Raw genomic sequence first — 72,089 nt, 5'->3', positions numbered from 1 at the left:
CTCAAGGAGTGTCCTGTTCTTCAAAGTCTACTTTATCCCCCCACCCCCAGAATAACAAATTGGCACCCTACCTGGTATCGTGGAGTACAAGAAATGCTGGAAAGAGGGCCATTGAGTTTGCAACACAGTCTTGTGTTTTGGAAATGGCCATGGGCAGTGTGAAATAGGTTTGCGGGAAGCCTGCATGGAGACCCCTTAGGGCCATGAGGTTGAACCGTAGATTGCAGTGGAGACTCAGTGGAGATGCCAGGACTAGGAGATGCTGCTAAGCAAAGCTGCCGGCCCCAGTGAAGTTTTCCAGGACTGTGAGTAGCCTAGCTTGGGGGGTGGAATTGGAATTCCAGAGACTTTTTGCTGGTTAGAATTCTTGGACTTGGAGATTTGTCATTGACTAGAGTGGTTGGACTTGGAGCTACAGAGTTTGATATTTGCCCTGGTTGTTTTAAATCTTGTATTTGTTGAATATTTCTTTGCTATGCCCAATGTCATCTTTTGTAGTGTGAATGTTTATTCTGTGCCATTATGGTTTTTTTGAGATTATCTTTTGGCATTATGGCTCAGTTAAAAGACCTTGGACTATGGGAATATAGGAACATCAGTGGGATTGATAAAAACTATGGGGACTTTTAAAGTTGGACTGAATGCATTGCATTTTACATCATGGGTGTTTATCAGTTTATGAGGGCCAGGGGTGGAATGTGGTGGTTTGATTCAGGTGTCGCCCATAAACTTAGGTTTTCTGAATTCTAGGTTTCCAGAAGATGGAGATTTGGGAATTAATGCCTCCAGGAGGGAGTGAATTTTTGGGGCCAGGCTTATGGATGCTGTAGCCAGTTTCCCCATGCCAGTGTTTGTCACACTCTTCTGTTTCTATTTATTTTCCACCTTATGTTGGCTAGAGGGTGATGTCCACCCTCTGCTTATGCCATCGTTTTCCCCTGCTATCATGGAACTTCCTCTAGAGCCTGTAAGCCAAAATAAACTTCTTTTTCTCACAAGCTGCTTTCGGTTGGGTGATTTCTACCAGCAATGTGAACCTGACTGCAACAATGAGTTAAACTGATTTTGATAGTTAACTTCACCAAAATACCATAATCTCTGGGAGAGCTAGTTCATTTTGTCTACATCTTGTCTACCTTTTCTATATCTATAAAACTTCTAGGTTTTCTTTTTTTTTCTCTTTTTGTTTTTGTTTTTGTTTTTTCAAGGTAGGGTTTCACTCTAGCCCAGACTGACCAGGAATTCACTATGTAGTCTTAGGTTGGCCTCAAACTCACAGAGATCCTCCTACCTCTGCCTACTCAGTGCTGGAATTAAAGGTGTGCACCATCATGTCCAGCAGTTTTCTTTTCTTAAGATAATTTTCCTACAGATATTCTGAGATGAAGAACAATGTCCTAATTGTGTAACCATACACCATCTCATACTTGGTATAATGATCATCCTACGACTGAGGGAGAAATAGAAGGTGGTTTTTTATTTATTTATTTATTTTGGTAGCCAGTTATGAAAAGTCCCAAAGAGCTTACTGAAACAGAATTGCAGTTCAGTGTCTGATCTAGTCTCCTCCAGAGTGACTGCAGCAAGAACTACTATTTTCTCAGTCAAACACACTACCTAGGTGGGCTCGGCTAGCCACTAGGGCAGTCTCAGAAATCCACCAACTAATAGATCTCCCACTTACATATACAGGGTCTGATGACAGGAACCAAACCTAAATAACAATAAATGCCAGTTGTACATATGGCTGGTCTCTTGGTAATATTCCTGTGGCATTGGCTTGTGGTCTCTATTCTTCCTCTTTCCCAGCCTAGCTAGGAAAGGTGCATGAGATTATGACTTTCTCTCTTTCTCTTACTCTCTCTTTCAAACTGACAGATTTGTGTTTCTTTTGTCTGAGTAGTGAGTATATGTCTCCCATCTCCCAGCTTCCTCTGGGAGGAGAGGGCTCTCATTACCTGTCTTGACATTTTTCTGTTGGTTCTTCACATGGATTTTGTTTCTAGATGTTTTTTTCATTTTGTTATGATTTTCATGCAAATGCTGTGTATATCACCTCTATAATTCCTCCAAACTCTGGATCTATCACAGGTATAATTCCTGAAAACTTGAGGTTTCTTTTCCAAAGTCCCTGAATTCCACTAACCCTTCTTTGTTGCTTTCTCTGCTGTCCTTCCTTGGGCCCTGAGGCCATCACTTCCTAATCTCTTAGCTCTCTTCTGTGTAGAGGTGCAGGGTTGGCGTGTATTAATGTTTTGCCTAGATCTTTCGGCATGGGCTTCTAAGTCCCTCCATATGTATGTGTAACTACTTTGGGTTTTTTCTAGATACCAACTTTCCCAAAATAAATCTCTTTATTCAGAATTTCTCCCTAATAAACACAGTAGTTTATAATATATCCTCAGTCTGTTTATTTTTTTGTGAAAAATAAAGAAGAGTCCAAAAATTGGGGTTCATAAGCCCTCTCTGAACTCCAAAATTCCTTATCACAACCACTGAATGACTCCATTCTGCTCTTTGATTTTCCTTGCTAGCCAACAAACAGTTCCTCATGTAATTTTGTATTTCCATCAATGATTAAAGTATTAGACACTCAAAATACTCCACAATTAGCATATGTTAGCAATATATATATGTGTGTGTATACACACACACACACACACATGCGTGTGTCTATATATATTGCACAGTCAACCTTTATTTTACTTCAAGGGAACAGAATGAGGTAGCTAAATCTCATATGAATGTTTGAACTATATGTTGTCCTCTGTGGATGACTCTATATGGCCAGCAGAATTAATGGAGTTAAGCCACAGTATAATTCCAGTTACCTACTAAATGCAAGCTTGCGCTCATGAGACACAAAAACATACTCCAACTTTCCAATATGTTCTATTTGTTATTCTTTAAGGAAGGATTGGGGATTTTTACAATTCATTTGTTTAACTTTTAAGCAAATTATTGTTTCATAATGGTACGAAGATAGCTACATGTAAAGAGAAGTTAATTATTAACATAAGCTAAAACTACTAATTTGGAAATATTCCAGTGATATAATGGAAGAGTTAATCTACATTCCCAATGAAGATTTTTTTTTTTCTTGAAATACAACTGTGATGTTAAGGTATGTACTCAATTAGTCTCGTTAAAATTCCCTTTAATTGATTCACTGCCTACTCATCTTCTGTTAATAAAACTCCCTTAAACTTTGTCCATGATCTGTGTTTAGTTTCCTTAAACATCTTCCCTGGGCATTTCTTCTGTACTGACCCAATTTTAATCATGTATATATTTGACTATGGCCTAGCAAGTTGTACTTTTCAAGATTTAATTTCTGAAATAAATATATTAATGAAATCACTATATGTACTTGTGTTTCTAAATCTGATTTATTTGGATTACATAAAATATCAGTGTAGATTTGTTTTATGTGAAGAAAACTCTATGTTTGATCCTTATTTCTTTAAAATTGGGTGCTCCCTGTCATGAACAGATGGGGAAAAGGATGAGAGAAATAAAAAAGTCATGGGAAATGTGAATGGACACACATAATAAAATATAAGTATGCAACTATTGATAATTCCTTAACTTGACCCAAAACACTACATTACCTTTATTCATTCATGTTTCAGGCAGTTAAGCAATATGATAGCAGTTTCCTAAATATGTTGGAGGGAAGAGATTCAAATTCTTTATGCCATTCTTCTTTTAAACATCTCTATATTGTAACAGAGTAAAGGAAATATTATTCATAAAATATCTATTATAATCAGCTATTGAAAGTTTATTATTATTATTATTATTGTTATTATTATTATTTTTTTTTTTTTTACAAATTCTAAGATTCCAGGATTGGCATTGGGAATTTAGCGTAGTGGAAAAGTGCCTAGCACATGCATTATAGACTATGTTTCTTTCAGAATGGTACCGGGGACCATGACTTTGATATAGAAAGATTATTTGGAAGGTCAATCCATTTACTTTATTTGAAAGCACACTGAATGTCTCCATAAGATTCACACTGAAAGACTTGATGGTAGGAGCATTGCCATCCAGATTCCATGTACTTGCTAGGGATGCTTCTGAGATAAATTTACTCCGGGATCTACAGGTCCAGCATCCTTGTACCATGTTTAGGGATGCATGTGGAAAATTCAGAGATAAATGAGTATTTGTAGCCTGGTGAATCAGAACATTAGGTACTGTAGAACTGCCAGAGATGGTCAAGAAGGGTGGAACATCAGTACCCAGATTGAGTGCTACTTCACCCTACTATATGGCAGAGGGAATTTTAGGTGATTGGCATGAATGAACATGTGGAAGTTTCGTTCTGGTAAAATGATCAAGTTTACATAGAAGAATAGGTGAGTAGATAAATGCATTTATATTTTGAGCATTGTAATTGTGAATAGTTTGTAACATTTTATAATTATCTTCCCTAGAAGGCATTTTCATTGTTGTGACAGTATTATTTTCTGGTAAAAATAGGAAATTTCATTGATATTCAGTGATAGGAAGTAATAGTGAAAGACAGTGCAATTAATTATTTATAATTTTTTTTCATTGTTACATATATAGACATACAGATAAGAATTGTCTATGGAATAGCAATATTTTTTCATATGTGACACCAATATTTTCTATCAAAGAAAAAAAATGTGAATACTTCATTTTGAAGTATTTATTACACAAATTACATTTTTATTATTTCATGGGGAATTCTATAATTGGTAGAATAAACAACGAATAATACATATACCATCTTTTTTTAAAAATTATTTATTTATTTATTTGAGAGCGACAGACACAGAGAGAAAGACAGATAGAGGAAGAGAGAGAGAATGGGCGCACCAGGGCTTCTAGCCTCTGCAAACGAACTCCAGATGCGTGTGCCCCCTTGTGCATCTGGCTAACGTGGGACCTGGGGAACCGAGCCTCGAACCAGGGTCCTTAGGCTTCACAGGCAAGCACTTAACTGCTAAGCCATCTCTCCAGCCCACACCATCTTAATATATTATGTTCTTTCATAAATTTAAAATTCCAAATATAGGGCATTATGTTAAATATTTTTCATGGTGAGGGAAAATAAATGTTTTGATATACCAATCAGATAGAAATTATATTTTTATAATTCATTTGGAATATGGGATAGTTTTTTTTTTACAGGATACGATATTGTCTGTTTATTTCAATACCATTTCTTATACATTTGTTTCATCATAAATTTCTCAACGTTATAACAGTATGTGCTTAATTGTAGTTGTATAAAATTAGAAATTATTTTCTCCAGTATAACAATTTAAAGTTGATTTAGAAGACAAGGATAGAAAATTACTTAATTCAGGGCCTGAGGGATGGCTTAGTGGTTAAGGTGATTGCCTACAAAGCCAAAGGACCCAGGTCTATTCCCCAGGAAGCACGTTAGCCAGATGCACGAGGGAGTGCATGTTTCTGGAGTTCATTTGCAGTGGCTGGAGGCTCTAGCACGTTCATTCTCTCTCTCTCTCTCTCCCTCTTTCTCTGTCAAATAAATAAAAATAAAATATTAAATTCTCTCTGTCAAGTGAATAAATATGGGATAGATTTTAAAAATATTTATTGCTTCAATGCAAAACTGACTATTCACCTTGTGTCCAATGATTTTGCTCTAAGTTTCTCACACACATCTGTGAACAGTTTACTCATTGGTTAATGTCTGTGTGTCAGAAGATCAATATCACTGAAGTGACACAGATTAGCTGCTTTCTGTTTATATAGCTTCAAAAAGTAACTATAAAATTAGAGTCCAAGAAGGAATAAATAGTACTGTATTAAAAATAATTTTCATGACCTTTGAGACCACTTAGCCAACTGTTGCATGCTTCTGTCTCCATGTCTTCCTCATTGTATTGGAATGTACCTTCATACAGACTCTCCTTTCATAAGTTGCTTTTGTCAGGCATTTTGTCACAGCAGTAAGAAAAATAACTCACTGAGCCATCTAAAATCGTCACTCACAGGTGTAGTGATTGAAGAACTCTCAGCTGGGCCTAAGTAACCCCTAGGTGTCTGTTATTATTTTTAGAAAGCCTGCACTGGATTGCAAGTGGATTTCCAGAGTCCTGAGGCCTGTGACAGAAGTGGGATTTCTCTTGGTCTGCTTTCTTTTGGCTTCAGTAAGTCACAGAGCCAGTCAGGAGTCAAGAACCAATAAATAGACTGTTAAAGGGAACAAATTCAAAGCCATTTTGCAGAGAAGAATAAATAAAGAATGGAAAAGAATTATGCCATTTTGTGTAGCTATCTTCCCAAAGGAAGAATGAGAATAAAATTGTTTTTTCTATCCTGGTGTGGTGGCACACACCTTTAATGCCAGCACTTGGCAGGGGAGAAATAGGAGGATTGCCATGAGTTCAAGATCACCCTGAGACTACCTAGTGAATTCCAGTTCAGCCTGGTCTACAGCATGGCCTAGAGACTCTACCTTGAAAAAGAAAAACAAACAAACAAATTACTCTTTTATCATTCACATCTAAGCCTAAATGTGTTAGCCTCACAAATTTATCTTCTGATTCACTGTATTCTTAGTGGCAATATTTCCAACAATAATACCCACGTAAATGTTTTTATTTCTTAATGAATTACAATGTCTAGCTATTTTAATGTTTACTTATGTTATTTCTTTTACTTTCAATAACTATAAGTACTTTTATTTTTTTTAATTATGAATTAATATTATACATAATAATTACTTTATACATTATATATATATATATATATATAATTATTAACATTTTTTCTAATGGTAAACACAATCCACTGTGTGTTGGTATCTACAAAAAAAACACATTTTTTAACACTGAAAATTCTTTGAGCCTATCTTCCCGCCTTCCCTTCTATCCTTCCCCATTTGCTGTAGAGAAACTCTACTTAGCTTGCTCATTGAACAGAAAGATGGACATCCTCTTGTCTGCTCTCCTTCTACTATCCTTCCTTAATTCACATGACCTCAGCCTTGTCAGTGTTTTTCTTTTAATGTATGGCTTTTGACCTGACACATTGTATAGTATTTTTTGAGAATTGAGATTTACTATTTAAGTAATAAGACATGTTTGGATAAACTCATATTTTGAAAGCTATATACTCTTGGAAAAAGCAATTTTCAAACTTTTTTGATTGTTTATAGTTATTTATTTATTTGAGAGTGATAGAGAGAGAAAGAGATGGAGAGAGAGAGAATGGGAGCAAACAGAGTCCAGACATGTGTTCCCCCTAGTGCATCTAGCTAAGAGGTGTCCTGGGGAATTGAGCCTGGAACAGGGGTCCTTAGGCTTCACAAGGAAGTGCTTAACCACTAAGCAATCTCTCCAGCCCTCAAACTTTTACATTTTATCTATTGCTGATTTTGTGGTGTAGTCAATAGAAGAGTTGAGTCATTACAATAGAAAAAGTGATCTATAAAATATAAGGCTCTTTAGATAATCATTTTGGTGACTTTTGATGAAATGTAAAGTCCTTATAGGATATATGTACTCACTGAGATGTTTCAATATCTAGAAAATAAATGGTTTTGAGTGAATACTGTTTTCAGCCCATTCATATAGCTAATACCATTATAAACATATTAAGCCAAAATCTACATAGTAGAGGAATAGAACATTAAGGTTTGGAAGATAAAACTTCCATATTTCCAAACATAAAAGATGCATTATACAAATTGTTAGAGGTAATTGAATATTCTTTATATTGCAAGTATGTTAATGTAGCATTTCCCTGGTGAACACATTTTGAACTTTCCTTCTTACATACTTGCTACACTTTAAGATAAAGGTAAAGTTTGAACTATATTTTCTATCCTTTTACCATATCTTCACCCTAGTATGTGCTATGGCCCACAGTAATTATTACTACTATGGACTTGCAGTAACATAATAACATAACTTTTCTCAGTGCATATATATGTGTATATATATATATATATGTTTCCTGAATTCTCTTTTTAAAGTTGTTTCCAGGAAGGCATTTTCCCCCTTACTTTTTCACAATTCTCAGTGATTAACATTGAATTTTGTGTTTATTCTACCAATATTTAATTTCATCTCAGTCTAAATTTATGCTAAAATTATTTTGTACTCATTCAATACCTTTATGTATTTAAAGAATATTACATTTTTTATTTCCTGAAATTTTAAAAGCACCCAAATGTATTTGTCTAAAACTCATTAGAAATCCTTCAAAAAGAAAACTTCTCTCAAATGTCCTTCCCTTTCTTTATCCAAGGTGTAAATATCAAACCAGTGCCTGTGTCACTTTTCTTTATTTCACAAAGTATTAGAAAGTGTTGACATGTGTGAAGTGGAAACCAGCTTTCATTTGAAAATCACCCATCCTTACACAGGAGATATTATTTCCAACAATTAGTGAAGTGAATTCAAGTCAGGACTTGAAAAGACAAGATGAGTTTTTAATGCAAATATAAAATATATTATAATCATTAATTTGTTCATCTGCTCAATAATCATCTTTAATATTCATTAGTAGAGATCTTGGTGTGACACTCTATGGCTACAAAGGTGATCCATTTTGTTCCTTTCTATGGAAAAAGTACATAAGGAGATAAGAAAGTATACCTATTATTGACTTCACAGTGGATTTGCACTCTGAAGCATATTGATAGTAAAGTTGTTCATTATTTAGTTGTACCCTAGAGGTTCTGTGATTTTAAGGGTGCTGCACTCCTTAGCTATGGTAATGAGTGCAGCTCAACAAGCTTTCCCAAGATGCTTCTGTTTCTCACTTCTTACATTCATAATTTTTTTGGACACTTTCAACATAGATTGGATAAGACACACATATTTCATAGCCAACTAGTAAATTTAATTTAATTTGTTTTTATTTACCCATAAAGTATTCTACAGCAACTGTGAAAATAATATTGGAAGACATATTCTTAGGAGCATGAAAGGCATTGTTTTAAGTTTGACTGTGGACTGACTGAATTGAAATAAGAGCCTGAGTGTATTGGACTGAAACTAGTATTCTTGATGACCATCTGACTAAAGAGGTATGTTGGGGCAACCAGTGCATCTTCTTCAAAGTAAACAGTGAAACTATATAGAGACTTTTAGAAAACAGTAGTACATATTCACACCTTATGGTCACTAAAGGTCATTGATTAAACAATTTATATCTTAATCCCATGGTAATTTTTTTTCCTAAACACTGAGAATTTGTGGGGGATGAACAAGAGAACACAAATTGTTTAAATCAAAAACTACACTGAAGTTAAAGAGCAATTAGCAAAAAGTAAATGAAGTACCTAATATGTAGATGGTAATAACCACCATATAAATAAATTGAGCAGGAAAGGGAAACTGGGAGTGTAGCAGTCTGGGTGTTTCCTCAAAGACCTGGGGAAATACAGAGCTTTAAATGTGATGTGTGAAACATAACTCCAAAGTCTTTTTATTTCATCCATGTGTCAAATTACAGAAAAAATGGAGACATTGTCCTGAATTTTGTTCAAAAATACCTGATATTGGAAACAAGATCAGAAATATTAAAAGAAACAGTTAGTTTGGGAGTTGCCAGAATCAATTGATATCCCCATGTTGAGGTCCTGGTGGGTTCTTCACTTTTAGCTGGAATCATGAGTATGGGGTGGGGGGTGCAAAAACTTATCAGGTACATGCTTGGCATGAGGCCATTCCCCATATCATTTGATGGTCATAATGAAAAATTGAGTTGGAAAGTTAAAAGAAACTAGCTCAATTGGATAAATAAACTTGAGATATTTTCATTACTATGGGTTAAAACTCATGAAAATGGGTTATGTAGGTTTACTTACCAAGCTCTACAGATAAGAAGAAAGTTCATATTATTTTCAGAGTAGACATGTCAGCTTTAAAAAGTAGAAATACATGTGAAAACAATGACTAACCTGGAAAAAGAAAGTTCTGGGAATACCATACAATATTGAATGGATTTTATCATTATGTTAATCAAAAACTTCAATACTGCAAGAAGCTGAGGAAAACAGCATATGTTTTAAATCGTTCCTAAAAATTCCCATTTTTTTTTTTTTAACATTAGCAGTTCAGGCTTTAGAGCTTCTTTGTTAATGCTTCTAAATGTTCTATATGCACCTAACACATTGTATAAATATTCTTTCTGGTTTAAAATATATCTTGTTGATGTTATCCTGATTGAGTAAACCCATTACTATTATGACATGCTCTTGTAATTTAATAAGAAACTTGATGGAGGGCTGGAGAGATGGCTTAGCGGTTAAGCGCTTGCCTGTGAAGCCTAAGGACCCCGGTTCAAGGCTCGGTTCCCCAGGTCCCACGTTAGCCAGATGCACAAGGGGGCGCACGCATCTGGAGTTCGTTTGCAGAGGCTGGTAGCCCTGGCGCGCCCATTCTCTCTCTCCCTCTATCTGTCTTTCTCTCTGTGTCTGTCACTCTCAAATAAATAAAAAATAAATAAATAAATAAATAAATAAATAAATAAATAAATAAATAAATAAATAAAAAGGAACTTGATGGAGAACTATTTTGGTAACCGGCCTTGGCTCTAAGGAAAAAAATACATTACTACTTCTTGGGAAAATGGGCAGTTTTTCACTTTTTGTTTTTATCCCTATGAAGACTGATATGTCTTATTTCCTGATCACAGGTTTAACTCTATTCCTTCTATAGTTTATCCAGTTTCCAACTTTTTCATCACATATCATTATACAACTTTGTGATAGCTTCCCTAATAAATAATAACCAACTGAGTAGTTTAAACACAGAAACTGATGTTCACACAGTCCTAGATGCCAGATGTCCTAGATCTGTAAGTCTGATGCCTATTAGGGTAGTAACAGCACCTTCTGGCCTAGGCCTCTCTCTTTGCCAAATTTTCTGTTCTTATCAGATCATTGCTCATTATTGGTTCATGGCCTATGTTTAGAAGTTTACACTATGTTAATTATCTCTAGAGACTCTGCCTCCAAATGTAACTATTTTCTGAAATACTAGATGTTGAGAATCAACAAATAAACAATGAGGTTTTAAGTCACAAGTCACCTCAGAAAAATTCTGAAAACGTTTTTAATCATAAAATCTCAAAAGTGTTCTTAAGACAAAGAATGTCACTTTCTTAAAATATTTTTTGATCATTTTTATTTATTTACTTGAGAGTGACATAGAGAGAGAGAGGGAGAGAGAGAGAGAGAGAGAGAGAGAGAGAGAATGGGCACGCCAGGGCTTCCAGCAACTGCAAAGGAACTCCAGATGCGTGGGCCCCCTTGTGCATCTGGCTAACGTGGGTTCTGGGGAATCGAGCCTAGAACCGGGGGTCCGTAGGCTTCACAGGCAAGTGCTTAACCACTAAGCTATCTCTCCAGCCCAAGAATATCACTTTTAATTGTAACATAGTTGAGATGTCTTATTAGATTCTATGATATGCAAAGTTTCAAATTCACTTTCTTAAGCCATTAGATATCCTTAGTGAATAGTTGAGTTTTTAACCTTAATTTGATAGAGTATTCAAATAAGGGCTTGAAAAGTCCCAAACCTGGCACAATAGAATACAGCTGTTGATATGCTATTATTTTGAGTGTCTCTGTATTAGAGTGCTTGCTTCAGATGGCTGGGGAACTTTTTTTTACTATCTGTTACTCAAAAAAAAAAAAAAAAAAAGAAGAAGAAGAAGAAAAAGATAAAAGAATGGATTGTTGGGACTGGTTATAATGGAACAGGAAGTAGACATGAAATAGACATTATGAAAGATGGAAAAATAATGAGAATGATCTCTCTAAAACCACGTTTCAATTAACTCTGCCCTTGGAGTCTGAAAATAATGTGTTGTCATACCTGGAAATTGCATTTCTATTGACAATTATGCTTTTTTATGTCTTTTTGTTTCTAGTTCTTTGATTTTCTATCTTATGAAAACAGCTCAGAATTTCCCAGGCCAAATGGGTTTCCTGGCTCTGTTGAAGTTAGCAATATAAAGTATGAATCATGCATTTTAATAGTGAATGAGCAGAAGAATATGAAATGATTTTATAACATCAGTATTGAAATGCAATTGTACAGGAAATGTATTGCCTTGAAATGATTGGAGCTCTAAAGGTTATACAATGTTTGGATCTGAAGAATTTGCCATCATAGGGCCAAATTGGGTGAAATGCCAGTAAGTAGTACAGGAAAAAAAAAAAAATCAGGATAAAGTCATTATAATGAACCCATAGTAGATATTTGTATGCAGGATGATGTATTTTACATGGAAACAAATGAAGCTGCTAAGAAAACCAAATCCATTTAACAATTATCTTGCCTAGGAAAAAGCAGTTGTTCAACAAGGGCATTTAACCATGAATTTTATGAAATTAGTTTTTCAGCCTCAAATACTTGAACCACCATAAAGGATATTATATCACAAGTCCTTTTGCAGTATCCAAATTAAGTTTACTTCTGTGAATGATTAGTTTCATTAATTGATGTGGCCAGTATTATGCACAGTGTGCTGTGAGGTATATGTGGAAAAATAAATGTACATCTCATGTTGTACATATATGCTATCTACTGTCTTCTGAGGTTATATATGTAAAGATAATAAATGATGCATTCACTTTACATCCTGATACAACTGATCATGAAAAGAGAAGTTAATTAGGGTTTATGGTTCCAGAGTTTCAAGTGCAGGATTCAATAGACTCTTGGTTTTTGCTTCTGATGAGGACTGTGTATTATGATAGAAATGTATTTGAGACCAAGCATTTACATTCCTACCTCAAAAATTAAAAGGTCAAAACTATTTTAGGAGACATGATTTCAGTGATTAAAGGAACTTCCACTGAATTCCACCTCTAAAATTTCCCCAGTATCTATTATATCAATACCCTGTGAAACAAGTTGATATTATAAGAAAGTCTTGCGAGCCCTGTGCAGAATCAAAACATAGCAGATAGAAATAAAATTTAAAAAATGTGCTCCATACTGAAAATATCAACAATGTAACAATGTTAGACACAATAGTTATAAAAATAAGACTCAATTGTTTTTCATGACATAATTCTATATCATATTTTTTCTTGAAATATTGTCAAATGTAAAGTAAAAACTCCACTAATCATTAGAATGAATTATACAAAAACTACTTGGAATAGTAAACTGGATCTTTGAAGTTATTCCATATACTTTTAATTTGTGTGAATAATTATTGAAACTGGCATGAAGTTTAGGAAAAGTAAATAAATCATGGCACCTGAACCCACAAATGAGGAAAAGTTTATAGGTAATATGGAACATGAATTACCTTAGCAATAGAGGTAGATATTTAATAAGTACCTGAAAAATAATTGTGAATGGTGAACACAAAACAAGGTTCATTATTTGTAAGTCATTTTCCTATTGTGTTTTAAAAGTTCTTCTGGTTCCTTCTTACGATGTCTGAATGAATTGATGGAATCATAGACAGTGAAGAAATATTTTTGCTTTATATGTTGTATTATGTGGGCTCCCAACACTTTGTCAGCTCAGCATGAACACTAGCCTAAGCACCTGCTACACAAAGAGACAACCTGATGAAATAAATACAAAATAAAGATCCCATCACAAAATAATTATGGAATCATGCACAAACCTTTAAAGATTAATGAATTATGCAGAGAAGTTAACTTATAGTCCTTGAATCTATTATTGGCCTATAATCCATTTTCAAGATAATCTTGGCTGTGACGATTTCACATATTTCAGATAATTTGAGGTGAATGTTAACTGTGAATATACTAATTTAAGTAATTTGAGCTTCATTGACATTAAAAAGAAACATAATTTGGTCCAGAGATAAGCAACGAGAATTTAAAATTCAGTGCATACAAAGAGCAAAGCAAAAAGTAGTCAAAAACTGAAGTGAATAGCAAGGAATGATCTTGAGTACATTCATCTAGCATTAGGCAACAGAAGCCCTACCCTTTCATTCCTCTCCTATGTGAATTTTTAAGAGTATAATTAGACAGAATTACTCATTTACAGTTAAATAATGTCATAATGATAAGATAAATGTATCTAGCATAATAAACTTAAAGTAAACAGGCTGATTTTAGGGAAAATACAGGAATAAAATACAAAATTTGAGACATGTCAATATCATATTTAGTTAAGTTATACACTCTACAAATGGTCAAAGATTTTAACACTGACTTTTATTGGGTATAGTTGACATACTAAATCAGCAATATGTTAGCATAATAATAGTTTGCAAATCACTTGTGTGAATTTACTAAAATTAAATTTTAATATAGTTAGTGAAATCCTACCAAAGTTGTTCCATTTGTTTTTATGTGAGATGATAGAATTTGAATAAAACATTGAACATCTACTCTACAAGAGGCAAAATGAAATTTAACAATGGACTATCAGACATTATAGACTTAATGGACATATAACATCTAGAAAACACTCTGCCAGCCTTTCTTCTTTTTGACCAGTAGCTGTTTAGCCTTCTGTCATTGTCTCTTTTCAGACAACTTCACATTCGATGTCTTCTTACTATGGAAGGCAATTTAACATTGTCTATTCCTCGAGATGCTTGCTAGGAATGTTGGCATCTTGGATAGATTCATGTTAGGTGTTGTAGATGAGTGAGACTATGCAGCAATTATCTTTCTGTGATTGGGTAAATTCACTGGGAATAATCTGTTCCAGGTTCAACCATTTTTCTTCAAATTTCATTATGTCATTTTTGTCTTATTGCTGTGTAGAATTTCATCATGTAGATATACCACATCTTAATTATCCATTCTTTTAGTGATGGGCATCTGGGTTGATTCCAGCTCTTAGCTATTACAAATTGAGCCACTATAAACATTTTAAATCCATAACATATACATTCAATTTGGTCACAATTCTTAACAGCCTTATTGAGCAATAAGTGAATTTGTACATACTTAGCCTATATCAATAATACATTAATATATTTTGACATATGACTTCACTTAAATAGAATTGTAGCCTTCTTAATATTTCCTATGGCTGTTTGAGCCACTTCTTTCTCTACCTATTTCCATCCCTCACCATTACAAGACAATCAACATATTTTCTGTCACTGTAGCATAATTTGTATTTCTTGTGTATATAAAAGAAGTGAAACAATTTTATAAAATGCATCAGTTGTCCTTCTTTATGATTTATCAGGCAATAGAAATTCTTTATGTGAATCTTCTAGAATATGCTCATACATTAATCTGTTCACAGATACCTGGATGTTTCTAGTTTGATGCTATTGCAAGTACATTGCCATAAACCACCTTTATAAAAATATAGTTTTATTCATCTTGGGTAAAAATCTAGACTGAAATCACTGAGTCTTATGATGTTAATATGTGTATACTCCCTTACTGCCTTCCTCACTCCATACCTTCCTTTCTTCTTTCCTTCCTTCTTCCTTCCCTCCTTTAATTTCCCTATACTCCTTCTTTGCCATTCTTCTCTTAATTCCTACCTTCTTCCTGCCTCCCTTCTCTTCTTCCTTCCTCCTTCCTTTCTTTCTTTCTTTCTTCCTTCCTACCATCTTTCCTTCCTTCCTTCCTTCCTTCTTCCTTCCTTCCTTCCTTCCTTCTTTCCTTCCTTTCTTTTTTTATTCTTTCCTTCCTCCCTCCCTCCCTTCCTCCCTTCCTCCCTTCCTTCCTTTCTTCCTTTCTTCCTTCCTTCCTTCCTTCCTTCCTTCCTTCCTTCCTTCCTTTCTTTTTGTGATACTGAGGTTTGAATATAACGCCTTGCACATGTTACACATGCACTCTACCACTCAACTATATCCATTCTTTGTTTGTTTTGACAAATTCTATCAGTAAGTTTTCCAAGCTTGCCTTGAACTTGCAGTCCCCTTGCCTCAGCCTCCAAAATTGCTTGAAGTGTATGTGGCTGTCACTAGGACAAGCTCACCTTTAATATTTTCCAGAAAGTATCTGGCATGTACTGAGCAGTAGCTAATTAATACATACAAACTGATGGGCTTGAATACATGTGCACACCTAAGAAACCACCATAATAGTTTTTGCCATAAATCTATGCATGAGTTAAATAGGCTTCCCTGGCTTTTGGATTTATGGTGATAATAATTAGTGATATGAGCACAAAGTAAGCTCTGCCTTGTGAAACAATTTAAGTATACAGCACAGAGAATACTCCTAGACCTTATTAACTTTTTATATGTATTACACATTTTAAGTAATGCCTTCTCATCTGTCCCTCCTCTATGTTTTTCAACTGCTATAGACTCTACTTGAGTTTGACTTTCAGTTTTCTCATGGGACACCATACATTATTCATTCTTCTGTGTCCTTTAAGTTAATGTCTCCCATAGTTATCCACATTTTTGCAATGTCTAGATTTCCTACTTCTTTTTAAAGGTAATCATGTGTATGTGTGTGTGTGTAAGAATCTTTGGTTATATGACTTTTTCCAATGTTATGAAGATTAATTTGATTTTGATACTGGCATTTTGGGTTCCTTGTTCACCAACGGACCAATAATTTGCAGTGTTTCTGGATCCATGTCCTATGAATTTGAAGAATGAAATCCATGAATCACAGAACACAGTTCAGAAAGGTATTAGTATAGCTTAAAGGTTTAGGAGGACAAACAGAATGGGGCCTAAGCCTAGAACATAAGAGAAGCAAGCAAGGTGGAGTTCTTGCCGAGGGAGGCAAGAGGGTGTTTGAGAAGCCCACCTCGAGATTCAGATCTGCCTTTTTTTTTAAGGGGGATTGGCTACAAGAGGAAGACGACATTGGCTGGTTACTATAGAAAAAGACCAAATTTTCAAGCTTTTCTATTAATTTTAGATAAGGATCATAGTTTTTGTCCTCTAGAAAAGGGGAAAGCTTAGTCTAGAGATCTTTTCTGGAGGATGTAAAATCCAGGTTTCTGAAAACTTAGTGACCTTTCCTGCTTTTAGTGAAGGAATTAAAATCCCATTCACTTTTCTGGTTCTGTTACCCTGATTGCCAAGCCAATTTCTGCTTCCTATCATTTTAATCAATGTTTGTTTATTTAAATGTCAATCATATTTACTACAATATGTTTGTTGTCACAACCAGGCTGTGTTTGACTCAACAATTGGGCTACATTGACTAGTCATTAACATAAAAAATTAACCATCATGGATGTTTAATTTATAAACATTGCTTATAATCCTAATGAATTAAAAATAATTGAGCCACCAGTGAGTTAGCTGGTATTCTCAGAGTGGAAACAGTAAAATAGCTGAGACAAAGCTGATAAGGGCCACTGGATTCTCTATTATTAATCAGATTTGTGAATGAGACCTCTATGGTAATGAAAGTATATTCCCTATGGTTTTATTTCTCACTTAATTTATCTTTTATTTTTTGGATTGTTTATTTTTCAAATTCTTTTAAAAGAGTATCTCCATATGTTGCTCCCCAGGTCATGAACTCACTGTAGCTCATGTTGTCCTCAGTGACCAAATACCTGTGGTCCTTCTGCATGAGCATTCAGAATGTTACTATTACAGACATGAGCTGCCATGAACAGCTTGATCTTAATTGGTTTTGTTTTCAAAGACACTGAATGTCCTTGTTTTCATATTTATTTATCTTTCTTTTAATTGCTACCAAAAGTGTCTATTGTCATAGATTTTTATTAGTTGGACAAAAAGAAAGTAAGGCTCTACAGTATATAAAACAACATTATAATCTATTTTTTAACAAAGCTTTCTCAAAGACAAAGTGCCTGTTTTCCTGAAACATTTCATTTTTCATTTTGTTTTGTTTTTTTATTTATTTGAGAGTGACATACAGACAGAGAGAGAAAGAGGCAGAGAGACACAGAGAGAACGGGCATGTCAGGGCCTCCAGCCATTGCAAGTGAACTCCAGATGCATGTGCCAACTTGTGCATCTGGCTTACATGGGTACTGGGGAATCGAGCCTCGAACTTGGGTCCTTAGGCTTCACTGGCAAGTGCTTAACTGCTAAGCCATCTCTCCAGCTCTCCTGAAACATTTCTATCCTAAAATTCATTCTCAATTAAAACTTACCACAACATAAATGTTCTTATCACAACATAATAATTTACCTCTACAAGTATTAGCTAACTATCATTCAGTTCTTCTATTTGACATAAAGAGATTAAAACAGTCTAGAAATGAGATGTTAATATTGAAAATTTCCTTTCCTTTAATAAATTGTAACTTGGAACATTTATGAACTACTTTCATGCTTATTTTCACATTAAGCAATGTTAAAGATCTTTTACAGTTGAAGTGCCCTAAATAATTAAAATATGCATAATCTGCATTTAACCTAAGAACTACATTTATGATTTCATATTTGTGTTCCTATTGCATGAATTGTACCATTATTATTGATTTTGAGCAATAAACTGGTGAATGCTTCAGATGTTCTCTGCTCTATAGAACACTCTATAGTCCTTTAAAAATCTTAACAATATAATACAACATTTGAATGTTAAGATACCACTGGGAAGAAAGTTGATACTTTCTTCCTGATACAGAAATAAAATCTTATTTAGAAACCCAAATATATAGATAATTGTTATCATAATTATTTTGAGAAAAGACTGGTAGCATTTATTTTTGGGTCTTAGTTTTCTAACATGCAAAATGTGAAAGCAGCCATAAAAACAGGAATGTCCTTTATCATCATTCAATATATTACAATTATCCATACATGCACAAATATATGTCTAATTGGTATGAGTGTATTAAAATATAAGACCTTTTAGCATGTGAATGAATATAGATGGTTAGTCTTTACTAAAAGTTTGTTCATATTTTTGAAATATGAAATATATATATATATATATATATATATATATATATATATTCTAAAAATATTTCAAAGTTGAACTGAAAAAATACATAAATAGTTTCTCCAAAATATATTTCATTTTCCATGGCCATTATTGGGAGAATAGATATTGTACCTTATACTAAACATGATAGTTGGAAAACTGCAAAAAGTTATTATCATGGAAGACACTGAGTTAGCAAATGCTTGTCTTAGAACCATGAGAAAAGCTCTGAGTGCAGAAAAGCAAGTGCACTTGAGAAACATGACCAGAATCCCTGAAGTCCCAGGCAAATCTATGTATATCCATGTGCTTCGGGAAAAGAACATCACATTTCCATTTGGGTGCTAAACTTTTCTTCCACCATCAGCATTTAGTGTCTTTCCAATTGTAGATTTTAAAACTTCAGCATTTCTATTCCAACTTTTAAAAATCCTTTGCAACAAAACAAATTTAATTTTATAAAAAGTTCTGCATTGACTGACAAGACAAGAATAATTTGCAAATGGTCCATGCTAAGACAGAACAGCAGAGCAAACCATGGCATGATGAGCTTTAAATAATTTTTGTCCCAACACATTTTTGTATTGTGCATTCTCAAGATTTGCATCTAGTTTAAAATATTTAAATCAGGGCTGGAGGTATGGCTTAGAAGTTAATACACTTGCCTGTAAAGATAAAGGACCCAGGTTTCACTCCCTAGGATCCATGTAAGCCAGACGAACAAGGGAACACATGTGTCTGGAGCTAGTTTTCCATAGCTGGAGTCCCTGGAATGTCCATACTCTCCCTCACTCTCACTTTTTCTGCTTCCTTATCTGGCTATTCTCTCTCTCTCTCTATGTCTCTCTCTTTCTCTCTCTCTCAAATAAAGAAAAATATTAAAATATTTAAAACTGAAAACTAAACTTTCCTTTATAATTTTGTACATTGAAGCCTCAAACTAAAATGAAGTCTCCTGAAAAATGAAAGAAGTAAAGTGCCATCAAAGAGAAGAGCATCTGTGGGGAGAGGCAATGACATATCTCTTGAACAATTGTAAGCAGGGGCTTGCTTTGGGATCTCAAAACTAATGGTTTCATTCAAGTGATCTCACAGTATGCGTTAATCAGTCCCCCTAGACATGGTATGATGATTTCCACTCATAATATAAAGAAGATGGAGTGTTTAACTGAGAACATGATTGGATTGGAAGAACCATAATCTGGGAAATTTGGGGAATGTATTTTCTAGTACAATGTAAAACAACTGTTCTTACACATACTTCCCTTCCTCAGTGAAGACTGAGCAGGACAGGATGGGGCCGCTGCTGTTTACTCCAGCTGAACTCTAAAGAAATGTGAGGTGATTTATGTGACAAAGGAGAAAAATAAAATCTCTTTTGAAGTCCATTGGATTACATGAAAAAATAAGTGTTCATAAAATGAAGTATTCTATGTTCCAAAGATATTTACAAGAAAAAAAAATGTTTTCAAAAGTTAGTTTCATTAAACATAAACTGTTGCCATTCTAGACTATGCTGGAAGTGTGGTCTCTAGCTTTCAGGTCACATTGTGTCAATGATTTCACAGAAAGTCACACATTATATTTGTATCCACTTCCTTATTTGATGATGATACCTACAAAGAAATGGAGGAAATAATGCTATTTTGTTTGTTATAACTTTTAGCGTATTGCTTTTTTTTGAATGTTAGCCATCACCAATGTAAGTTACTGCCTAAAGATCACATTATTTTCTTCGTTTCTTTCTTTGTTTCTTTGTCCCCTCCTTCCACCCTTCCTTCCTTCCTTCTATCCTTCCTTTCTGTCTTTCTTTCTTTCGTTTGTTCTTTCTTTCTTTCGCATTTTGAGGTAGAGTACCATTTCTAGCCCAGGCTGACCTGGAGTTCACTATGTAGTCTCAGGTCTCAGGGTAGCTTTTAACTCAAGGCAAACCTCCTACCTCTGCCTCAGGAGTGCTGGGATTAAAGGCTTGTGTCACCTCGCCTGGCTTAAGATCACATTTTCTGAGTAGAAGAATGCTATTCTTCATACCACAAGAGTCTCTTACACATAGTATATTTAACTATGGGTGAATGATTTCAGTTCTGACTAACAATATATTCAGGATCTGTCATTTTTTGCCAAAGTTACATTACAAGCCAGGAACAAGACAACATTAAGGCAAACAGCCATCATCAGTTGTCACTTAAAGATTCCAATAGTTAATTTTCAAAATAATATCTGGATTAGCCCTTTTGAAATACATAAGACCATCTTATACCTCTGCCCATAATGTCCCAGTGGTTCTTTTCAGACAACTCTAAGCAGAAAATTATTTTATCCCTCGATCTGTTTTAAATATTTTTTGAATCACTCCCAACTGTGTGATATCACATATCTCAGCATACACATTAGTATTTAATTTCTGAGATGAAACATATTTAAAGTCAGGTCAGGGATTTTATTTACCTTACTATATAAATTGTATTGCCTAGATAGCTGCTTGGTTGAATATAGTTTACAAATACATATCAGACAAAAGAGTGAAAGAAATGAAGGACTTAGCCAGATTTATGACTACAACTTAAATAGAACCATCCCATTATCTGAGCATTGATTTAAACAAACACTCTCATCTAATGTCTTACCATTGTCTCTTCCTTCTATGGCAATGATTCCAGCATCTATATTTTTCCTCTGCCATCTTTTTGACAAATAATCATGATAAGTGCTAAGTATACATTGCCCTACTCATTCTTTAAATGATGTTGTGAGGTGGGTACTATATTCCTGTTATTGCGCCAATCCAAACAATGAGGTAAGTGATCTTCTGGAGGTCAGAATGCTTACAACACAGAGATGAAAGTCATCCCATTGACTTACCGTCCTGTGCCATATTCTGTATCTTCATTCTGATTCAATCTTTGGATAAAGTAGAGTTGTGCAGTCTTTCCTGGTGGCATAATCTGTACTGGATAATGGTTAACAAATTTATGAATTATGTTCCCAAGTCACCTTCCTTGACTATGTTTTCTATTATCAAAAACTTAGGCTTTCGCTATGGTGTTCAGATTTACTACACACTTTTTATAACCTGGCTGTGAACTTGCACTTCGGAGATATATCATTTACCTCATGTCACAAATAACATACTCTCATAGAACCCCTTCTGTCATGCAAGTCCACAGAACCTATCATACAGTTCACATTCCCAATCATGGGCTTAGTTTATAATCAGCATTTCTGCAGTGTTGATCCCTGTCTCATGCTAAAAATTCTTTGGCTGAGAAGGTCATAGACCACAGACAGAAAAGCTACCACTGTCATTTGACTAAAATGATATGTTGTGCTCATCAAATTGTCCCCTAAAATTTGCATTATGCTTATTCCATAAATGGGTGGTGGTGGTGCTGTTGCAGTGAGCATTGGTCAGAGCAGCTCTTTTTTTTTTTTTCTAAAAGTCTTTGGATGCTGAGGAGACTAAAAACTATTCACATTCTGAGAATAAATAGCTATTGAGTTCTCTGTGCTAAATGAAACAAATCTGACATTCCACCTATGGTTCAGGAAACATTGATGAAGAGGAGGCTGAAGGAATGTGGAAGTCAGAGGGCAGGCAAGAAGGAGTACTTTGGGGATGCCATCCCCCAGATGTGAAGGGACCATTGTTGCATCCATGAATCAATGTGGCTGTGGACTTTCATTGCCTCCACAAGTCATGTACAATATTGAATCCATCAACATTTTGATAAGGATTTTGGGGGAGGGAAAGACAAACATCAAAACAGAACAGAGAGTAGTTGGAAAGAGAGAAGAACCTTAGTGAAATACATGTGGGGTAGGAAGATAAAATAAGGTATTGGGATGGATAATGATCAAATTATAGTTTCTTCATATGTGAAAATTCTAAATAACAACAAAAAAGTCCTGTGAGAACATCAGGACAAGAGTTTGGAGTTATTTTTGCACTCTAATCAGTTAATTCCTGACTCCAACGGTTCTATAAAGTGATATCTTTATTTGTTTTTTTCTAAATGTAATACACAATTTTAAATTTATAATTATAAAACTAGAATAGCTAATACTCATTTAAAGTAATGATTTTATTCTAATATTTTCAGAAACTAGAACTTAGGAAGTCCATACATAAAAGAAGAATCCAGGGACTCCTGTTGATCAACTGCAAGGCTGGAGTCTGGCTTTTTGTTCACGTATATGCATTTGGGCGTGTTTTCTAAACAGAGTTTCCCCAAATTCTCATCAGGTTGTCAATGGAATCTAGACATAAAAGGACACTAGAATCTTCATATCATTTTATATATTCAAACAAATTATTTTTAAAATAATTTAATATCACCAAAGTCCACCTTGAAATTATGCACTTCTTTCATTTTATCCCAGTGTGTAGAATTGCCATAATTTTTCTATGTGACCACAATTTCTTAAAACTTTGCTCCTGATACTGATGCATTGGCAAACTGATCCTTTTATATCTTATTCTGTTTCTTAAAGCATGTTTGTTTGTTTGTTTGTTTGTTTGTTTCCTTTCTTTTGGAGAGATAATATGCCAAACATACAGGTGTGTAGCTTTGTCAGGGAAGGTAAAGAAGGAGTGTAAGATGTGGCCTGTGTTCTACCCCAGCCTCTGTCCGCCTTCATCATGAAAAATTGTATAGGAATCTAAGACTTGAGTGGAGGGGGTGCGATAAGCAAATACTTTTACTTTAGCAAGACAGATATAGAGGATCTGTAGTTACCAGTTGCAGTTGTGTTTCTCTGACACAACAAACACAACCAGATTGAGATTTAACATTTTTCTTACAATGTCTCTCATTGGCAAGAAAGGAAAATGAGCTAGTTACTGATCAGTTATATTATTTTTCTTTGAGGCAAGGTTAAGAAGAATAACTTGCCATGGTTTGTAAAGGCACATATATATATATTTCTTAGTCATTATCTCCAAAAGAAAGTATCTAGAAAACCAATTAGTAATCTCTTTTATTGGCCATAACTTATCTCATTTATATAACACTTCTAAACATATAATGTCAAAACTGCCAAATATAAGTCAGGGCTTATGAATATATGTGTGTATGTATAACAATTTATCTCTGCCTTAAAATTCAGCAGAAAACATTATTAATAAAAGGCTATCTGTATTTTAAACAAGATTACATGTTTTTTGGAGAATAATAACAGGAATTTGTCATAGCAGGAAGCAGAGAAATAGCTTCTCCTTTGGATAAACATTTTCAGGGTAAATTAGCACAATCTAAATGTCTGAAAATGAATGATTATTTTACCATTTTAGACATGAATAGTAAAATAAAAAAAAATGGATCTCTGTGGGCAAAAATCAAGATGTTGGTGTTTGCAGGCTTCTTTTAAGATGTGCCAAAGGGGATATTTCACTTTATTTGCCAGCCTCCAGAGGCTTTCTGCACTCACGAACACCTGGTCCTCCTTCTGCAATGCCATCCAGAGTGTGGGTGGGCCCTTCTGCATCACATGGCTCTGACACATGTGGGCTACCTCCCCTGTCTATTTTTAAGAGATGTTGTGATTTCATTGAGCCCCTCCCCATAAATAATCCAGTATTTATTTTAAGGGGGGGTGATGATTTTAACATTCTTAACTATATCTACACATGTGATTGTTTTTCTGTAGTATACTCTACTGGAATTCAGACATTAAAATGAACATATATTTGGGGACTATTATTTTTCCCAGGGTATGAACATGTTATCTGCTTTCTGATGTTCTAAGCATTCTAAGAAGCCATTTGAAAGCCCAGAACACCAGAAACAGAGCTATCTTTACAAAGGTGCATGTTAATTAACCTAATCAACAGCCTGTATGAAAATTATTGCTATAATACTTAAGTGACAAAACAAGGAATGAGTTCTTTTAAGGCTCAGAGTAGCTGAAAACATAGGGCTCTTCTTCATATCTGAGATAGTATACAAGTTCACTGTACATGGCATGTTCCAGGGTCCCACTTCAGACTCATATTAATATAATTCCTATCTGACCTAAGTTATGGTTTGTTCCCATGGAAAATATGGAACATTAAGAAAATTATATCATTCTAGACATCAGCTCTAACTTGAAAATGTGTAAAGTGCCTGCTTTCCTTACATGGTGAAAATTCTTTTCAACACTCATGAAAGCATAGAATGCAAATAATTTTTTAATAGGATGAATCACCCAATGACTCACTGTGGAAAATGCATTGTATATCTATGACAACTTTTTTTAAATTTATTTTTTTTATTAGTTATATACACAGTACATACACAACCATGGTGGTACCATCATTAGCCTCCTCCCTGTCTTCCCCCCTCCTCAGGGACCCTCTTTGCTGGGGAATGTGGGTCGTGCATTGTGGGGTTAATCTCTGTGCATAATGTCCCAACATGTGGCTGTAACAATCTTTCTGCTCCCTCTTCTGCAAATTTCCCTGAGTCGTCGTGTTGGGTTCATTTTAGGTCTACTTCAGTGTGAGGTCTTGGGAGCATCTGTGTCTCTGGATATCTGGTTTGGTAGGAGTTTAGTGTTCTCTGTGTCTATCTCCTTCACCTTTTACTGGTATGAAGTTCACCAAGGATGCATCACTCTTGCTCATTTTCCCATTTACTCTATGGCTTCAGCTGGGGTCCTGTTGTGGTACAATGGGCTGATTCTTGCTTCACATCTGCATCTATCTGAAAAAGAGAAGCAAATTATCAAAGTCAGCACCAGATAAATGGGATTGCCATTATTATTTTAGAGGGAATTTAATATGTGGAGGCCCTCTTGTAGCTCACTATTGGTGGAAGCTTAATATAGGAGATCTGGCTCGGTTTTTGGATATGGTTCTAACTTGTTTCCCAGCTCCAGCTATGGGTTCCATTCCACTGAGTGGATCAGTTAGCCAAATCAAGATCATATTGAAAAAAAAAAAAAAAACAACAAAAAAAAACCAACTTTCAAATCATTTCTATGAAATGCAGTTAAACTCAGGAAACAAACACTTAGAAAGGGACATTTAAACTGCTCAGAGTTAAACATTTCATGGAAAATTGTGCTAGATTTGATGCTTAGGAAAACAGGACAATTTATTTATAAGCAAATGTTTTTGAATAGTGAGTAACACAATGGTGTAGAGTGAATGGCATGATAAAAGTACCAAAAACATATAAAGAATTAGAGTGCCATGAAAGTTACTTCTGAAATCTGAAAGATACAGTGAGATATCTACATAGGGAATCAAAAGACAGGATATGAAAGATAGCTAAATAACTACTATTTAATAGCTTTCTCAGGTATACTGTTCAAATCAAATACATCTATTGTCATGTATAATGTTGTATTACAGAAGGCGAATAATGGAGTTTTTCCAAGTATTTATATAAAATAGAGTTACAAGACATGGAATTATACAGAAATTCTTCTTCCCTGGCTGTGCAAAGTCGAAACACAAAACAAGTAATGATTAGAATAAAACAAAAGTTAATGTATTTACCTAATTTGAAATTATTCAAATCAGGAAATCTGGGTGTAAAATATATAGCATTACCCATTGTGTAGATCTGCTAACACACACTTTATATGTAAAATGCATTCTCTAGTATTTCTGTTTATTTTTATTTATTATTTATTTATTTATATGGAGAGAGAGAGAGAGAGAGAACACAGAGGGAATGGGTACAACAGGTCCTCTACCCATTGTAAATAAATTGCAGACAAATGTGCCACTTTGTGCGTTTGGCTTTATGTGGGTACTAGACAATCAAACCTATGTTGTTAGGATTTTTGGCAAGTGCCTTAACTGCTGAGCCATCTTCACCAGTCCAAAATGCTTTCTTTCTATTGAATACTGAAATCAGGAGACTATTGTTCTAGGTGCTCAGTCATATACTTCAGCCTCCTAGCTATATAAAATATGACCTGAGCTTTTCAACCAGTGTTGTTATGAAATTTTAATGTGTGGTTAATTGGATTATCATTTTAAAATAATTGTTCATAAATATATGTATGCCAATAATTATTTTGAAGCAAAAATTTTACATAGAAATATTCCAATAGCAAATGAAGAAAAAACAAAGGAAATTGGAAGTCTGAGACTCTAATCAGAGTAAAGCATACTTATGCAGCTTCAAAGTAGGTTTCCCAAAATATCAATTAATGTTTTTGGTCAATATAGCATAGGTCAATAAATGACTGAATATTTTCTTTTTATGATATGACATTCATTCCCTTTCCTGTTAGCAGACAGGATGTAGTGGCTTACTACTAAAAAATATATAGAAGATGAAAACCAGGCACTGGAGAGATGGCTCAGCAGTTAAAGCATTTACTTGCAAAGTCTCATGACCTGGGTTTGATTCCCCAGGATCTACATAAAGCCAGATGCAACTGGTGATACATGCATCAAGAGTTTGCTTGCAGTGGCTAGAGACCCTGGAATACTCATACTCTCTCTCTTTCTCTCTCTCTCTCTCTGTAATAAATAAAAATATTTTTAAAAAATGAAAAGGAAAACACTTGACATTATAATGAAGAAAACACTAACCAATGAATCAAGATTAATATCAATGTCATAACTTATTTATATTCCACACACAAGTCTATTATACTAACAAAATGTGTGGACCTACTGTAAGCATGAGCACATATATATATGAAATTAAACCTAGGGATAACAAAGAAAATATTGGAAGATTAACGATCATGAACGTCACAGTATTGAAAAACAAGAAAGCACCAAATGGATGTTATAAACTGTAGTGTGATAAGAGGCTATTTTTCTACATACCCTTTAAATTCCTGGACTTGGTTCTAGGGCAGTAAAAAGACATTACTGTAAAATTAATGAAATCTAGCCAGGAGTGGTGGCACACACCTTTAATCCCAGCACTTGGTAGGAGGATCATGAGAGTTGGAGGCCACCCTGAGACTACATAGTGAATTCCAGGTCAGGTCAACATGAGCTAGAGTAAGACCTTACCTTGAATAAGCAAAAAATAAAAATAATGAAATCTGAGCCCATTGTTACAAATGTTAATGAAATATGAGACAGGTTTAATAAATATTCATTCATTATTAAAGTATGCACCTTAGTTTTATATGATGAGACAAGTGATTGATACTGATTGAAAATTAGATACAACATATTAAATTAACAATATATGTAGTAATTCTAAAATAATTTCAAGCTACTTTTTTTTAATATTCATTTATGAGAGAGAGAGAGAAAGAGAGAGAGAGAGAGAGAGGAAAGAGAGAGACCAACAGGTAAAATAGTTACAGACTAGGACCTTCTGCTGCTGCAAAGGAACTTCATATACATGAGCCATTTTGTGCATCTGGCGTTCTGTGGGTACTGGGGAATGAAACCTAGTCTATCAGGATTTGCAAGCAAGCACATTTATCCACTGAGTCATCTATCCAGCCACTAGAGTTTTTAGAATTATTTGAGGATTGATAGAAAGAACCAAATGAACTTTTTAGTTTTCTCTACCTCAAACCAGTCTCATTTCTGTTCTTTAATTTTTTTTTTCCCCCCCCTAGGGCTGGAGAGGTGGCTTGGCAGTTAAGCGCTTGCCTGTCAAGCCCAAGGACCCCGGTTCAAGGCTCGATTCCCCAGGACCCACATTAGCCAGATGCACAAGGGGCACATGCGTCTGGAGTTCCTTTGCAGTGGCTTGAGGCCCTGGCATGGTCATTCTCTGTCGCTCTCAAATAAATAAATAAATAAATAAATAATTAAAAAAATTTTCTACAATGTAAAAAAAAAAAAAAAGACAAAATAATTAACCTTTGATGCTTTCTTCAATATTCTGTCCTTCCATTGTGTAATGTAAATTGGTTGATCCAATCACATGTCTTTGTCAGGCAGAGTGTTACAGCAAAGAGAACACTGGTTGGCAAGAGGGAAGCAAGACCCTGATGAAGATCTATGAAGAGCTGAGGGCAGCTTCATGTGGTGACTAACTAGTGATAACGGAAAACAAAAGAAGTAAAGGAGTATTATTTTCAATAGTTCATACTGGGCTACACAAGGCTGTACTTGGGTCCATGTGGTCCTTAGTTTCACTCTACTTTAGGGGGTGCCAATACAGAAACTCTCATGTTATAGAATCCTTTCTTTCATCTGCGCCATTCTCACTTATAATTTGATTTTTCTCCTTTTCCTTATTTACAACTGTCCCTTGATACAAATTTATAGGGTGTTTTAGAAGCTAAAATTTTCCTAAGTAGAACATTGGTGAATGAATCTACTGTAATATTTATTTATTTTTCCAAGATTGTATACATATATACTCAATAAATATATTCATCTTCATAGTCATTTCACTATTGGACAATTAGTTCCAGTTATTGAATAAAATGATGAGCATATTCTATGAGGATGAAGCATGAAAAGCTAGAAGCATAAAGTTCATTTGCAGCAACAAGAAGCCCTGGCACACCCATACCCAACCTCCCCACACTCATGTATGTAAGTAAATTTAAAAAGTAATTAAATTTGCTTAAAAAATACAGGACTGAGGAATGTAGCTCAGTGGTAGAGTGTTTTCCTAGTATGTTCAAGGTGCTGGGTTCAAGCCCCTGTGCTACAAATAAAATAAACAAAAATGAGCCTGCCATAAAACTAAGAGTTTTTGAGAAAACCTTTCAATGGTTACAAGCATTGCTTTCAAAGCCAGGCAGCCTGGGTTCAATTCCCCAACTGAATGCAAAAAAAATAAAATAAAATAAAATAAAATGGTGCATGCACATGCATGTGTACACATTAAAATAAATTATAAATAAAAAATAAATAAAAGAATATAGTTAATCCTAGCTTAGCCTACTTTCTCTATGTTCTCAGAAAATTTAGCTTTTTTAGGTCAAGTTTATAAAGTTAACTTTTATTTTATTTTTTTCACATTGAATATTGAGGTTGATAATTTGAAAAAATCATCATAAATGTTCAAGAAAATTGCTAGTTGGCCTAAAATAAACTATCACGTCATTTTGAATTAGATATTTAATTAAAATTTTTATTCATCTTGAAAGTGGAGACGACCATCAGGGAAATTTTCATTGTCAAGACTTTCTATTTCTAATGAAATTATTAAACTTAATTTACAAAAAAAAAAATCATGCATTTTTTTCAGTTTTTTTATAAAGTAGTTGAGTTTTAATTCCATGAGTTAAATTTCATGCAAAAATATATATGATGGAACATTTTTTTCAAAACATTGTTTCCTACTGTTACATTTTTTTTTCTTTTTTAGAGAGTGAGAGAGAGACACACACACAGAGACACACACACAGAAAGAACTGGCTTGCCCGGACCTCATCCACTGTGCTGAACTCCAGTTGCTTTTGCCACCTCATGGGCATGTGCAACTTTGTGCTTTCCTCACCTTTGTGTGTCTGGCTAATGTGGAATCTGGAGAGTAGTACATGGGTCCTTAGCCTTCACAGGCAGAAGTCTTCACCACTAAGCCATATTGCCAGCATGCATCCAGCCCACAACTTTTGATATAATCTTAAAAGCGATTACTGAATTCATTATGGAAATTAATCAAAACATATTTTCATTTGAATATTCCTTTAACATTTCCTTCACTACCTTAATTTTTTTGTTTTTTGTTTTGTTCCTGCAGTGATTGGGACTATGGCAATGATGTCTAATTTTGATTTAATAAATAACTGATAAAAATGTCTATTCTTGCAGGGCTTAATGGCTCATGCCTCTAAACTCAGCAGAGGTAGGAGGATCATCATGAATCTGAGGCCATCTTGACACTATAGAGTGAATTCCAGGTCAGCCTAGACTATAGCAAAACCCTACCTTTAAAAACCAATAAATAAATAAATAAATAAGTTCTTTTAAAATCCAGAAACTCCTTGTCATAATTTACATTACAGTTCTCAACATAAATTTTGCATTTAGCAAGCTATTTTATATAATTCAGCAATTACAACTATCAGGCCCATGGACATGTACAACAATGCTGACTTTACTGTTTTAATCATGAGGTAGTATGAATTGAGTGACCTGCTGAGCTGAAATAAACTGTCTTAATAGCAAACTAAAAATATGATTAACCATATGATCAAAGATCTGTTTTTATCTTTCCACAATTTATGAAAAGCTCTTTAATTTGAAGAGAGATAAATTTGAGATGATAACACATATACTTAACTGTCAATTCTGTCTTCTGCTGTTGCAATGCAGGTATCAATCGGTAATAATCAATGAAATCTAGAGGCATGAAGACTTGAGTTCAATTCTAATGCACACACCAAAGAAATAAAATAAAAACAAAAATAAAATAAAATAAAGCTAGGTACAGCCATGGACTGCTGATGTAGCAAAGATAGGAAGATCTGTGGGGCTCATTGGTCAGCTACTCTAATAAAAGACAGCTTGAACTCCATGTCCAGTGAAAGACTCTAATTCATATGTGACATTTATGTCACATGTCAGTCCAAATTATTCTCACTCTCCTCTCAATTTCACTCTTCAGTTTTTTTTGTTTGTTTGTTTTTTTAACATCTAAGGTACCCTTTACTTGAGGTAAGTAGAATCAAATTCTGCATGTTCTAATGGACAAACATGGACTTTTGTTGAATTGAATAACCCAACAGCCATTTCCAGTGCTGGTACATGTTCAGGGGTAGATAAACACAAAACTCCCTCAAATCTACATATTCTATCCTTTGGCTCTATATTAGTAATGTACAACTTCTCTCTTAAATTTCAAACATTATTTTGGAAACATTTAGTGTTTTATATATTACTTTATAAAGTGGCTCAACTCATATTATATGGTCATCCCTGTAGACAAGATGATTGTATCCAATGGGACAGTAGAAACCAAGAGTAAAGACATGTGGTTCACCAAAAATATTTAGGATATATATTGCAATGAAATGTATGTGTGCTCATAGCTCTTATGTTAAATCCTAACACCTGAAGTCACAGTATTAGGAGCTGGGAACATAAGATTTGATTATGTCTTCAGGGAAGAGTACTCATATGCATAACTACTATACTTCTAATGATATCTTAAGTAAACTCATTTTCTTTGATGCCATGTGAGGATGCACCAAGAAAAATATGACTATATAAGCCAGGAAGTTTACCCTAAACAGGTATGAAATCTGCCAGCACCTGGATCTTGGGCTTCTCGGCTTCCAGAAGTGTGAGAACCAAACCCCTGTGGTACTCTAATAATTGCCTGATCCAACTAAGAGCAAGAGTTCCCAACAAAGGAAAGATAAAGTAATTAAAGTTGTTCAGCTAAAATATAATCCTGGTCCCATAATTATTTTCTATGTATGCATAAATAAGTACCATGTCTCTTCTGGTGGTAGACATTATGCCATTATTGTCTGGCACTATCTGTAAGTAAAATTCCAGTTGTTACAGATGGTCTGCTCAGGTTCTGAAGAAAACTGGAATCAAAATATCAGCCTAGGTGGTAATCGAATTTAATATTCACACCCTTAGTCAAAGACACATAATTATTGTTGTGTTTCGTTTTCTTATGAATGTAGTTCTGGCTTAATTCTTAGGTCTACGAGACCTCCCATTGTCTGCTACCATATGGCATGGCACTTTGTGTTTTCAAGGCCAAAAGGAAAGTGTCTCTAAGGTTTCCCTGTCTCTGATCTTGAGATCTGCATAGGAAGGACTGACTTGTTTCTTTCAGGCGCAGGCAGTGTAAGTTACCTTTTGATTTTACTGAAGCCGGATGATGAAGGTTTTAAATGTACAAGGGTTCTTCTCCTTTGCCGTGTAAGAGTATAATCACAAAGCAGGAAATCTAGTGACCAGTTTTTCCAACACTACCTATCACATCAAAAATTGCTATTGATATAAAACTTCAATGAGCAGCTATCAGACATGGTTTGTCTCATGTTTAATATAAATAATTGTTTTAAAAGATTTTAGTTACTTCATTATCATCTCCTGCTTTCTTTAACACAAATAATTAATTTTGCTTATTAGTTAGTTTTCTACTTTTTATTATCGTTTTGTTCCTATTTTCATTGCACCTAAACAATCATTTTGGCAAAATACAACAAAAACATTAAAGATGAAATATTGTTTCTCCCTTCCTAAAATACAATTCCTAGTGAGATCACTTAAACATGTATTGTATTGTACAGATATGCACAGCTATGCAATCTACTTGTATGCGGATTTAAAAATTTATGTTGGGATCATGTAAGCTTGGCTGATCAAAACAGTTTTCAACATACTTGATAAAAATGCAACAAAATAAAATTGATGAAAATAACTATTTGGATACTTTAAAATTATCAAATATTCCTACTAGAAATGTCTGTTCCTTGGAACATACTGACCTTTTGGTAATAAAAATGATAACCTCAGAAGGCTAGGCCTAGGGATCCCCAAAACACTCAACTCCTTTCTGAGAGCTAAGTAAAGGCCAAGATTATGCTGGGGTGGGACAAACTAACTTCATCTTCAACACCAGCTAACAAGGTTGACTGAAGTAGGAGTGGAAATCATCGTCTTCTGCAGCCTTGTGGATAGACATAGCCATCTCTGAGAGTGGGGAAGAAAGAGAATCAATGGCTCTATTAATCACTGGTTGCATCTATTACGCAGAATAAGCTTTTGCAACTTAATGATAAGGTGAGAAAGAGCAAGGGAAAAAAAGGCGATTGTCATCCACACACACTTGATTAACACCAAGGATTAATATATAAATATAGGAAACCAGATATAGAGTACTACATAAAACCTGATAGAATAGACTGGAAATTAGTGAGAACTTTTCTTTCTTGCTTTTTTTTTTCTTTCTTTTTCTGTTCCCTATGCATTAGATCACCAGCTAACAGATGCATTACTAGGCAAATGTGATTCAATACGGCACATATCAAACCACAAAGCAGCATCTAAGCTGAGTGAAAACAGTGATGAAATCTTAGGATATGGTCATAAAATTAAAAGAAACAACAAAAATACTAAACTGATGTAGTGAACATTTACCATGCAAAAATGAGATATTCAGCTGAATAGATAGCATAGTGGTTACGGTGCTTGCCTGTAAGCCTTATAACCTGTGTTTGACTCCACAGTACCCACATAAAGCCAGATGCACAAAGTGGCACATGTATCTGCAGTTCATTTGCAGTTCAATGGCAAGAGGCCGTGGAATGCCTATTCTCTCTCTCTCTCTCTCTCTCTCCCCCCACCCTCTCTCTCTCCTTGCAAATAAATAAATAAAATATTAAAAATGAAAAATGATATATTGATTATTGACAATGCAAGTAATTTAGAAGAGAAAGAAACAAATGAAACCTACATAAATAGTCACATTCAGAAGGAAGCCAATAAAACTCAAAGATTGTTTAAGAAAAAAATGAGCCTGAATAAAGTAAAGCCCACACTCCCTGTGTAAGGAGAAGTTTCAGTAAGATTAATGCTGATTTCTCATCTGAGCACTTGGTAAAAGAAGGCAGAATGCAGAATGACATTAAAAGCACCTCATTTGTTTAAGTTTCACCTACAGGTTTGCAAAATAAATAATAAAATAAAATAAATAAATAAACGTTATTTCCACTATTATGAATGTACTCCCCTAGTGTGATACCTGTGCTGACAGGGTAATTCACAATAGTTTGTTGCCACAATATATCCCCTTTATTCTGTATATAACAATAATACAATAACATTCTAATCCCCTTTATTCTATATAATAATAATAAATAAGGAACACACACACACACATATCTATCTATCTATCTATCTATCTATCTATCTATCTATACACACACATATGTATATGTATATGTATATGTATATGTATATGTATATGTATATGTATATGTATATGTATATGTATATGTATGTATATATGTATATATAAATTTCTCCCTGAATTTTTATGTCCAGGAAAGATCCAATGTCCTTGCTTTTATTTCTGTGGTATGAACAAATGTTGTGACCCCCAGTAGTTTCTATCCTCCCCTTCTTTCTCATAGTTCTTTTCTTATTCCTGTGCTATTTATTTCCTTCATTTTAAATGAACTTTCTGCCCTGAAGAGGCTTTCACTCGTACAAAAAGTTGTTATCATATTGGTTAATTGTCATAGTAATCTCCATGAACTATCGATATTACTATTTGATATTGACTCTGAAAAGTAATGGCTCAGACATACAATTCACGACACATCACAAGGGAGAAACAGAAATCGGGAATAAATGAATTTGTTTTTTTTTTTTTTTAGAAATGAGTGTTTATTTCTTCACTTGGGCTGAGCAAAGGAAAGACTGCAGTTGTGATACAGGGAACACTTGCTGCCAGGCCCCACTACCCTCCAGGCAGACCAGTCACAGACCAAGTTCAACAAAACCTGCTCCTCCAGTTTTCTTTGTGGTTAACAGCTTCCAGCTTGGCTTTCATCCATACATTGGCTTATCTCCGCTCCCCCTGCTTTTAGTTGAAAAATTCATCCTGTTAAGACCTACTTTCTTTTTAAAAAATATTTTATTTATTTATTTGAGAGAGAGAGAAGCAGATAAGAGAGAATGGGTGTGCTAGGGCCTTTGGCCACTGTAAACAAACTCCAGACACATGTGCCCCCTTGTGTATCTGGCTTACATGGGTCCTGAGGAATCGAACTGGGGTCCTTAGGCTTTGCAGGCAAATGCCGTAACTGCTAAGCCATTTCATCAACCCTAAGACCTACTTTCTAATTGGAACCAAGAATTCCCTCAGAAGCCACAAAGTCCAGTAAAGAAACTAAGATCACTTCAGTGAATTCAGTAAGTGTTCTTCTTAAGACCAAGGAGGTATGTTTAGTCCACAACGATGAATGCTCAGCCCCAGACAACTAAGGATCTGAATGTCAAAGCATCAAGGAGAGGCTAAAGGAAATGTGGGGGTCAAAGGACAAACGAAATACCTCATCAGGGAGTTGGGAATTTGAGTATTAAAGGGCTTCTTGAGGGCAGCTGAGAAAATAGGTTGGTAGCCTCAGGCAGCAACATTCCAGTGTCTGTGGGAAAGCCTCAAAGCCTAGATTTGGCTAAAGGAATGGATTGTCATCATAACTCCAGTGAAAGCTGGAAGAACTAGTAGCTGATCATCAGGGTGCCTGACCTGAGGGTCCGTCCTATCTGAGAGCTATTTATACATTCAAGACTGACTAACAACATGTCCATTCCTAAGACACTTTTCCCTGTCATATCATGTCAGCTCAGGTCCTTTGGAGCACCCAACCCTGGGTCTGGCATTTGCCCACAGGCTCAAAGGGGTGAGCTGTGTGCAGCCACTTGGCCATTGTAAGAGTAGTCAAGAGGGGTGAATCCAACAGTTCCCATTCTCCCTGAGGGACTTCCAGTGGCCATGCTGTTTTGTTAGGTTGGCAGAACAGCTTCCTCCTTCCTCCCTGACTGCATTCCTCTGGAAGCAACTTATGTAAAAGAGCCTAGCCAAACATAGGGGAGGAAAACCAAAGTCCTGAGGAATAGTGTTTGGCATCTCTATGGCCAAGTGACCCAAAAGAAGAAACAAAGGCCTTTCCTCCATATTTAGAGGCTCACTGTTGAGCAGACCACCACTCATAGTCAGGAAACCAAGATATGGTGTCAGGGCAAGTGGATGTATGTGGCCAGGCCCCGGTGGCCTCTGTGCAGGGGCTGCTGGCAGCAAAGGGCTCTCTCCACTTGCTGTCCTCAGCTGAGGACTATGCAGGCCAGCGCTGTACAGCATCCATGGTTTCCACGGCCTTTGTGCTGTGGTTAGTGTTTCTGCCCAACGCCTACCCCCATGATGACTTCCTGCTTTTACAGTATGTGAGGATAGCATATCTTATAGCTGAGAACATCACAGAACAAAACCCAGAACAGTCCTGTTAGACCCAAGCAGTTAGTGATGTGACCCTGTGATGGGGGGGAGGGGTTGTTACAGGGTGCTATTAAAATCACAGGGCCCTTCTCTGTTGCTTTTTGGGCTGGCCAGCCAGAACGGTAAAGCAAAGATAGTTTAGGTTACTTAAATTTTTGTTGTTGGTGTTGCTGTTCATTTGTTTTCCCAGATAGGGCCTCACTTGCTGTAGCCCAGGCTGACCTGGAATTCACTATGTAGTGTCAGGTTGGCCTTGAACCCCCAGCTACCCTCTCTCGGCCTCTCGAGTGCTGGAATTAAAGGTGGGCACCATCACGCCAGGCTAAAACATTTTTTTTTTTTTTAAGAACTCGTTACATAACACAGGGTGGCCTTGAACTTGCAGTCCTTTTGCTTCAGTGTCTCAAATGCTGACATTACAGAATGTGCCACCACACCTGGCTATTTCTTCCTTTAACCCTCCTTCCCACCTCAGATACTACAGAAAAGTAAGGGTTAGGATCAGAAAAAATGGTGGGTCCAAGCAGAATACAAATCTGAACAAAGTAAGAGTACAAAGTGCACTAACAGACCCTTAAAGGCACTGAGAAGGGCCAGCAGGGTCTCCTTTATGCAGGGTTTTGGGACCCTGCATGGATAACAAATGCTTAGAATCCCCATTATACTCACTACTATTCAGTTCCTAGATTTTGTTTTCCCAGTACTTGTGGTTGAACCAGAGCCTCACCCATACTAGGCAGATACCATCAGGCTGCATCGCCAGGCCTTTGGGAGTGGGGGCAGTTGTAGGCTGACCTGAAACTCAGTGATCCTCCTACCTCAGCTTTCTGAGTGCTGGGATTTGATAGTGGCATGGGCCACCACGTCCAGCTTACCAGCCCCTCTTTTTAAATTTTATTTTGAGACAGGGTCTTGGTAAATTGTCCAGGCTGGCCTTCCATTAGTAATTCTGCCTCAGCCTCCCAAGTAGGTGGGATTACTGGTATGTGCCACCATGCCAACATCTAGATTAAAACTAAAAGTCAAAATCTAATTTGTGCTTAAACACCTTAGGAAAAAAGAAGCCCTACGTTTTGTTAAAGACGGGGCCTACACAGCAGCAGAGGACACCTGCCCCCAGAAAGAAGCCATTCCTTACGGGCGGGCCTGGGCTCAGGAGTTGCTGAAGGAGCCTCTCAGCAGAGGAAAGGGGCCCAAAGCCAGGGTGCCAGGGGGATGTTCTGAGGAGGCAGGAAGTCCGTCCCCTAGATCCAGAACAGAATGCCCTCCGGGGAGGGAGAGGCATCTGGAAGTGCTGGAGGAGGGCAACGTGGCCCTTCTCCTGTGAAGCTCTCTGACCTCCCAGGTAAGGCCTGCCACCTACACGCCCGAGCAGGCGTCCAGCTAGCAGTAGCCTCTGCTGGCTGATGGGGTGTGGTTCCACAGGATGGCAGACCGGGCTTCCAGCGCCCTGACTCCCTAAAGGGTCTTGTCACTCGCGATGGGCAGACTGGTGGCCAAGCTGCCGGTCATCGTAGGTGCTACAGCGCCTGACGTGGATGCGACGCACACGGTCCCTCAGTTCACACGTCCCTGGTCCTGGCTGGGGGAAGCCCGGCTGCGGCTCCGGCTTGTGGCCTGCAATACGGAGCTGTCAGGGACTCGGGGGGCTCATACGGTGGGACGCTGAGTGTCTCCTCGTCGATGCGGGCCTCTGGGAATGCCGCCTCGGTCTGCTGCTTCTCGGTGGCACAGACGATGGACGGGCAGCACACCGCCGCCGGCCTACGACGCCGGCCGTAGAAGGACCTCGTCGCCGATGGCGTCCTCGGTGGAGAGCTCGCGGCCCCTGAAGCGCAGGGACAGCCTGCGAACAGCTCAGGGTTTTTCCGCAGGTGATCGTCAGAGTTGCTGCCGTAGGCATGCTCGTCGCGGCTCCTGTTGCTCGCGGCTTTACCACAGGCTTGGGGGAGCGTTCAGTGAGCTTGTCCTCCTCCCTCAGGGGTGTGGTGACGAGGGGGTTGCACACGGGCTGCTTGCTAGGCATCCTCCTTGTCCTGCAGGGCAGTCGGGCGCATGTTCACCAGCCCCTGAATGAGGCAATATTTTTGCTCCAGCCATCAGTTCCTGGATTTCTTGCCGGTTTGGAGGGCGAGTGATGGTGTCATCTCGGAGGTGATTCAAAATGGTGGCAAGGAGTTTTCCGCATCGGCCTATGAGGATCCAGCCTTCTTCGTCAGTCAGCGCCTCCAGGCGCCCGCTGCGCGAGGCCTTGAGCACGGCGGCACTGCCGAGGGCCCGCCGGCGCGCAGGGCAGGGCGCTGCTTAGCTTGCGCTTGGCCCCTGGCGTTGGGCACAGACGCGGGTCCCCCGACCTCTCCCGCTGCACGTAGACCACCGCACGGCAGGAGGTGGGCTTGGAGGGCTCTGCCGCGGTGGAAGTGGTCACAAATGAGTGGCCTGTAGAGGCCAGGGCCTCCAACTCTCAGCGCCTCCACCGGGGCCCTCTCCTCTCAGCGAGCGGACTCCGCGCCGCCCCTGCCCCTCACCAATCCAGGCTGTGTGTCAGCTCACATCCTGCTCCCACCGTCTCCTCCCCACAAATGAATTTTAAATTCGCTCCTCAATAGCTATTTTTTTCAATGCCCGTCTCTGTTGTTGGGACTCAAGTGGTACAGGATTAAGATTTTTTTTTTTAATGTTTTTGAATAAAATATATGAGTGCTGTAAGCATGCAAGGAACATATAGCAATCTGGTATTGATAAGTGACCTTTAAAGAGTGGGAATATTTATTTATATGTGTTTGTTACTTTATTTACACTTCTAATCAATAATATAAAATGCACAGAAATAAGATTCCCCATTTACTCATCTTTTGACAGGATCTTAAGTCTCCTATTCTCTGCACTTTGACCAGTTGTGGTTTTCTGCAGTAACCATCACCCACTGCAAAAAGAAGTGCATGTGTCTGAAGCTGAGAGCTAAACTAATCTACTGTCCTAAATATAAATATTTAGCAGGCAGTTTGATGGACATAACATGTCCATTTATCAAAACATCAGTATAGCTTAACTGCTAGAGCCTATGAGCTTCCTAGACACAGGGTTTAGATCAGGTTCACAATACCTTTCTGTGAAGTGGGCCTTAAATTCAATCAGAAAGTTGTTGGTTACCCCCACAACAGAAATGGCACTGTTGCACCAGTGTACATTTCTTGCCTGGGAATCTGGTTATTCAGAATGCATTGTATACTGCTGGGTTTCTTCAACAGTAGGTTGCAAAGCACCATCTGGTCCTAGAAAAGCTAGCCAACAGAGAAGAAATGTCCATCTCAGCTCCAGACTGATTTCTCTGTCCTGCAAATGAAGCAAGTGATACCTTTTACAACAGTCTTGCACTCTACTTCTGGTGGGCAAAAAAAATATATCAGTGCTGATATGTATTGTTTTCATAGCCTCAGGGATCTCCCTGACCAACAATTCGTAGGGAGGGTTTGCTTATCTAGCGCTGGAATTTTCTAAATGTAAAACTGTTTCATCATAATGTCTCTGAACTTTATAGTGATCCCCAATTTCATCTATAAAAATAGTTGGGAAAACTGGTGTGTGTGTATGCAAACATGTGCACTTCTTGTGTCTGTGTATGTGCAGACTGGTGCACATGATGTGTGGTATTATTTGAAATGTTTTGTATATAGCAACATTATGATCCCGCAATGGACAATGTATATTGGACAGATATTGAGGGAGATGGTAGCTTGGAAAAGCTGACACATAAATCAGATAATGGATTTCCACAGAAACATTTAAAGTAAGATGCAAATAAGTTATTGGAGAAAATGTACAAATGAAAGATTCCTAAAATTTGAATTTTAGTAAACATTAATGCATTCATAGGTTTAAACACATGGTATTTATTTTATAATTTCAAAATATTCTAATGAATTCATTTTCTAAGTTACCACAAAAAACAAATCTTATGTGTAATACAGACTTATATCTGCTAGGAATACATTCATGACATAATAAAACATGGACTCAAAATACATTTAATTTTTTAATATTCATGTATTTATTTGAGAGAGAAAGAGAGAAAGAAAAAGATGTAGGTAGAGAGAGAAGACACACCAGGGCCTCCAGACACTGTAAATTAACTCCAGATGCATGTGCCATCTTGTGCATCTGGTTTGCATGGGTACTGGGAAAATGAACCTCATTCTTTAAGCTTCTTAGGCAAATCAACTTAACCACTAAGCCATCATGTCAGCTCTCACAATATTTTCAAATAATAAAAAGTACCAAGGTTATCATCTCAGTTGATGATAATTGATCTCTCCAATTCTTTCTGCTAGTGAGGCTATGCATGTAATGGTATGTCACCAGTTTATGGTGTTTTATTGTTGTACATTATACCTTTTAAATTTTGTATTGTAACAATTTGAAAATTTGTAGAATTGAAAAGAGTATATCACCTGTTAAATAAGATGAGTGTTCTGCCTACATTTTTTTTTTTTTTTTTTTTTTACCTCAGGCAGAGAGTTGACAAATGGACATGAATTTTGCCTCTGAGAGTTCTGTAAGCTGCTATTGTCCTGACATTGCAAAGTGTTTACCAGGAAAATCCTCTACATCCATCACCCAGGGCCAGCTTTTGTCTGATTCAAATTCTACTGACATTGAAATCAGAAACCCTCTGTGAGTAATTTATCACAGTTATTAAAATGTTCCATTGTGGGTTAGAATAGAAATTCACCATTATTTCAGAGTGCTGCCCAAGGGGCATTCTATGTAGCAAATCTTAATTCTTTATTGAAATAGCGGTTTGGTTTTAATAAGTGATTCTTTGCAAACATACCTTGTTTTCAATTATGAAAGGTGAGGATGACTTTTTAAATTGGACATAGTGGTCCATTATTATGTAAAACTTTTAGTTCAATATTGTACTTATTGCCACTAAATATTATATCTTGAATATTTTAACAAGGGTATGTCAATCTAATTAGATTGTCAGGAAAGGAACATCTTTTTAAATTCTTTTTTGAAACAGAATTGTGTGGTCAATATGACATGACAAACTATGAAATATTTGATTTTAATTAAAATTAAATACAATTATTTCATAATTTAAAAAGTATTTACATATTCACAGCACATTTTTCATTACTTGAAGAGACAATGGTGTTTTACACAAAAGCTTTCTTGCAAATCAAGGTTTGTTGTAACTTTTTTCAGATTAATATTCATGTTCTTTCACTTGCTCTCTCTCTCTCTCATATTTTTACTGTGACATCATGAATGTGAATTTCTATTTGATATGTAATTGGAGAATAATGATTTTCTTCCAGTTATAATTCTTTCATGTCTTCTTGAAGATGTAATGAGCATAACTTTGAAGCAACCACACTCTTTCTTTGGAAAGAACTAAGACTGACCTGTAATGTAAAATAACTGTACATGACATCATTTCATCATCTCTTTAATCTCAATATGTAAAATCTCAATAATGTAAAAAAGAACATTTCCAAACTGATTATCTTTTCTTTTTATACATTATAATAACCAAGCTATAGACCAAAATATTTATCCACAGTAATTTAGCAAATAAGAGAAAAGTATAAAATTATACAATAAAGCTGAAACAAAAATCCTTCATATACATACATATATATATATATATATATACATATATATGTATATATATATATATATATATATATATATATATATATATATATATATGAAATCATTAGAATTATGGACAATCACATCACAATCTTGATTCTCATATTTAGCCATAAGCAAAAGATATAGAATTTGATGACATTCCTTGGTAGAGAGAAGAATGCTACACACTATCTTCATGTCTGAAGGAATGTGACTTAGTCCTCAAAAATGAACACAATTTTAGTTTCATTTTACTCTGCCATTGGTCACAAAGAGAAGAAACAATACATCTTATTCCAGGGGATTGTCAAAACTTGTGATTTCAATCAATTTTCCTGCATGGGAGAAAGAAGAATCTCTCTTCAGAGAACTTTATTATTTTCCAGAACAGACACTGGTGAATAGACTCAGAAAATGTGACACAGATTCCTAGGATTGTCCCAAGGTTCTGAGAAAAATATCGAATTGTGCCATAAATGAATTAAAAAAATTGTCATAAGTAGTCCATATTGGAGCCAGTGTCTATTTTTAATGTAAAATAGTTTTATTTCTGCTTTCTAAAATGTGTTCTTTGAGAAGCTGGTGCAACAGCAAGGTCTGAATAATTGCAATGGCAAGATTAATATCATGAGGTTGTGCTTTCCTATGTATGTGCAAATATACGTGATAATTAAAAATGATTTATCAGGTGAAAAGTGAAGTAACTAATCACAGTACAAATCAAAAATATTAAATAGAAAACAAAACTATCTGTTTTTCTTAAATGTTTCATCCATGTAGAATTTGCTTTTATATCATTTTCTCATAATTACCATTTTCATAATACAAGTAAGTTCCTTCACACATCATCAGAAGGTGGCCACATTGTATATTTCAATTTACACTATGTTAAACATGTCAAGTTGAAACGCTTCTTGATTTCCAACTGCCCATACTTAAAGTTATTGAGAGCTTTGGAATGAAATGACTTTAAGTTAAAGCCAATTAAGTAGCTGATATAAAATGAAAATTTAATTAAGAAAACCTGATAATAGAAGAAAAATTCGCATATATGAACTTTGAGATAGATTCATAATGGCTGTCATGTCTCTTCCTACTACAGAAATAACACCCAGCAACATTTTAAATTAAATAACCATTAAAACATTGTTATTAGAAATAATTCACAGACTTAATAAAAATAAATGAAACTAATTGCACCGTGCTAAGATGTTTTTTAATTATTATTGCCAACCTAAAATTCATAAAAGTTTGGTATCCTTTTATGTTAATTCACTTTAATTAAAGAAAATTATTTGTTTTATTATAAATATTAATTTGGCTTTTTTTTTAAGAAGTATGCTTTTTATTTTCCTGTTTCAACAGAACACATATGAGTAAGATCACTCTTTATGCATCTAGTTGTCTCTGTTGGATCTTGAAAAATGTTTCACACCTTTCTCAGTTTCTTTCTTACTTGAGTAAAGTCCAGAAATGCAGATAATGATTGCTTGGTCATATGTTGAAATAAGGATGGGATGTTTGAGTAAACATTCTGGAGGGTTTTGTTTTTGGTTTTTGGTTTTTTTTTTTTTTGTATGTATATAGTTCACTACATATTAAAGATAACATAAATTCACTTGTGGTCATTTTTTTTTTTATTTAGTATCCTCACCCATTTGTTTTGAAAAGTTATACATATGACAAATATCTTGTTCTGTCTCTTACATTTGCTTAATGTTGGTTGAGTAAATTACAAAGAAATCATAATCAGCACAGTTTAAATTTGAAAATCTGTTAAATTTTATTAATCCATGATTTGAACCCAGAGTATACAGATACAGTAATGATGCAGGATTTGTGGGGCCAGTGGATAGTCCCTTCAGGTCTGTGAACACCAACCTTTGGTCTTGTCACATTTAAGTTCACATTGCTAGGAGAAACCTCCAAACCAAGCTGAGTTTATGGGAACAAGAAGGGATTTATTGAAGCTTACAGATCCAGGGGAAGTTCCAAAATGGTGGAAGAAGCTGGTCTTCTTACACAGGTCCACAAAGATATACCACCAACAACACAATAAACAAGTACACTCCAGGAACCCCAGGCAGAGCTCAAACACTTTATATACATTAGGCTGGAATTCCAGATACACCCCTAAACACACCTTAGGGCTGGACTCTAGGGTCCATCCACAGTGACACCTCCTTTCAGCCTCAGGGCTGAAGATCTAAAGCTTTAATAAACTCCTGAATCTATCAAAAGGCATCCACTCAAACAACTACATGCCACCCCTAGCCCCAGTAGATTAATAATCAACCATCTCACATTGTAAATGATATTCAGTCCAACTTCAAAGGCCCCTTGTCTTCATCAACTTAAAATAGTTTCAAAGTTCCAAGTCTCATCTGAGAATTAATATTGTCACTTAGCTGTTGGCCCTGTAAAATCAAAACATTTCCAATTGCTATATGGCATAATGAGGAGAGAATGGAACTATGTAAATTCAATGACCATCAAACAATCTTCAAATAGCTGTAATTCAAGTCTAGTATTATAACAAGTAACTGAAAGTCTTTGGATTTTCCAATTCTAAACCTTCAGCTGGGATAAATAGCCAGGGTAAACTCCATTCCAAGACAAAAATGATCCATGCTAGCCCTTACACAGTCATGGTATAACCAAAACATCTTCAGGTCTCCCTGAAAACCATGGTCCATTTTCCATTGCCTCTATTGGCTTATTATTGTCATCATTCCCTACCTATATTCTGTATCTCAACAGTGGTTCCTGGAACCATGTGAACTGCATAATACACTCCATATCTTCTTCATGCTTTAGAAAGTAATGCCAGGTGTGCAGGACATAGCCATCTTAATTCAGGGAAGTAATAAATCATGACCTTGCAGAGCATGTTCCTTCCTTTCAGTCAACTCCTTTCAAAAGAGCTTGCATTTATATCATTCAGTTTTTCATCAGGCATTCTTTTCATTGTTTCAATGTAAAATGTTGGGCCATCTTTAATCATGATATCAGCTCCTTAGCGATAGCAACTTTCTCAACCAGTCTCAGTGCCAGAAATTTTAAACTTGCTTCAATTTTCCCAACTTTAAATCTTAAATTTCTCAGTTCTATATCTTTAGCCAAGCACATCAGTCCATTACAAATTTAACCTTGATCATATTCTTTAGGTATGAGCAGCAAAATTCAACCAGTTTGCATGCAAGTATCCCAGTTCCAACAATGTTCTCTTCTATCTTTCATTCACCTTAGAACACTCATTCAAACTCTCATCAGGATAGCCCTTAAAACTTGGGTTAGTGCTCTGGAAGGCATCTTCAGTTGCATGTACCAAATCTATGCCCATTCCTCTAAAACAAAATTTCCAAAAGACCAAAACTCACATAATCAGGTTCATTGTGCAACCACAACTCACTCTCTTGTACCAATTCTGTCACTATCAGCTTCATTTTGCTGCGATGAACCCCCAAATCAGACAGTTGGTGGGAGGAAAATGGGATTTATTGAAGGTTATAGATACAGAGGAACTTCCATAATAGTAGAAAAAGCTTCCCCCATTTCACAGGTCCACACAGAGAGAAATACCACCTACAACACAATAAGCAGTCACACTGAAGTAACCCCAGGCAGAATTCAAACACACTCTACATCCCTTAGGCTGGAATCAGATCCATGGCAAAAGACACTTTAGGGCTAGATTCAGGAGCCACACACAGTGACACCTCCTTCAGCCTTGAGGCTGGAGTTTGTAAGGTTCAGGAGTGACCAAGACCATAGAGACCATCCTGAGGCAAAGATAGAAGCTTTTATTTTGGAAAAAACAAAAACCAAAAAATATGACCTTCCAGGACTGACTCTGAAGAGTGGAGCAGTCAAGTTTAAGATTACAGATAGTGTGCTATATAGAGCTCTACAGCTGGGGGAAAGTGAGGAAAGGAAAGAACTCCTTTGTTCTTTACATTAGCCACAGGGTGTGAGACTGGAATAGTGACCAGGCCTTAGAGATAAAAGGGCAAGATAAGGGGGCAGGAAACCTAGACCTGGGACATTGTTAGGCAAGGAAGGGATAATGGATGGGTGGTTCCTTGAGGAACGTAGATGTCTCACTTCCTTGTGTCTCTGTTGCCCTCCTGCTGTCCTCAGTGACTTCATTTTGTCCTGACCTAACAATCCAGACTTTTGTTAATGATAAAAGATGAAGGTTAATTTTTTCATGCTGACCATAAGGGCAATGAATTCCTATGGGGTGGGGCTGGTTGATGGGTGTCTCTTCACGGCAGGTGATGAGGAGACAGTTTCATGGTGGCTAGAGGTAGCAGAGTGGTGAGATCAACAGCACCAGTGAATCATGTTGTTACCAATTGGTCCTGAATGAAATGGAGACTTTTCTTGTACCATCCCTGTATTGGCCTGGCTTCAGGGAAGTCACTGGCAGACATGTGTTATAGAGAAGGTGAGGGAGATGGGCTGTGCTCTTTGCACTCCATGAGAAGACAGAAGGGAGAATAAAGGAGCTTGTTGTTCTTATCAAAAGCTATGACATCAAAACACCCGGTGAAAAGGGAGGATGAGCAATCAGAGGTGAGTGATACAGGGCTTGAGGCAAGAGGAGGCAGAGGGGCATTTTAGGATCAGGGGAAGCATAGGAACACAAGAGAGTTTAAGTTTGGGAGAGTCCATTTGGGGTAACAGTGTACTTATCTCTGGATGAGATAGGGTAAGGGCTAAGGAAGGAGGGGGTTCCAAGGGATAGCCCTGATTCTAGCTAAGGTAGGTGGGAAGAGCTGAGGTCATGGTAGATGAAGTTAATCAGGGACAGGCAGATGCAGAAGACTTGAGCTGATGTTAGAGTCTAATATTGTAAGTTAGCATCAGACAAGGGGGATCCTAGTTTCCAAATCATTGTTTACATTGTAGTTATATTTTTTTCATTAGTTGATTAAGACCATATAGGTTGCCAGAATTAACTGTATACTTTGGAAGTCAATAATGGTTCTAGGAGAGACTTTTAGGGATCTATTAGGAGCTCTATGACTCTCAGCATTGTCATATGCTAGGATAAGTCAAGGCCATGCTGACCAAGTGGCCCTCCATCTTTCTCAAAGCCTAGAGGACTGGTTTTCCTCTGATATGATTCTCCTGTTGCATTTACACTGAGTTGGAACTTGTTTCTGTGTCTTCACATCCTCTCTGATCAAGAAGACAGGTAACTTGCCAGAAGCTAGAAGTTCAAGTGTCCCATTATCTCTTTTGACCTTTTGACCTGGGAGCAGGAAACAAAATATTGGTTATCCTTTTAACTCTAACGTTTGCAATTGATTTTGGCTTCTACATATGGTTATTACTCACTCAGAGAGACTGTACATATGTGATAAGCAAATAGATTAGAATCTGGTTAGCAAAGCAGTTCTGGTTAGAGAATGACACAACAGTTTAAAATCATTATGATTAATATTTAAGTTTAGTTGTCAGGTGACAGAGTAGGCTATATCTGGGACATAAAAACATTCCCATTCTTTTAAATCTCTGTCAGTTATAAGTATAGGCAGAACATTGTAGTAGCCTTGAAAACAATATTTTTATCAAGTATTTTATCAACAACTTTAGGGAAATTGATTTAATCTAGAAATTGTATGCCAGGAAAAAGATAAGACAGTATAAAAACTTAGCATCTGTGTTTGAAGACAACTTTGGCTAGTGTGTATACCAATGTAAGTACCAATTCCCTTCCTGAACTGGAAGAAGAATAGCAATTTAAGGTCATTTTTTTAGGGCAGAAAGCATGTTTTAAGTATCAATCTTTATAAGCAATGAACTTAAAATACCAGAAATGAGACAATTCATTAAGTGAAACCTTGACTGAGAATGATTATACTTAGCTCAAGAAAAAACTAAAATTTGGTCACTGTTAAGTTACATTAGGCACAACATGAAAGACACAGAGCAGTGTCTTAAATAAGTACCTTTTACCACTGAACAAGGCTAAGGCTTAACTAAAGAAATATTTATGACTGTTTTATGAAGCTTAGACAAACTATATTAACATTGTTTGTATACAGTGGATTTTCTTAAGACATGAGGAGCCTTTTTAGTTTTTCTAAGTACAAAATCACAATAAGTCACTTTTTATAAGACTTAGATGATAACTTCAGTGATCATCAGTTGGCAAAACTAGCATGAACAAGACAAGAAACATCTTAAAATTACAGAGTTTTAGCCAGTACCCTGGCCCCAGCATGATGATAAGAAAATGCCAAGTCGTTATAAACAGACGGGGACTTCTTATAAGAAATTTGTAATCATTTTACATTTATATTTCTATGCTCCTATAAAACTATGTGCAGTGGGCCTGGTGGAAAACATCCCCACCATGAAATGGTAATGCTGAGAACAGAAATCATTTTGTAGCCTTAGAGCTGTGAGCCTCATACATACTCATACACACACATTCATTTTAAGTGTACTTTTCATATAGACTCTAGACAACCATTTCATATTTGAAGCACATGAGGCTACAGAACATGAACAAAAGATCTGTTGACAAAATTTTAAATAAACAAAAACTCTATACTACATAGTAACACTTTTGGCTTAAATATGAAGACATGGAAAATTAGATAATTTTTTGAGTTTTTTATATCTACATATAAATACATATATAGTGGATATATAATATATATTATATAATATATATCATTAATTATATAATAATATTATATTAACAATTATATAATAATATCATACATATATATATATATATATATGAAGAATTAGCACTCTTAAAAGCTAAATAAGATACTCATTCAATCTATGTCAGTTTTTGAATTAATTTAGCTATATTTAATATACCCAAAGAATAGAAGAACTGGTTTAAACTGGCATGATTTAATGAAAAAAGGAGACAAGTCTGATGGAAAAAGAGGGCATGGGCATGCCAGGGCCACTTGCTACTGCAAACAACTTTCAAATGTATGCCCCACTATGTACATCTGGCTTTGCAAGTAAGCACCTTTAACTGCTGAATCCAAAAGGAATATTTTTAATCTATTAACGTACACAAAAGTTTTATGACACAAACTTTAATTATTTGAGCCTTAATCAACTCTATCATTCTATCTGTAGTACTTTGGTAAACTTGGTTAGTAATGTCATAAGTTAAATCTAAAGTATTAAGACTGATGTTGGAGGAATTGAGGAATTACATCTTGAATTACAACCTAATTTTGTTTAGAATTTTTTTGCTGTGCACCATGAAATAGTTTTTTAAGTATGTGACAGATAAATAATGTTTAATATTTCAAATATGGTCTATTTACCTTATAAAATAGGGAAAAAAAGAGTAAATAATTCTGAGTTTTGTTTTTTTTTGCAGTGCATTTTTAAAATTTTTATTAACATTTTCCATGATTATAAAAAAAAATATCCCATGGTAATTCCCTCCCTTTCCCCCAACACTTTCCCCTTTGAAATTCCATTCTCCATCATATTAACTCCCCATCTCAATCATTGTACTTACATATATACAATATCAGCCTATTAAGTACCCTCCTCCCTTCTTTCTCTTACATTTATGTCTCCTTTTTAACTTACTGGCCTCTGCTACTAAGTATTTTCCTTCTCATGCAGAAGCCCAGTCAGATTTGTTTTTTTAAGACAGAGTTTTAGATATAATAACCTTAAAATTTAGCTAAAAGGTTGACAAATAGAGGAACCTAGTTAACTTGGTTGGGTATTCTAAATTTAGTCTTCCATGACCATTATTATGAACAGATTAACATCAATTAGTTACAGTTAAGTTTACAACCTGAATACCATAGCCAACTGCTACCAGCCAGGACCATACTTTGTTAGTCTGATGCAAGCCATAGGCTAATAGTCATTTTATATCTCAAGAAGTCTGTAATCTGATTAAGTACTTTGTCTTCAAATTCATTGTTTCATAGTCATATTGGAAACATCAAGAAGAGTCTAAATGGAATCAGATTAGCTCCACATGCAAAATGAGCTGAGCTAGCAAGCTTTTCTGGGGAGGGTGAAGTTAAGAAATAATTTGTCTTACAATTATATTCAAACATTATATAAATCTTGTCTTCCTACTTAACTTCTTAATGATAGATAGAAAAAGCAGCCTAGCTTTATTTATACTTTGACAATGTCTTATATATAAACCAAGAATAATTTGGTAAAATCTCAACTTTAAACTAAAATTCAATTTTAAGTTTCTGTCTCTCTCAATGTTCATATTTAATCATTAATTCATGGGCAGCAAAATTCATGGGTAGCAATGTGGAAGAAGCTACCTCGCCTGAGCCTTTCTTAGCTGTTAACACTTCTGCTTCTTTTATTTTTTTCTTATTAATTTTTTAGAATTGAAAAAACTTGGCCTATGAAGGCAAAGTATAAGGACAAATACATGTTTTCTTTTGATTTCTACTATGTGGAGATTATTAATATTTCTCTTCTTTTTGACAATACTATTTATCCAAATTCAAACTTGCATGTGTTGTTTCCTTAGGGGGGGTTCACCAGTAAATATTTTTTTTCCTAAGAAATAAGAGAAGATTGCTACAATGCTTCATACCCTGATGTGAGCTCTGGCTTCTCACAGCCTCATCTTTGCTCCTTAAAAACAAAATATTCTGTGTTGCTGAGTATGGGACTCTGATTATTAATATCAAACACATCTGATGGATTGGAGTGGACGGAGGGATTCTAACTAATGTTCAGTTCAGCGCTTCAGGATAGAGGACAAATAACATTAATGGAAGGAAGGTCCCAAGCGACACCTTTTTCAGGTCTTGGGTATAGAGCATGTGGCTCACATTTCATGCAAAATATACAATAATAATAATAATAAGTATTCTTCAAGACTATGTTTTGTTGTTGTTGTTGTTGTTATCCGAGATCTTGACTCACATGCTGATACAGTAATCATTGCAAAACAGAATTCTAATGCTACTGTTCAGTCAGGGGAACTCTCACCACCTCTCTCACTTTCTAATATTCAAAACAAAAGAAATTTCATTACAATATTTGGAAAGTTTACAGATTCTGTATTTCTGGTGTAACTGTCATATAGCGAATACACGCATTTTAGAAAATATTTTCATGGTTAAAATGCTTTAGTAAGAAAAAAGACTAATTAATTTGTCACATCCTTTCTTTCAGATATTATAAAATCAACAATTCTTGCTTCATGGAATATTTCACTCCCCAGACATGACAAATTTCTCTTTGATTATTTCTTATAAGTGTTCCAATCTATGAGCTCAGAATGGGTGAGAAACCTACAAGACTTGCAAAAAGTCACTGAAAAACATTTTCACAACTAAAAATATATGTTTTAAAATCTATGCATATGTACATGTGTATGCATGTCTAAATATAATTAGGATTATATAAAGGTGTCTATTGAGTAGTATGTGTAAGTATTTTAAATATCAAATACTTTGTCAGAAACTTAAAAAAATCTTATCTTAAAAATTCTACATATTATTATCATTAGTTTCATTCACCTTTTCATAGTATGTCATTTTGAATGAATTGTAAGAGAAATGCCTTTATGAAAAATAAATGCATGTGATTTGCATTTAATTTAAATTTAAAGTTATGTGTAAATATCACATCATTAAATTTATCATATATTTAATTTTAGTTATTATATATCTATATATATGTGTGTATGTATACATACATACATATGTATGTATGAATATTTATTAGGCTTTTAAAAGATATTATGTGAACATGTTGACTATGACATTTTACCATACAAAAATAAAAAAAAAAAACACCCAAAGTAAGCACAGAAATATCAAATTTACATGGATTTTAATGGCTAGTTAAATTGTTTTGTGATTCTAGAATAATTAGACAAAAAGAATGATTACCCTTGGTTTCCTTTGTTTAATGTTTTTAATAAATATTTTTATTTACTTACAAGCAGGGGGAGAGAGTATAGACCTGCTGGGATATCCAGCTTGCAAATGAACTGCAGATACACAAACCACTTTGAGCATATGGCTCTATGTGGATATTTGGTAATTGAACCTGAGTCCTTAGACTCTGGATGCAAGCCCCTCAACCATGGAGCAGTCTCTCCAACCCTCAATTTTCATTTATGAATATATAAGTGCACATATTTTTTAGTTGAATCATTTTGAACTTGACTTGTCAAGACAGAACAGATGTGATTTAGCAAATTGTTACCTTGATCTTTAAGTTGAATAAACACACTGTGTGTGTGTGTGTGTGTGTATGTATGTGTGTGTGTGTGTGTATATATATATATATATATGAAATCAGTAATTTAGTGGTCATCCTTTTGTAAATGGACCATCATGCTTGCAAAGTAGGCATAATTTCAAGTGAGCTATTTCTGCAGTTCCTGTCTAGCACTCGTTCCCAGTGTAGTATGCTGTGGTATGTCAAGAATCTATTTTGTCCAACATCTGTTAAACTTTTTATGCCACTGTAAGAATATAACATATATAACATAGACATTATTTTCACTGGACACATGAAGGTGTCCTTAAAGTAATGGTCAAAAGGAGACAGAGGTGTGTTGTAAATTTAGGGATTTGTCTTTAGAGTCTTCTTTTTAACCTCAACCAAAATAGCAATTGTTCTAATGAGCACGTATACGTTGGACCACTATATTTTTTAAGTAGGGGTGATGTTATTTATTAGATTTTATTTCGTTATTTTTTATTATAGAGCTCTTTCAATCAAGCTTTCATGCAACTATTCTGAGAATACAAAGGAGGAAAAGAAGAAAAGGTCAATAATTGCAAAATGGATGAAAAGGCAGAAGTGGAGGAGACCTGGATTCATTAAAACATATGCAGTAACATTGTTGAAACCTCATATTGTACATCAAGATCAAATACTTTTTTTCTACTACTATATGGAATTTAAAAGACAAATGTATATTCATACTATCACAAGGCCTAAAAAATCAATTTGTAGCATGAATCTTGTAATTATGGTTCCTCAGAACAATCTGAAGTCTTAGTATATCACTGTATGAGTACATATTGTATTCATATTATATTTACAATTTCATTTTTTCACAATAATGGGAGAAATGTTAGGAATCTTACTATAATCCTGGTTTGATTGACCCAGTTCTGAATGTGATCTTCTATAGAAGGTATTAGCTTGAATTAGTTGGTTTTAACTAGTATTTTAATGTGTGTATGTGTATGTGTCTGTGTGTTACTGGGATAAGAACTTTGGCCTTGTAGATACTAGTGAAGTACTCTTTCATTAAGCTATATGCCTATAAGTTTACCTAATATGAATAAACTCACTTTCATCTCTACATGGTTTAGTTAACAGTGGGCAGCAAAGAATCTTGTGGCTATATACAGACATAACTGAGACAGTTACATCACAAGTGATATAGTGATGTTGACATACTGAGGTGATTTAGGAATAATTCAGGAATATTGGTGAGCTGGAAAAATCAAGAATATGAAATAACTTTTGGAGGTGTTAAGAACTGAATTACAGCGCATCAAAAGCAAGCATACACTCTGCTTCTGAAAACATACACACACACACACACACACACATGCACATGCACTATATGGTAATAGTGTTTGACCTATCATTTTTTTCTATACAGCTCCATACAATGGTCTGAACAGTACCTCCTGACATTATTTTCTCAAATAAATGCTTCTACATAAATGGACTGGCAATCCCATTATAAAACCAATTTGGATTAAATTTCCTCCCCCAGAACTTCTTCACCTGTTACATCATCCCTTACTGTGCCTTATCTATCACACATGCAGTATTTCTGCTTCACAGATTCTCTTTTCAGGTATACTCTGAAGCTTTCAAGATAAAGGATGATGTCTTTTTATTGTCTATTTCATTTGTATTCAAAATAATTTTATTATTATTGTACATATTTATGGGATGCAGTGTATAATACAATACATGTAGTGATCAAATCAGATGACACATTTCCATCTCCTTAGACTTTCATCAATTATATGTGCTAGAATGCTTCCAACTCTTCCCCATTTTAGTTCATTTTAAGATGATAAATAAGTTACAAATGATAATCACCCTACTATGCTGTTCATATCAAGTTAAGTAATCTTTGCACAGAAAGACAAATGCAATAGTCTTTCACTAAAAGCTTGAAATCACTGAAGTAGACAGTAGTAGAATGTAGACTAGAAAGGATATGGAGTTGGACAAAGTTAGCTGCCTGACAAAAGATCTAAAAATGCAATTAGAAAAAGGAATAACAACTAGTGTTCTATACCACTGCTGGGTCATCATACTTTACAATGGTAAATCAACTTTTACCACTATAGTAGGTGTCATTCACTTCACTTGGATTAAAGGGGCATATTGTTAAGCAATTCAGCTACAGTATGTCCTCAAATCAACAGTGCATCAAATGGCCATAACTTCTGATATAGCACTAAGAGGATATATGAACCTATGGAAGAATATGTATAATAATTAGCAAATAAATTCATGATCTTATGATTTTGTGGCATACTCCCACTAAGATTAGGAACATCTTTCATCTTATTTATTTATTGAAGGGGGGAGTGTATGGCATTAGGAGCAAGTACTTTCCTACAGTGCAACTCAATGAATAGCCATATTAAATTCCATGTATTATAGGAATCTGATCTACCTTTGTCAAGTAGACTGTTATTCTAAGTGTAGGACTTGGCAGAAATAATATTTATATCAATAAATTTGTTAGAATGACCTTGGCAATACAAGGAATCCAATAAGTGAATAAAAATGGGAAACTAAATATATTGACAAGCATATAACTAAGACTTAAGAAAGCAACCGTTCCAAATGTTTATAGGAGTTATGCCTGTTAAGATTCAGCTAGATATTCTAAGAAACCTAACTTCTCAGTAAGGAGAAGGAATTTTAAATGACTTAGAACTTAATTTACACATATTTTAAACATCATTTTAAAAATGTTTACTTGAAGACTAAATTTTTCATCCAATTTCAAAATGTAATGCTTCACTTCTCCTTGCATCTGAGGTGATCGAACACACAACTGGTGATTTGTAGGAAGATCAGCTCCAAGCTCAGTACTTGGATTGCTTCTACCCAGAGTTGTGACACCCAGAGTCTGCTCTGCTGTGATTTCCAACAGTTATCAAACATCCCTTCAAAACTGTAAGCTAAAAATAAACCCTTTCCTTTCATCAGCTGATTTGGATTTAGGGTTTAGTTCCAGCAATGAAAAGGTAACTACAAAAAATGTGACGATTGTGCTTGTTAAAATATACCAATAAGACTTGTCATGTCAATAGATCAATATGCAAAAAAAGAAAAAAAAAAACACACTTGAAATTTTATATAAGATAAAAATGACCATGTCAATCAGTGCAGTAGCTGTGACTATTAAAAATCTGTGTGTGTGTGTGTGTGTGTTTGTGTGTGTGTGTTTAAATATGAATGTGTGTAGTGAACAATTTCCAAATTAGCTATAAAAACGATAGCAATTGTGAGACAAGATTCAATCTCAGTTCTATAAGTAAGGGAAAAAAATGCCTTTAAGATATAGACCAGATAATGTAAACCAAGCATTCTTTAGGATTTCAACATTTGGAATAAAAAGTGGCCTCATTTACCCAAAATCCTTGCTTGTACTATTTGATATGATTTTTTAAAATATTTTATTTATTAATTTGAGAGAGAGACAGAAATAGACTTAGAGAGAGAGAAAATGGGCACTCCAGAGCCTCCAGCCACTGCAAACAAACTCCCGACACATGTGCCACCTTTGCACCTGGCTTGTGTGGGTCCTGGGCAATTGAACCTGGGTTCTTAGGTGTTAGCTACTGAGCCATCTCTCCAGTCCTTGATATGATTTTTATCTTGAAATAAAACTTTATTTTTACAGATAACTTCTTTCATGCTCAACACTGTTTTGCCACTGTATTTTTTGTTCAAGTTATTGAGATTCTTAATATCAATGTGTTCTATAAACATTTCCCCTCTCCTTTTTTTTTTTTTTTTTTTTTTTTTTTGTTGTTGCTTTCAGCACAAAGGTGTGCTCACATGGGATTGTTCTGCTTGGCACTCATGATTTTGCTGTATTTCATTAATTCAGGCAGCATGGGAAAGGTGAAGATGTGACCACTTATAAATTTGGAGTAAAGTTCAATAATCTGATTTTAAAAGTCTACATGGACACCAGTTGAGTTTATTCAAGATTTCTACTACCGTAATTTCTGTAACATATCTCTGAAACTGATGCAAAGTTCTGATACCTATTTGTAAAAGGGTGTTTTATTTTACCACAGCCAAACACAGTTTTTATTTATTTATCTATTTATGTAATTGGCAGAGGAAGAGGAAGATTGAGATTGAGAGAGAGAGAGAGAATGAGAGATAGAGGTGAACCAGGGCCTGCAGCCACTGCAAATGAACTCTGGACACGTGCACCCCCCATGTGCATATGGCTAATGTGGGTCCTGGGGAATTGGCCCTGAGTCCTTTGGCTTTGTAGGCAAATGCCTTAACTGCTAAGCCATCCCTCCAGTTTGTTTTCTTAAATATATTCACATTTTGTTTTGCTATTATCAGAGGACACCGGTCACAATGACAATGTCGAATATTATAACACAGAAAAATGGTTCACAAAGCCCATATGCTTACTACCTACTTCTCAGGAAAGTTTGCAGAAGTGGACTTCCGGCCAAGATGGTGAGCGCCTAGCTGCGCTGCAGATACCAGGGAAAGAAAGGCAAGAAATTAAGGGTTATCAGGGTCTTCTTGCCAGTGGGAGGGCACAGAGTGGGGTAAAACAGGGAAGCACGCATCCCCCCTCAGGTGAGTAGTCTATCCCCACACATACTGCTGCTGCGCCCCACATCCTGCGCCCCACACCCTGCGCCCTGCACCCCGTGCCCTGCTCCCTGTGCTGAGCAGCTGTGCTCCCATCGTGTGCCCGCCAGCCCATCGCGCTCCTGCCAGCCCACAGCGCTGACACAAGGACTTCCGCCGTTGTGCTCTGATCGTGTGCGTTGGCCAGCCATGCTGTACTCGGTTCGCATGCCTGCAGGGGCCACCGCAGCCATGATTAGGTGGCTGCCAGACCCCCTGCTGCTGTGCTCCAATAGCTTGCCCGCCAGCCAGCCTCTGCTGTGTCCTGAACCCATGCCCGCATCAGCTGCCTCTGTACTACAATTGCATGTGCAACAGACCCAGTCCCACAGAAGGGCCACACAAGTCCACACTGAGTCTCTAGCACCAGCTCAGGTGCCATCCCCTACCTGTCCATCGCCACCCATCCCCCACTCCCCTGAGGTGGGAGAGCCAGACTTTTTGCAGGTCCTAGTGCTCCCAGCCAGAGTTTGGGCAGCTTCAGAGCTTGCTACCTCAGTCCCTTTGCAAACTCGAAGGCAGGCAGCTTTGGTGCATTACTGGGTTAGAATTCAGGCAACTTTGGCACCCCTGTCAGGCAATACATAGGTGGCATTGGCAAGAGAAAGCAAAAACCCAGGCTGCTTGCAACTGCCCCAGGCTGCCTTGGATTCTCATTGAGCTAGATCCCAGGCTACTCCACCCACCTACCTGCCCATACACTGACATGGGTAGACCACAGCACAAAAGAAATAACATGAAAAATAAAATGCAATAAAATCCAGACAGATCACCCAGTCCAACAAGGATTACATCTAACCAAAACATAGAAGAGTATTTAGGATCAGAACATCAAGTGGAAGCTATGAGCAATGCAACCCTGACCAACCAACTGCTACAACTTGCAGGAAAGCTACAAAGGACAGATAATCGTGTGGATTCTACCATCACTAAGCTAGAGGAATGTGATAAGACACTGGAAGGAATTCAAAGAGAGCTAAGAGAGTTGAGGGAGAGTGAAAAAAAAAGAGGACCTCAAAAATCAGCTGGCCACACTAAATGAAAACATAAAGAAATGCAAGGATGATTTCCAAGAATCATCAAGCAAATCAGAAAATGACGTGAAAAGGGAGCTGGAACAAGCAATGGAAGTGATACATAGGAAAGTAGTAGAAAATACAAACTTAATTGAACAAGTCTGAAACTCACTAGAGGCTCTCAAGAATACAGTCAGCGAAGTGGAAGATAGAAACTCTGATCTGGAAGACAGGATGGAAGAAACAGTTCACGAGTCCAAAAATTTCAGAAGTTCAAAAGTTCTGTGAACAGAACATGAGGGAATTGTGGGATACACTTAAAGGTCCTAATATCAGAATCATTGGAATACCAGAAGGAGAAGAATTTCAGAACAAAGGCATGGAGAACTTATTTAACACAATAATTGAAGAAAACTTCCCCTGTCTCTTAAAAGAAAGGTCCATCAAGATACAAGAAGCAAGCAGAACTCCTAACCAACTAGACCAAAGGAGAAACTCCCCAAGACATATTATCATTAAGACTCTAAACATTGACACCAAAGAGAAAATCCTAAATTCAGCTAGGGAAAAACAGCACACTACTTTCAAAGGAAACCCCATCAGAATTACTTCAGACTTCTCCAGGAAACCCTGAAAGCTAGAAGGGCCTGGAATGAAACTCTCCAAACTTTAAGAAACTATGGCTTTCAACCCAAACTACTCTACTCGGCAAAAGTCTCCCTTGTAATAGATGGTGAAAGGAAAACTTTCCATGACAAAACTCAGCTTTACAATTATATGAACACAAAACCAAACCTACAGAAAGTACTCCAGGAAATTCTCCACAGAGAAGAAACAAATAACCAAACACAAATGCCTACAAGAAGCAGATCACAGCAACCAAACCCAGAGTAGACAGAAAAAATTTCAAATTCCATGGAAATGCCAATACACCTCTACCACCACAACATGGCAGGGATCAAATCAAATCTCACAGTCATCACCCTAAATATTAATGGCCTTAATTCACCCATCAAGAGACACAAGCTTACAGGGTGGGTCAAAAAATTAGACCCCTCAATCTGCTGCCTTCAAGAAACCCACCTTACCACTAAAGACTGAAACCTCCTCAGGGTGAAAGGGTGGAAAACAATATTCCAAGCAAATGGGATTAAGAAACAAGCAGGTGTAGCTATATTAATATCAGATAAAATTGACCTCAAACCAAAAACAATCAAAAAAAACAAAGAAGGCTACTTCCTACTTATAAAGGGAACAATCCATCAAGTGGATATTACAATCATAAATCTGTATGCACCAAACACAGGGGCACCACAGTTCATAAAGCAAAACCTACTTGACAATAAAACAGAAATAACCACCAACACCATCATAGCTGGGGACTTTAACAGACCATTATCAGTAATAGATAGATCATCCAAACAGAAGCTCAACAGGGCAGTAAGAGAGCTCAACAAAACCATAGAACACTTAGATCTAATGGACATCTACAGAACTTTCCATCCCAAATCCACAGACTAAGCTGAATAGTTTCTTTACAGACAAGCATATAATAAGCAAAGCCAATAGAATACCCACAGAATGGGAGAAAATATTTGCAGGGTAACCAACTGATAGAGGCCGTATCTCTAGAATTTACAGGCAATTCACAGAGGAAGATATACAAATGGCAAACACATATTTAAGAAAATGTTCATCATCCCTAATCATCAGAGAAATGCAAATTAAAACAACTATGAGATTCCACCTTACCCCAATAAGGATAGTCAACATCAAAAGGTCAAATGAAAATAAATGCTGGCAAGGATGTGGAGAAGCAGGGACACTCATTCACTGTTGGTGGGAATGCAGGATGGTACAACCACTTTGGAAAGCAATATGGAGACTCCTGAAAAAGCTGACTATAGAAATACCAACAGACCCAGTTATACCCTTACTGGGCATCTACCCTAAAATCTTCAAACCACAGGCCAGAGAGATTTGCTCAACCATGTTTGTAGCGGCTCAATTCATAGTATCTAAAAGCTGGAATCAACCCAGATGTCCATCATTAGAAGAATGGATAACGAAGATGTGGTATATCTACACAATGGAATTCTATACAACAGTAAGAAAAAAATGACACAAAGAAATTTGAGGAAAAATGGTTGAACCTGGAACAGATCATTCTCAGTGAACTTACCCAATCACAGAAAAAAAAAAAAAAAAATCGACACATAGTTTGACTCATCTACAGGATCTAACCTGAATCTACCCAAGATACCTTGCATACCCAGCAAGCACCTCATGGACTAGACAATAGGATGTATGGGGACGGCGGGGAGGGCATCAAAGGGTGGAAAACAGTAATCTGGACCCAAACGGCAATGGTACCATAAAATTCTACTTCGTAAAAGACAGACCAAATGGCTGAACCTTCACTAGACCCTTACAGGAAATAGCTGAACCACAAGACATTGGAGAGGGTAGGATTAAGACTAACCTAAATCTTCTACATCTTCCCTCCCTCCCTCTCCCCCTCTCCCCTCTATCTTTCTCCTTTCTAAGTGTTGTATATTTGTTATGTTTTTCCTCAATTTCTTAGTGGGCACTGACCTGTAACCCCCACTTCCAGCTTGGGGCTACCCTCCACAATGAGCTTTTGATCAGAGAAACCTACAAGGTTTCCCAAAACAATGACAGACTTCCGTCAGAGTACTTGATGGCCCACCAAAGGCCAGTGGTTAGACCCTATTGCTGAAGACTCCATACGCAGTGGACACGTAAAATGGAATGACATGGATGGAAGCCAGGAGAGAGTCAGTCCCCAGACAGTCAGCATGTCTAGTGCCAGAAGGTGCTACATGGGTGAATGGGGGAAATGACAAATATCTGTCCAAGCAACTCATTGTCTAACCTAATTAGCAACAAATAACTTGATGTGATGCCCACACAAGTGCAATAGTGGCACACAGCCATGGTGAGGAACCAACTGCTCTTGATTTGGCTAACTGATCCCCTCAGTGGTACTAGACCCATAGCTGGAACTGGGAAACAAGTCAGAACCATACCCAAACACAAGCCCACTCTCCAATATCAAGCTACCATCAATCATGGGGTACAAGAGGGCCTACACCTGTCAAACTCTCTATCAAAAAAGTAAGTGTTATCTCAAGTTTCCGGGTGCTAACTTACTCTCCATTGGAGAATCTGCTTCTCTTTTTCAGATAGATGCAGAGCCTAAGGAGAGAGCTGCCCCAACATACCTCAAAAGGGGCCCAATTGAAACTAAGGACAATTGGCAAAATAAGCAAGGGTGATGTTTTCCTGTCAACTGGATACCAGTACAAAGGGGAAGGAAACCAACACAGAGAAAAATCTACTCCTACCAAATCAGAGAGCCAGAGCCTCAGAGGCCCCCAACACCTCAGCACTGTAGCAGACCAAAAATGAACCCAACGTGGCTCAGGGAAATTTTGGGGAATAGGGGGTGGAAAGAATGTCAGAGTCACATGTTGGGTCATGATTTGCAGAGACATTTATCATACCAATAACTGTGGGCTAACTCCACAATGTATGACCCATTTACTTCAACAAGGAGGGTTCAATGGGAGGGGGTAGATCATAGATGAGCCTAAACAATGGTACCAAACTGCCTGTGTTTGCTGCAAAGAAAACTAACAAATTAAATTAAAAAAAAAAAAAAAGAAAAGAAAAAGAAACTCATGAGCCAGACTTGGTGGCGCACGCCTTTAATCCCAGCAATTGGGAGGCAGAGGTAGGAGGATCACCCTGAGTTCGAGGCCACCCTGAGATTGCATGGTGATTCCAGGTCAGCCTGTGCAAGAGTGAAACCCTACCTCGAAAAACCAAAAAGAAAAAAGAAAGAAAAAGAAACTCATGCATCTCAGTTATTTTAACAAACTTTATGTGACATAAGAACTTTCAGAAATAACAGAAGCAAAGATTCAAGGTTAATGAACAATGGATAGTCAAGTTGAAATGTGACTGGACAAAAAGACATATGAACTGGGGAGAAATTTACCAAAGCCTGTTGGTTCAGGTTCTTCTTGATCACTCTGCTTGGCATATTTTTCTTCAGGAGTAGTTCAAGATCCCTTATGAGTGAATAAGGGCCTCTTGATACTTTCAAATGAAGTCCACAAGCCCCCGTGAAGAAAGACAGAGCAGTTTCAGCATGTTGTAAGCCAGACAACAGGACTTCATTGTATCTTGCCTTGGCTTGTCAATGTCTTACAGGAAATGGTAGTGTTCTGGTTTTCATTGCTGGCTCTGCCTAAAATACCATGTCACAATTAAAGTCTATTACATAAAGAACAACAACAACAAAAAAGTTTGCAGAAGTGTGGTTTAGAGAAAGAATATGGCTTTTATAGTTAGGTAGCTTGGAGAATACACACAATGTATATCTATACATACATACATACCTACATACATACATACATACATACATACACACATATATATACTTATATATGTATATGTATATTATATATATAGTCACATGCACTGAATTATCTTGCTTTAATTAACATTACTTTTAATGATGTACTTCAAATTTATGCACACAGTTCCATCTTTGAATAAACTGGTCATAATTACCTTAGATGATAGTGAAAAATAAGAGATTATATTTGAAAATTGTGACATCATTGTCTGGCTCATAGGATCACTCAGAAAATGAAATTCAGTGAACTCAAAATTTTTATTCCCTTAACTTTAGCAAGTTCAGGGCAAATATACCTCAAGTCTGGAGTTTCAAATATATTTTCTATTCAATCTATATTCATATGAATATCTTTAATAAAATCTATCTTTCTTCATGTTGCAGCATGAGTAGTCATACTTTTTTAATGATTTTTTTCCCTTCTTTTCCATTACTTCATTCAAAAGAGAGATTCTTCCCCTATATGGTGAAAATAACTTTCTTCAGGACAGAATGAGTATATGTTTAATAGCCAAATATGTAATATAAAGACTAAATACATTTAGTGATTAAGCAGATGGAAAAAAATGACATTTGTGAATGTCATAATGATGTAACAAATTGGAATGCCTTGATTTTAATAATATTTGAAGATATTTTTGACTGACCATATAGAACACTTGTGGTACTACATCATAGTAGCTACAGATATTCAGGAAATGATTGATAAAGAAATCCAGAGGCCAGTCATTAGGAAGTATGAGCCTGGGATGCTATCCAGTTAAGCTGGCAAGATGAGGAACCATTGTCTGGACATCACTGGATCAGTGTCTCCTCCAGCTAACTGCCTTGTCCTCATCTGCATAGAAAATTAACCTTGCTTGGCTCCAGGGAGCATGCTAGCTAAATGCCTATTCACCTCAGTGGAAAATTCTTTCTTTATGTCACTGTGTTCCTGCAAGCCATCTGCTCAGTAAAAGTAATGTTCTACTTAGGCCGTGAAATGAATCTTCCTGCCTATGACCTTTGGAGTTACTCATGAAAAATCTTTTCCTTTTCTCCTCCCTCCACAAACATTTCAAAAACACCTCAATATTGGGAAAGTCTTCTTGATTTTAATATTCTAAAAATATACAAATTTTCACACCTCAGAGGGTCATTATGCCCATGATTGAAAATAAAATGGCATGACAGGTTGTGAAATACCGTATATTTAATAGCAAATGTCCTTATAATTATTTTGAAAGTAGTACGACTCCAAAGATGATATTTGATGCCATGAGTATTAGCTCTAACATGCCTCAGAATTATCTAAATGACTTTTGAAAACTCAGATCAGGGGGATCTGGCAACCTGGGTTCTGAATCACTGGGATAGTAGAGTAGGTTGTGAGAGCATACATCTCTATCTGGTAGTGAGGACAGTAGGAGAGAAAACTAGATGGACAGCGAACATACAATGCAAAGGAAGGAAGAAGATGTATTGTGATAATGTGTAGTGAAAAGAAAGCCTTAATGTTTTTGTTTGTTTGTTTTTATTCAGGGTAACACTTTTGTAGCTACATATGCTTTTTCCAATGCCACTACTTCTTCACTGGTGCTGTATTTCAGGAAGAAATAGGAGTCACCTTTGTGTTTCTTGGAATTGTAGTAAACCACATAGCTTCTGTGGTTATTGAAATCACCCTTAAACACAATATAACAACATTGTATATGAAAACAAATCCTATTTAAAATGGTTGGTGCTTGCCAGCAAGTTAGGTATGATGTACCCACAGAAAGAAAGCATTCTTTCCAACAAAAAAGGTGAGTTCTATTGTCTTTCCTCATTTATGATTCACAGCTAAGATTCAGAAATTAAAGGATACCTGAAACAAAAACTTCTGACCATGCCCCAATAAATTGAGTTTACTGAATGCACCAAGACAAGAGTTTAGACATGATGATGACAAATTTTGTTATGGTTCATGATCCACTAAATTATTTGAGAGTGACAGAGAGACAAAGAGGGAGAGAGAGAGAGAGAGAGAGAGAGAGAGAGAGAGAGAGAAAGAGAATGGGTGCACCAGGGCCTCCAGCCACTGCAAAGGAACTCCAAACTTGTGTGCTCCCTTTTTCATCTGGCTAATGTGGGTCCTGTCGAATTGAGCCTTGAACTGGGTTCTTTAGGCTTCACAGGCAAGCACTTAATCAGCTAAGCCATCTATCCAGCCCTTTTTTTTTTTTATTTTTGAATGTAGGGTTTCACTCTATCCCAGGCTGACGTGATGTCTCAGGGTGGCCTCAAACTCACAGTGATCCTCCTACCTCTGCATCCTGAGTGCTGGGATTAAAAGCATGTGCTACCATGCTTGGCTGAACAAGAAATTTTTATTTATTTATTTTTTATATTTTTTTAATTTTTTGTTCATTTTTTATGTATTTATTTGAAAGTGACAGAGAGAGAGGGAGAGAAAGAGACAGATAGAGAGGGAATGGGCGCGCCAGGGCTTCCAGCCACTGCAAATGAACTCCAGACGTGTGTGCCCCCTTGTGCATCTGGCTAATGTGGGTCCTGGGGAAATGGGCCTCGAACCGGGGTCCTTAGGCTTCATAGGCAAGCGCTTAACCGCTAAGCCATCTCTCCAGCCCGAACAAGAAATTTTTGATTAGCTTTCTCAACCTCATTTCTGTTGACATTTGCTGATGTGATGTGCTATATTGTAAGGAAGAATTTTGTGTATAACAAAATGCTTCAACATCTCTATCTTTACCAATCCAATGCCTATAGGACCTTTATTGCCCTTAAGTGCACACACTTTAGCAAACGAACCTGTTTCTGTGAGATGAGCCAAAACTTTAAATATCATAAGAAGGTGTAATTATTAAAGAAAAAAAAAAAAAGAATGGAATACATTTCCACTGGAAGAAACAAAAAGCAAGTGACCCTTTTAGTATAAACACTGTTGAAAAGATACACTCATAGTTTGCCACTAGGTCTTCAGGTTTAGTGTGTTACAGATGTGTACAGCTAAACTGAATTAAAAAAAAAAAAAAAAAGGAGGTTGAGACACTGTCATTGGGTCAATACTGGAACTGTGGTGTTATAATTTCATGCCTTGTCTCCTTATCTTCATTCTGAAGTTGAATTTTTTTAATAACAAAGTATTTTATTCTTTATTTATTTGTATGTGTGTGTGTGTGTATGTGGGAGAGAGAGAGAGAAAAAAAAATGGTCATGCCAGGGCCTCCAGCCTCTGCATACTAACTCCAGACACATGAATCACCTTGTACAACTGGTTTACGTGGGTCCTGGGGAGAACCTGGGTTCTTCAGTTTTGCAGGCAAGTGCTTTAACCACTATACCATCCCTCTGGGCCCCTGAAGTTGAAAATTTTATAACACATTCTTCCCACAGTAGGAGCAGTTTTTAGATTGACAAGAAGCTTGGAATATTTGATGGTCAGTGTGTTTAGCTATCATAGCACATATAGGCTTTGTTGCTTATCCAAGTCTCTCTCTCTCTCTCTCTCTCTCTCTCTCTCTCTCCCTGTGTGTGTGTGTGTGTGTGTGTGTGTGTGTGTGTGTGTGTGTGTGTGTGTGTATGTCCACATAGGTTCAATACTGCCCTAATACTTAACAGGAGATACTATGGTTTGGATCTTGAATTTCCTCTGAAGGATCATGTGTTAGAAGCTTTGTACCCATAAGATATGATGTTACTATTGAGAGATAATTTAGTCTTTTAGATTGCAGATTCCTGGGTAATTGATTTTACTCTCAAAAGAGATTGTAGAGTCTCTGCCTACTTCTTTCCTTTTTTGTTTACTGCCCATGAGGTAAGCAGTTTCATGGATGAATTCCCTATATGGCAACCTAGAAATCCCCTCAAAAGCATAAAACTAGGGTTTTAGAGATAGCTCAACACACACTTAAGGGGCTTGCCTACACACCTAACTACCAGGATTTGATTCTCAAATGCCCATGTAAAGCCAGATACACAGGGTGACACATGCAGCTGGAATTCATTTGTAGTGGCTAGAGGACCTGGTGTGTCCATTTTCTCTGTCAATATCCTCTCTTCCCACCTCTCTCTTTCTCTCTCTGATCTGACAGTGTACTAGAAACTAAAACTGTGAACCAAAATATATGTTTGTGCTTTATAGCTAAAATCTATAAGGTGCTTTGGTAGAATAACAGAACGTTGACAAAAATAGAACTCTAGTTGTTAGGGCAGATTAAGATTCTGTCCCAAATAGAGTCATGCAGAGTCTCTTATTTGTAAACTTGAATTTGAGAAACAGAGTTAATATGTAATATAAATTTCATAATAATGAAGCTATACTTTCTGACATCTATATAGGAAGTTGAGAATCCAGGATATAAACAGAAAGAAGTATATAATTCATCTAATTAAGGCAGTCTTTTTTTTAAAAAAGAGAGATTTTTCTATAAATAATAAATTTTAATCAAGATCACAACATAGAAATGGTGCTGGGTTTTCCAACAATTACTCTAATACCTTGGGAATTCATATTTATGATTAATAGTGATTTTTGTGTATTGCTAGGAAATCAGTTTACCACTGAGCTACATTTAGAGTCCACAGCATGAACTCTTGACCTGAATATCTAGCTTCCTAGGATATTCTCTTTATTACTGACTTAGCAGTAAATATTAGACATGTCTATGGAGTGACAAATAAAACGTAGATGGTATATGTTGCCATGTATAATTATATGTAGATATGGATAGTGTATTTGTGTGTATGATAGTAAACAGCAGACTATGCTGAATCTGAATAAATACTCCAAGCTATCTCAGCATCATTTGTCCAGTTTCTGCTTCTTGATGCCTTCTAGTCTAGTGAGAGGTCATGATGTCAGTCCCCTTTGTACCTTTAGCAATGAATCTCTTCTGTCCTGTTTCTCCTCTGTGTGGTGATCAATCTGATCCTCTTGCAAAGAATATAAAAATATATCCTCAATTGCTTTTAAAATACTGTTTGATAACTTACAGAACCATTTTAAAGAGGTGAATCAAGGAGAGTTGAGTACGTTTCTATCTTTATCCCTGGTGGCTGCCCTCCAGCAAATGCTTCTATCACTTTCATAATGAAACTTCTGTAAGTCACAAGAGCTCATAAAACCTTCAGTTCAAAAAAAATTTGTAAAGCTAAAGCCATTTGATCTGAAAAATAAAGTGCATTTAAGCTTACTAACAAAGTTGAACACCAGTCTAATGCTGTCTTTGCTACTTTTGAAAGTCCCTACAATGCCAAACTAATATCTTCATTAAACGGGCAGGCTAAAGAGAAAAACAGGGAAAGGGAGGGAAGGGGAGGGCTAGAGTGAGAGGGAAAAGAGAGGAAGACAATATCTGTATCCCATGAGAACTACGTATACTATGTGTACTGGAAAGCTTTTATAACTGAGGAGGTCCAAAGCTTCCATATGTTAACATATGGAGATTCTTAGCTTCATATCTATTGCTGTTTCAGTGCCATACTAAACATTTGAATAATTCAGCAGTACAAAATGGTTCCATAATATGATCATCTCAATTCATATAAGTATTTCTGGATTTGAGTCTGTTTATCTGAAAAAAGTGATAAACATTAAATAGTATTGTTCAAAATTATCACCAGTTTTTCTTCACAGTAAGACATGACATTGGGTTGATGGTTGTCAGAAATCATTGAGCTTTTCTTGGGATAATAATTCCATGTCTATTAATAAATGACTTATAAATAAGAATGCTGTAAAGTTTACCTTAAATACTACTTCTAATGCTATAAAAATTATAAAGGGTTGTGATATTTTAAAGCAGATTAATTTTACAAATACAAACTTATGATCCAAATTTCATCTTCTGCCTTACTACATAAAAACATGCATCAGACACATGTCCCCACTTAATTGTATACAACTTCTCACTATTGAATAATTACTAGATCTCTGATTTTCTCTAGACTTAACCTATCTTTAGCTCAAGTTGTGAACTAACATTTTGATCATTATTTAGTGTTCTGAGTAAATGATTTTTCTCTGATTATTTCATACAATCCTATAGTGAATTATTTGAAATTTAAACAGAAATTATATTATAAGATGTCCAAGTTAATGTGAAGCCTTTGTCCAAGGTATCTATATTTACTAATTTGTTAATTCCTTGAAGGAAGGAACACTTCTGTTCAATATTTACATATGAATTCCATGTATATCTCATCTTATTTGTGCCATTCAAATATATTGAATATCTTGTACAAGAAATATACATATAGTCTATTGTTAAACCAGAAAATCTACACATTATATATATATCTTTTATAGCACAATGTCTAGGCATTTTATTTATTTCTAATTGCTTGATTTTTGAATAAGCATTCATATTTCATAAAAATATAAAAAAGTTATATTTGTTCATTGTTAATAAGTGTACTGTATTTTAATAAACAAAAATTTTTCCAATCTTACTGTCTAAATAGGACTTGATTGATTTGAGTTTGCTCTCAGAATTACCCATGAAGCTTAAAGCAACAACCAAAATCACTTTGGTAATTTTGACATGTATATGTCAGTGGGATCTTTGTCTCATGACAAAATACTTGAAACATAAATTTAAAGGGGGAAAGATATCATTTCTTCATTGTATTATCCCACTCTTACTTGCCTCCAAGTCTGGGATTGTAATAAGTAAAGATTTTTTGGAATCACCATGTTTGTCAACTCATGGTGTCAAGGAAGCAAAAGAAGAGAATTAGGAAAAAGCCAAGTCTCATTTTGTTACCTCCCCAAACACTCCAGTGACATACATTCTCCCATAATGCTCTACCTTATGAAAGCCATTCATTCATCTATAAATTCATCAATGAGTTGACAAAATTCCAATCACCTATTAATAGCATCTTCTATTCACAAGCAATATTTCAGTACTTGAAACCTGCCTTTTTATTGCAGGTTTAATCTCTACATATATGACATTATGAAGTCTTGAAAAAATACATGATGTTATACTTTTATATATATATATATATATATATATATATATATATATATATATATATATATATAATTTGCCTGCATAAAAATCCTATAATGTCTTCTAATGCCTTCTTGTCGTCTATATTGGTACATATAAAGCTGTCACATTTTAACTGCTTATTAATTCAATCCTTCTGCAAACTTTGATTATACCCTTTAATTTTGTGATCATGGTATCTCTCCTGCCAGGTAAGTATATACCCTTTAATTTTGTTCAGATTATATAATTGTTTCTTTAAATAGCCATGTGTAACAACATTATTAATCATTAGTACTTATTCTCAAAAATATACTTGAACTTAAAGATTCTGGTCCAGTAGATGTGATATTCACCATTTCAATGGATATTTAAGTATGCGGAATCATGGTCATATGATCTCTGGAATCTTTAAGTTAATTAGACTAGAAGATTGAATCCTCAACAGGACCTTAAACAGGCATCTAAATCAAAGGGCCATGGAGAGGGTGAGAAGAAACCTAACCTTAAATTTCTCTTTTTTTTTGTCTGCCCACCCCCCACTCACCTCCCCGCCAGCGCTGGCCTATAATTCCCTATACCGAGATGCAGTTAATATCCACGATGAGCTGTTGATCAGAGAGCCATATATTTGTCTCGCGAAGTAAGATAGACTTCTGTCAGAACACTTGGTTACCCGCCATAGGCTAATGGTAAGCCTTACAGCTGAAAACACCATACACTGTCAGCATGGATCATGAAGAGAGCTCTTTGGAATCCACAGTCAAGCCAGACCCCAGGCAGCCCATTAAGTACCGGAAGGCCCTACATGAGCTACTGGGGGAAAGTGGCCAAAATCTGTCTGAGTAACTTGAAGTCTAAGCTACTCAGAAGCAAACAACCTGCTCATGTAATGCTCACACCAGTACAAGAGTGGCAAACAGCCATGGTGGGTAACCAATTGCCCTTGGATTGGCTAACAGATTTGCTCAGTGGAAAGAAAAACATATCTGAACTGGGCGACAACTCAGAATCATAGCCAGATAAATGATTCTGCTGATTTCCATTGTCAAGCTTCCACTAATCTTTTGTTGTTGTTGTTGTTGTTTGTTTTGTTTTTCAAGGTAAGGTCTCACTCTAGCTCAGGCCGACCTGGGTTTCACTATGTAGTTTCAGGGTGTTCTCTAACTCATAGTGATCCTCCTATCTATGCCTCCCAAGTACTGGGAAAGGCATGCAACACCACACCCAGCTCCACTAATCTTGGACTATAAGAGGGTCTACATCATTTAAATTCTCTGTAAATTAATATTGGTTATCCCATTTAGCTGATGCTGACTTCACTCTCCATTGGAGATTCTGCTTCTCTTTTTCAAATGGGAGTGGGATCTAAGGAGATAAACAACCCAGCACATTCCACCCTGGCCTTAGTTGAAACCACAGAGGAATTGGTGAAATGAGTAAGAGTACTTGCTGTTTATCTTTAACTTAATATCCGTCAGCACAAGGGTGGAGGAGATAGGCACTAAGGTACCTCAACACCTACCAAAGCAGAGATACAGAGGCTCCCAAGATTCTATCAGTGAAGTAGACTTAAAACGTACCCAACATGGCTTAGGGAATTTTGTGGAAGAGAGGCTGGAGAGATTGTTAGAGCCACAAATTGGGACATTTTGCACAGAGGCATTGCCTCTTCCCCATAACTAAATGCTGCCCCTACCATGCATGACCCACAATTCCCATGAGGTTTACCTGCAACCCCAAGGAGGAAGGCCTCTTCAAAACAGGAGAAGGGATGAGGGAAACGATGGTACCAATGAGCATTGTTTACATATGAAGTATGTCCATATATAATAAAAATAAAATTAAAAAAATAAAATAAAACAAATCATCTAAAATTATTGTTTAGCTAGTCTTAGTTGTATACTCTTGATTACTTATTAATAAATTCAAAGATAATTTCAAAGACTATATTTTTTACAGGAAGCACAGGGATTCTATAGAAATTTATTTGAAGACATTATTGAGATTGTGTGTTCTGAAAGTTTTTTATTTTGATTAATGTCCTAAGAATCAAGGAAATAATTGACAAGCATATTTTATTCTTCAAGATAATTTTGTATATTTCAGTTACTCCAAAATTTTATAGATACTAATGGCCAAATCTATGTTATTTAAATTAAACAAATAAATTTCCCACTATCTATATTCAAATAATCTATTTTTACACTTTATTTTATTTATTTTCTTACAGAAATATTTTCAAATTAATTACACTTATATTTCAGGTGTACAACTCACACATATATGTAAAGAGAAGGCAACAATAAACTAAAGACCCTTTAATTTGTGGCCTTGAGGATCATGTTTTGTATCTAATATCATCTTAAATGCCTTCACGTACAATAAGGTGCATCCTGCTTCAAGAATCCATAGAAAGTCTAAAGGCTTTTGGCATGTGTTCTCATTTTGTCTTTACTATAT

General features: G+C 36.2%; 1 pseudogene; it reads right to left on the bottom strand.

The window, feature by feature from the left end:
• Positions 1-38,114: 38,114 nt before the first annotated feature.
• Positions 38,115-57,380, bottom strand: LOC101608406 (annotated as a pseudogene).
• Positions 57,381-72,089: the final 14,709 nt, after the last annotated feature.

This window comes from Jaculus jaculus, chromosome 11 (assembly GCF_020740685.1).
Source record: "Jaculus jaculus isolate mJacJac1 chromosome 11, mJacJac1.mat.Y.cur, whole genome shotgun sequence".
NCBI classification, from domain to species: Eukaryota; Metazoa; Chordata; class Mammalia; order Rodentia; family Dipodidae; genus Jaculus; species Jaculus jaculus.
Note: the sequence above shows the minus strand (reverse complement) of the source record. Positions and strands in the feature narration are given on the sequence as shown.